At 38.5% G+C, this 72,089-nt stretch overlaps 1 protein-coding gene across 4 annotated transcripts; it reads right to left on the bottom strand.

Annotated features, from left to right (window-relative positions):
* Positions 1-13,861: 13,861 nt before the first annotated feature.
* Positions 13,862-65,041, bottom strand: Vgll3 (vestigial like family member 3). 4 transcript variants are annotated; one of them, NM_001368760.1, is made up of 4 exons: positions 64,472-65,041; positions 52,054-52,339; positions 40,497-41,021; positions 13,862-19,560 (listed from the first exon to the last, which is right to left on the bottom strand). In NM_001368760.1, the coding sequence occupies exons 1-4, from the start codon at positions 64,595-64,597 to the stop codon at positions 19,517-19,519; spliced, it is 981 nt and encodes a 326-aa protein (NP_001355689.1). In that variant the 5' UTR covers positions 64,598-65,041; the 3' UTR covers positions 13,862-19,516. The 4 variants fall into 4 exon arrangements, with proteins under 4 accessions (NP_001355689.1, NP_082848.1, NP_001355690.1 ...); NM_028572.2 differs by having other exon boundaries at positions 52,054-52,336; NM_001368761.1 differs by having other exon boundaries at positions 52,054-52,171.
* Between the last annotated feature and the right edge of the window lie 7,048 nt (positions 65,042-72,089).

Raw genomic sequence — 72,089 nt, 5'->3', positions numbered from 1 at the left:
ACATATACACACCACACATCCAGACACTCACACACATACATACACACACAGCTATGCACACACACACAAAAGATGTTTTAAGAGAAAGAAAAGAATAATGGTACTGCGTAATACTCACTGTTTTTTATTTTCTTTTTCTATCTTTATTTAATGCATTTGTTGTTCTTATTATTACATGTTGGGAGGAATTTCTTTTCTGGTCCAGTCTATTTGGCATTCTGTAGGCTTCTTATAAGTTCATTGGCATCTCTTTCTTTAGGTTAGGGAAGTTTTCTTCTATAATTTTGTTGAAGATGTTTACTGCCCCTTTAAGTTGAAAATCTTCATTCTCATCTATACCTATTATCCTTAGGTTTGGTCTTCTCATTGTGGCCTGGATTTCCTGGATTTTTTTCCCAATTTTTTATTAGGTATTTTCTTCATTTACATTTCAAATGCTATCCTGAAAGTCCCCTATACCCTCCCCCCACCCTGATTCCCCACCCACCCACTCCCACTTCTTGGCCCTGGTGTTCCCCTGTACTGGGGCATATAAAGTTTGCAAGACCAAGGGGTCTCTCTTCCCAATGATGGCTGACTAGGCCATCTTCTTCTACATATGCAGCTAGAGACACGAGCTCTGGGGGGGGGGGGGGGGGTACTGGTTAGTTCATATTGTTGTTCCACCTATAGGGTTGCAGACCCCTTCAGCTCCTTGGGTACTTTCTCTATCTCTTCCATATCGGGTCCTGTGTTCCATCCAATAGATGATTGTGAGCATCCATTTCTGTGTTTGCCAGGCACTGCCATAGCCTCACAAGAGACAGCTATATGATGGTCCTTTCAGAATAATCTTCCTGGCATATGCAATAGTGTCTGTGTTTGGTGGCTTATTATAGGATGGATCCCCAGGTGGGGCAGTCTCTGAATGATCCAACCTTTCGTCTCAGCTCCAAATTTTGTCTCTGTAACTCCTTCCATGAGTATTTTGTTCCCTATTCTTTTTTTTTTTTCCATTTTTTATTAGGTATTTAACTCATTTACATTTCCAATGCTATACCAAAAGTCCCCCATATCCACCCACCCCCACTCCCCTGGCAACCCACTCCCCCTTTTTGGCCCTGGTATTCCCCTGTACTGGGGCATATAAAGTTTGCAAGTCCAATGGGCCTCTCTTTCCAGTGATGGCCGACTAGGCCATCTTTTGATATATATGCAGCTAGAGTCAAGAGCTCCGGGGTACTGGTTAGCTCATAATGTTGTTCCACCTATAGGGTTGCAGATCCCTTTAGCTCCTTGGCTACTTTCTCTAGCTCCTCCATTGGGAGCCCTATGATCCATCCATTAGCTGACTGTGAGCATCCACTTCTGTGTTTGCTGGGCCCCGGCATAGTCTCACAAGAGACAGCTACATCTGGGTCCTTTCAATAAAATCTTGCTAGTGTATGCAATGGTGTCAGCGTTTGGATGCTGATTATGGGGTGGATCCCTGGCTATGGCAGTCTCTACATGGTCCATCCTTTCATCTCAGCTCCAAACTCCGTCTCTGTAACTCCTTCCATGGGTGTTTTGTTCCCAAATCTAAGGAGGGGCATAGTGTCCACACTTCAGTCTTCATTCTCCTTGAGTTTCATGTGTTTAGCAAATTATATCTTATATCTTGGGTATCCTAGGTTTGGGGCTAAAGCCTTGAAGATATGGGCACAGGGGAAAAATTCCTGAACAGAACAGCAATGGCTTGTGCTGTAAGGTCGAGAATCGACAAATGGGACCTAATGAAACTCCAAAGTTTCTACAAGGCAAAAGACACCGTCAATAAGACAAAAAGACCACCAACAGATTGGGAAAGGATCTTTACCTATCCTAAATCAGATAGGGGACTAATATCCAACATATATAAAGAACTCAAGAAGGTGGACTTCAGAAAATCAAATAACCCCATTAAAAAATGGGGCTCAGAACTGAACAAAGAATTCTCACCTGAGGAATACCGAATGGCAGAGAAGCACTTGAAAAAATGTTCAACATCCTTAATCATCAGGGAAATGCAAATCAAAACAACCCTGAGATTCCACCTCACACCAGTCAGAATGGCTAAGATCAAAAATTCAGGTGACAGCAGATGCTGGCGAGGATGTGGAGAAAGAGGAACACTCCTCCATTGTTGGTGGGAGTGCAGGCTTGTACAACCACTCTGGAAATCAGTCTGGCGGTTCCTCAGAAAACTGGACATAGTACTACCGGAGGATCCAGCAATACCTCTCCTGGGCATATATCCAGAAGATGCCCCAACAGGTAAGAAGGACACATGCTCCACTATGTTCATAGCAGCCTTATTTATAATAGCCAGAAGCTGGAAAGAACCTAGATGCCCCTCAACAGAGGAATGGATACAGAAAATGTGGTACATCTACACAATGGAGTACTACTCAGCTATTAAAAAGAATGAATTTATGAAATTCCTAGCCAAATGGATGGACCTGGAGGGCATCATCCTGAGTGAGGTAACACATTCACAAAGAAACTCACACAATATGTATTCACTGATAAGTGGATATTAGCCCCAAACCTAGGATACCCAAGATATAAGATATAATTTGTTCCCTATTCTAAGGAGGGACGGAGTATCTAAACTTTGGTTTTCCTTCTTCTTGAATTTTATGTGTTTTGCAAATTGTATCTTGGGTATTCTAAGTTTCTGAGCTAATATTCACTTATCAGTGAGTGATTATCATGTTTGTTCCTTTGTGATTGGGTTACCTCACTCAGGATAATACCCTCCAGATCCATCCATTTGCCTAGGAATTTCATAAATTCATTGTATTAAATAGCTAAGTAGTACTCTGTTGTATTAGATATTTTCTTCATTTATATTTCAAATGCTATCCCCAGAGCCCCCTAAACCCTTCCCCTGCCATGCTCCCCAACCCACTCCTGCTTCCTGGCCCTGGCATTCCCCTCTACTGGGGCATATGATCTTCGCAATACCAAGGCCCTCTCCTCCCATTGATGGCCAACCAGGCCATCCTCTGCTACATATGCAATTAGAGACACAGCTCTGGGGAGTACTAGTTAGTTCTCTGTTTTAAAACAACTTCTGCATATTGTCAGCAACTACAAGTTTGGAAGGTGTGGTCTCCTAAGTTAGCCCAAAGCTGAATCTTTAGCCATTCCACTATTCTGACAAATCACTTAGAATATTGATATGGACTTATTGCCACTTTTCTTCCGTTCTCAGGACATTTGGGAATTGAAAGACATGAGCATGCAGTGCTATGCTTTTGCATGTCTGGAAGTTCTGGAAGAAGTAAGATGCACAGAGAAAGCAAATTCTGAGATATGTGCCCAATTTTTGTAAAAGAAAGGTTTCTTTTTACCAAATATTGTCTCTCTTCTCAGAAACTACGTGTGCAATCCACAGCAACTGGTCTTTGCCTTACTCCTAATCATCATTAGGAAGTCCACTGAAATGGACACAGCTTAGTTCTTAAGCAATGTTACCCATTCCTGTTATATGTAGTTCACCAGATTCAATTAGCATTAATGTTCCAGAATGGTGGAATGTGCTACATGAAGACCCTAAGAACTCTAGCATGATAGAGCACAGGGGAGTTGAGGGGACCCTAAGACAAATGCGTACCTTTTAGAACATGCTTCCATCCACAGTACTTTAATGAATATAAAAATGGAAAATGCACTATTGGTTTCCTCTTTCAAATGGTATAGAGAAAATGAATTATTTTTTCTAATATGGTCCTATGCTGTGCACTGAGCACCAAAGACTGCCCTGGTTTATTTAACTCAGGGAATATATCTGAACTGTAGAATCACTATAAGAGTTAAACACAACCCACAGTCATTCTCTCTGACCTATGACCCCCATCTTCCTTCTCATAGAGCATTTGTGGAGGATGTGTGAATTTCTATTTCTCTATCATTTAATGCTTAGAGAGAAAACCTTCCACACGCAGATTCTTCTAAGCTGAGCCTCTGCTTGTTTGTTATTTAAACAAAAATGGCATATCCAGGAGCTAACACTTGGCCTAATGTGAAGATGAATGTGAGAATTCTGCCTCAGAAAATAACCAGTGCTTGCCTTCATGGGACCCATAGATACACTCTGAGAGAGTCTTGGCACAACATTGCATTCATCAGCCATTTTCCAAAAGTCATAGTTAACTATAACACTGTTTCATGTCCTCAGAGTGTGATGTCAACAGTGAGACACTGCCTGAACAATTCCATATCTCTAGTGTAGAATCAGAATCCAAATGGTCATATTCCTCCAGCTTATGGGTACAGGGAGAGCTATAGTTAGGACACACAATCGTGTTGCTTCTTCGATAGTACTTAGTGTCCATTCCTGTCAAAGAAATCTGAGGGATGCTCTTACTTGACCAGATGAATTGTGTGAGCATTGCATGAAATTTCAAGTCCCTAGGCTACATGGTGTTAAGACGCTGTAATTAACTGCTGAAGGCCCAGCTTTCTCTAGGTTAGAGAACTGAAGAGCATCGTTCATTTCCAGTTGCAGTAATTGAATCCTTTTTATCTCTGTCACTTTGGGCACCCATATTAGTGGTAAAACTTCATATAATACTTTGAAGATGGTAATTCTCACCACCGTCTCCAGATTTCTAGTAAGCACCAATTTCTTTAGAAGGATGTTAGTTTCCACCTAAAGCATTTAGCAAGGCCCTGTGGATGGGAGAGCATTCTGCAACCATTCTACCACATTTTCTTTTTCAGAGGGAAAGAAACAAATTGTACGTAATTTTGTCTTTATTTTAACATTGCCAAATTTCTAAGTCTGTTGTATTTATTCTTCTATGTAATTAGAGGGAAACTTTAGCATTTTAATCTCATTAACAATAGCTCTTAGAACCACTGCTTTGGTCAGTTAACCAAGCAAGCTGTTAGGGATATTTCCAGGAAATCCAATTAGTAACTTAACAGTGCTGTCAGTAGAGAAACACAACCTAATGTTATATTTCATTTATTAGTCTAAAATATTTAAGAATCATATGTGTAGATAACCTTTAACTTCCACTAACACACACCCACCCACACACACACAAAATGGATCTGGGGTGTGTGTGTATGTATGTGGTGTGTGTGTATGTGTGTCTTTGTGTTTGTGTGTCTGAGTGTCTGTGTGCTCCTGCAATTCTTGTGGGATATATGTTGTCTTCTCCAAAAATAACTAGAAATGTCTTCATGATGTTGCTGGAATGTAGATTGGTAAGGAAATGTGGTTTAGAAGGGGATGGGGAAGAAACAGATAACAAATACTTCCAAATGGAAGATGAATTTTTGGAATAAGCTTTAAGACTTAGCTCCTTATAAGTATTCAGTATTGCTCTAGTATTTCTCTGTCTAAATGAATCCTTGTACTCTCACCAATCCTCTAATATTAATAGAAGAAATTTAGCAAAAAATAACTGAATTTTTTTGAAATTCTCCAAATTGAACCATAAAACTTTAGACTTCAGCTGATCTTCAGACATACATCCCAATATCTATAGGACATTTTAAGATCCATGTAACAATGTCATGAAATTCTTTGATGTTTTACCTGTGATTTGAACTGGAATTTTAAAAACTTGATTTGAGTTTTTCCATTTCTGAAGACTTTTAGTGCTGTATTCATAGCTTTTCTGAACTCTAGCAAATGTGTAATCATTAGCACTGCTTGGTAAACAGAGTAGAGCAGAACACTGGGGTTCCTCAAGCCTGGCTAACCTAGGAAGTTGCACTGCTACTCCATGCCATGAATTAGTAAAATTCCCTCTCTCTTCCTATAAGCAGGCATTCTTACTCATGATGCGACATGTGAACAACTCTATGCCGTAATCCTTTGTTGAGACTGTCTCCTGGGATAAGGGCATATAGACAAAAATTATGTATAAAACTAGAACCTTATGAACAAATACACTCGAAATGGTGTGAATGTAAGATATAGGACAGAAAAATCTAAGATAGTAAAGGCAATCAGAGATTAGTAACCTGAGAAGGGTCCTAGCACTTGAAGAGCAAATTCCAGCAATCCCAAAGCAAGAAGCAGATTCCACCAATCCAAAATCCTGGGTATCAGGTAAAAGTTGGGAGTGTGGCTATGTGACAGAAGACTAGGACAAAGAGCTTTGGGGTCTGAGACCCAGACCCAGCATCTACAAAATATGGTATCCAAAGGAAGACAGGAGAAAATACTGTCATTGGCAACCAATCTCCTGGGTGTTAACATCTAATTTTTTATGTTGTCCTGATAACGCCTGCATCATTTCAGGGTAGATTTGAAAAGAATCTACCCTAAAGAAATAGCCCTTAAGCCTGCACAGAACAGGGCATGTGATTGTGTTTCCCATAGCTGAGTGACTGATCCAAGAAGAGAAACTCTTCCTCCCTCTCCTTCAGATAGAATTGTTTGGTTACTCTGTGTTACCTCCCTTCCTCAGCAAAGAGAACATCAAGCTGAACATGTTATGTGCATATGACTCATGAGAAGAATGAAACTCATTGGAAGAATAAAAAAAGATTACGGGTATAACAGGACAGGTGACAATGACTTGACAGGAAATGGGCATCTACTCATAAAAAGTGAAACCAAATATGAAAAATTGGTAAATGTATTGATGAATGGGAATGTGCTAGAGATTCAAATATGTGGAAGAGCAGATCAGGTTGATTAAGGGTTCCCTTAGGGCACCATAGTCATATCCACTAGCTTTTATCCAGATGATATCCTAAAGAGGTATCAAATCCTTTTGGATTACTGAAAAAAAATATCTTTCTGATGACCATGAGGAGATGAGATTTCAGGAAGTTAAGCAGTTAGCAAATGCAGAGAAAGTATATTAAAATTTATTCCACTTAAGGTGCCAGCAGAAACTATGGAAGCCAATGCAAAGTGTAGATTATTAAAATTAAGCTAGAGGAAAATCACAAGGCTTTGACTCTCTCAAATAAGGGAAAGTTGAATGGGAAGTGGGGCTAGATAACCTGCTATGTCTTCAGTGACATATCTGCAATGTCTACTGTGTTGTGCATAATTAGGAATACAGTCGCTGTAAATGTTTCTAACCCCCCCCCCCCCAATTTCTATTTTCCATTCTGAGTAATTCAAACCAGCATGTGGGATGAGAAAAACTTCTAAATTGCACACAGGTTTGCATATTGGCTCCTTGCAGGATAAACTGTGTTAAAAATACAAGTTCCAGGATGTCAAATCTCTAAGGGAATCATGTCTCTCTTATGTTTCATTTTTTCCCTTTTCAGATTACATAAATACCAACGGCATTTGTTGCAGTGATTCTTTGGAATTTTTCTTTGTTCCACTCTTCACATTGTCTTTATTGAACTGTTTTAGCCTGGACTCCCATTAGCATATAAAGAAGTTGTCAAATATTTTTTTCCAATTATACTATTCTTTCCAAACTGTTCTAGCTCCAGGAAAAAAATTGTAACTCTGGTGCCTAAATGGGCTTTAGTTGTATATTGGGAAAAAAAATAGACGTGCGATCACTGAACTCTCAAAGGGGAAGAAGCCTAGAATGTCTAGTTTTAGCTTCCCAAATTAATAAATGAGGAAACACAAGAAGGACATTTAGAAATTTGTTTTCCAGAAGTGCACGGGTTGTTAGCAACACAAGTAGGTCAGGAATTTTTCTTTCTTCATATAATCTAGAGCACATTCTTTCTGTACTAATTCAATATTAAAGACATTAGTACTTGAAGAGTGTAATAATTGTCCTTACTCACATGGTCATACACTTCCTTGTGTGTTTTACCTAAGAAACAAACACAGGACTGCTCCACCCAGAAGATCGCCCATGCCTCTCTCTGTTCAGATTCAAGATATTTGCACACAAATTCTTCATTCAGTGTCATCTTCACAAATGTTCTCCCTGTCTCTGTAAATTCTTTCCAAAACATTTTAGCATTTCCTTCTGTCTCTTTCTTTCCAAAGGAAGCCTTTAAAAACATTTTCCAGAATATAGTCCTTTTATCTTATGCAAATGCACAGCTGAATGGGCTGCAACAGATAGGAAACATAAAGATGCAAAGCCACAATTTAAAGTACTGAAGTAGGAATTGCTTCCCCCTCTCCCCCCCTCTCTCCCTCTCTTCCTCTCTCTCCTGTCTCTCTGTCACTCTGTCTCTGTCTCTCTTGCTCCCCTCCCCTATCTCTCTCTGTGTCTCTCTGTCTCTCTCGCTCTCACTCTGTGTGTGTGTGTGTGTGTGTGTGTGTGTGTGTGTGTGTGTGCGCGCACACACACACTCACAGTGGGGCTGTAATTCAGAGAAAGCTCCCCAAATCTTGAAGAGGAGTTTTGGTGCACTGCTCTGTTCCTCTCTGTCGTATTCCTAAAACATTTAACACTTCAAGAATTGGTATGCATTTATTGTTCAGTTGTCATATGAATCTCTGCTGTATCATTCATAGTTTAGTATATTTACTTCCAAACTGAGGTGATGAATTGCTTTTTCATAGAGGAGGTATATTTAAGGGATTAGAGACAAAGGCATATTCATTATGAGTCTATCAAGGGCAAGGTTACAAGATTCCTTGTTTCACCAGGAACCTTCTAGACCTTGGGAAGAATGAATATCCATACTATCCGTTACACAGTTGTGTTTTTAAAATTAATCTACATCTAGCTTATCTGCATTTAAGAACATCATATGTAATTCATCCCATCCATTTTTAAGAACGTTTCCATTCTCTTTCATGCAGACATTTTTTATTATATATTTCAAAAATGTAGAAGCCTCCATCAGCCTCATAGTATAAGATAGATAATCTAAAGAAGAGTCAAATTAGTAGCTAGGTATAGTTTAGAGTATACTTAAACCATTTTCCAACCACATTCATGTAGAATGCATTCATTTACACCTTAATATAGGGACAGCTCCTCAAGATACTTAAAGACAAATAGAAAACAGCCAGAATGAGATTTGTAAATGAAAAGACAACTTGATATAATAAGGAGGAGGCAAACATAGAAATCATTTGGCCTGGGGAAATATTCAGTGCTAACTCAGGGGTTACACAAATCACTTAAGATCTCCCTATACCTCAATTTTATTGCTTAAAATAGGAGTACAAGAACTGGGCCTGGGAGTATTGCTGCGACTCAATGTGGCTTTCAAAGTTCCCAACTATTATAAAGTCCAAGATTTGTAAGAAATCCACTATCAAGCAGATTTTATGCATCATCTTATTAAATCTATATAGTCAGCCTGCAATGAGGGTGTTGCCTTTTAGATTTAAATGATGGGAAAGTGTATTTTTTCCCATGACAAACAACTGGTATAAAAAAGACAGTATTGAATTATTTTGCACCCTTAATACTTTTGAAGAATAAAACAAAACTATGAAATAAGACAGTTTTATATCTTTTTAATTATTTGTTTTAGCATATCATCTTGCCCTAGTGCATATTCACAGTGTGAGAAATGAGGGATCTTCAAAAATATTAATATAAAAATCAGAATTAAAACGCACTTTAAAAGATTTATCTTTACGCGTGTTTTGTCTGTATATATGTAGTAGGTACACCACATGCTTTCCCATGCCAGGGGAGGCCAGACGCATGTGTTAGATCCTCTGGAACTAGAGATACAAGCAATTGAGAGCCATCACACTGTGTCAAGAAGAAAAGGCCTCCTCTGCAGAGAGCAAAGCCTTCTAACTGCATTTCTCCAGCCTTTCTTTTGTGGTTTTTTTTTTTTAAACAAGATCTTGGATCTTATTCACCAATAAAAGAGATTAGAGATTGATAATTTCAGATTAAAAATAAGATTTCAACAACAACAACAAAAGAATGTTGCACTTCTTGTAACCCATTACTATTTAATAACATTTGAAATTTGCCTCTTAAGGGAATAAAAGAAGACTTTAATCCTTCAAACAAGAATGTTGAAGGCATTGGTTCTGCATCCCCCAAACTGGAAATAATGTCCTGCATTTCCAAAGACTGTTATAAATCGAACTGGTTTACAAAAGCCAGATTGGTCTTTCTCAATCTCCCAAAACACCCTGTTCCTGACCTTTCTACTAATGTATTCTGACACTGAAGATCTTCAGCTTTGACCAGAGCAGGAACCAGAGGGAGCCGCGTGAAGCTCTGCAGGTGATGGCGTGCTCACACTTGGGCTGAACCCAGGTTGTTGCTTGCACTTGAGTGGCCTTAGCAGTGACTTAACTGAAGATTCCCACAGCTATTCGGTTCAGCTGGAAAGAGAGAGATACCACTATGTACTTGGTGATAATACAATCACAGGATCTTAACTTGTTAATCTTTATAATCTCCAAATGGTGACTCTGAATACCACATTCATTTTTCAGATGACCACATTAAGAAACAAGGAAATTATCCAAGAATATGCAGCTTCTAAGTTACAATGCCTAAATTCAGACTCCTATTTTATTTTGCTAAAACTCAATGTAAATCTGTGAAGATTTGGCAAGTGTGGGTGGTAACTGTTTACAGAGAAAAATGTTGGGTTATTTTATACTTATCTCCTCTTTGTATTTGTAAGTAATTTTAGTTTCTCCCAACTAATTTAGATTTCTTTCCACTGATTCTGAATGATAAACTGAGGAAATCGGGTGTTAAATGACACCAAGGAGTTGCTCTGAACTCTCTTTCTATAGTCAAGGCGGTCCCCTTCACATTCTTAGCCCTTTTTGCTAAAGTCTTTCAACAAAAGTTTAATAACAGACTCACATTTTACAGCTTCTCTGAGGTCCCCTCTTCCTCCTTGGGTTCTCAGGAGACAGGCACATGTTTACTTTCACAAACGGGTTAGGGACTGGTGTTACAGAATGTGATGACACTTAAAATGGTTATTTTGTGATAGAAAGTTTGGAGCATCACCCCCAAAAGGCCACTCACAACAGGACTTTCTCACCCACCCTTGCCATGACAAGCCTTAATGGAATCTGCCTGCGGAGTGTCTGTGTTCTGTGTGAGGCTGGTGTCCATGCAAGCCCAAGCATGTTCCCCAAAGTTCAGCCTTTACAACATCTCTAGACTCATTCCTTCAAGGCACCACCCACCCTTTCCAATGGGAATCAGTGGAAATAATTCTTTTGGAATTAGCATGTAAGTGGGAGAGTGTGTTAGATTTGTGCTTTCAGAAGATTCATGGGGGAAGGGCAAAGCCAAGATGGGAAAACGAATATCATTACCACCAAAATGTTCTTCTCCAGAATGAGGGAGTACACCCTGCAGCTGTTTAACATGGCTGCACTGCTCAACATATTTTGCATATTTACATACACCAAGTATTTCCAAACAGGCTTGTGTTTGTTTAAAATCCCCCAAAGAAATGTCTGGTAAAACTGTCAGTGTAGAAAGCTATTTGCTTAGTGCAGTTTACAAAACTGTTTTCAAAATCATGCATGTGTGTTCATGTATATCTGTATGAGCAAAATAGTCACTGTAATTAGCAACTTTGTAGAAAAATCTGGATGAATCTACTTATCACACTAATTTTTAGAAGTGAAATAAGACATAGTCTAAGACCAAAGAAATGGAGAAAATACATTAGTTGAAGCTAATTACTTTAGTTAAAATTGTATACACAACAAAATATTAGTTAATATATTTCAGTAATCTTTGCTTAGTTCTAAACTGTCAAAAAGGAGTTTTCTTACTTGATATTATCATTAATCTTTGACTTTTAAGTACTTGCAGTCCAACTTTGCTCAGGTCTAATTGACAAAACAAAAACTATATAAATTCAATGTATACAAGATAGTTTAATGCAGACATACACATACACACACACACACAAACATACACACATACATATTGTATGATAATTACTACCACCAAAATCATTAACATATCTGTCATTAAAACTTCTTTGTGTTTTGCAAGAAAACCCAGCACAAGACAGATTTTTCATGTAAGTGATTTCTTTTGGAAACTTAAAACACCACAAAAACCACACATAACTCATTCTAAAACAGTCTGAGGAACTTTCAACAGAAGGGATTGGGTAGTTTAAAGCTATATTTTCCTTTTAGCAAGATCCACAAGAAAAGGATAGAGTATCATGCTTAAGGGGGAACAGATTTTGTAGTTTTTGGCAAGATATTAAATCCTCTGTTGCTATATTTGGCTCTCTGTAAATAGCGGCTCACACAAGTGCAAGGCAAGGATCAATGCTGGGTGTTCTTCATTCAGCCACAGCCAAACTTGGTATGGAAAGTAAAGCACTTGTGTTTGGATGTTGTTTCCAGCAGCCTCGAAGCTGATTTATTGATCAACAGCATTCCACAATATGGATTCCTACTTTGCACATTAAATCTATCAAAGCCTGCTTGCTTTTCTGTAACACTTTTCCACCGCTTAACTGATAGCAGCTGGAGTGGTTCAATCTGGATGCAAGTGTCCAAGACTTTACCACGTCAATGTGGTTATCTATTGCTATTTAGTCCAATGAGATACTTGGAGAATTGGCACATCACAGGATGGACATAAGCCCCACCCCTGAACAACACAATTAAATGGTTGGTTGATGATTGTCCCCAGAGAAAACAATTCAGTGAGAATGAACCTATCAAGGACTATTGTCTAACAATCTATCTAGAACTGTTCTCTAACCCTTTTGAGTTCTGGCTGTGACCAAAGGGTCCCAGATACTTCGTGAAGTATTTGAAGAAACAGCAGAAATTTTCTTGATGACCGATTATCTAACAGAAAGACATTCCACATAAACACAGAAGCAAAGAATACATTCTACTATTTGTGATGAAGTAGTAAGTTCTTCCTGCTTATAACCTGATTTAAAACAAAAGCACTAAGGGCCATAAATAATTGTGGTAGAATAATATGTGTTCATATTCTTTCCCCCTAAATTTGTTTGTGTCCCATACAGAAACAGGGACCTTGCAGATAAGGGTCATGAAACACAAGCACTATCCTGAATTCCATAAGGAGAATCAATTTAACCACAGAAGGGCATTATCTATACAAGGATAAGGCAGATGAGGATGTACAAATACGAGCAGATCAGCCAGAATGCGGCTGGTTTTGGATAGGGATGAAGGGGCCAATACCTGGAGGACTTCTGAAACTGGAAGCAGGAAGAACATAGATGTTCTTTGGAGTGTGAGAACAATATGTACTCTGTGCTTTGTAGCCTAAGACAAAACACTATGCTAGAAGCCCAATAGGTACAGAACTGTAAACTAATCAGTTTGCATTGTGTCAAGTCATCCTATTTCTAATAATTTTTTACAGCACCCATAAACCTCTAATATGCTACCCCAGTCTATTTCAAACTGGTAGGAAGATGTGTTAAATTATTTCACATGCAGTGCTAGAGGATATTCCTATTTAAGAGTGCTTTCCAAAAGCACATTTTTCTATTAAAGAAAATTTAATAAGAAAAAAGTGGGGGAAGGGCCATGTAGTGAGCATGTGCATCTTCCTTCACAACAGAGAATCTTAGAAACCTCTCTGCAGGAGCATTTCCTTAATGTCAGCCATGGGCAGAATAGCTCTGTTGCTGCTGTTGTTGTCATCAATTTATCTTTTCATATTGCTTATAGAAAGTTCTATGCTGACGAATGTGGAAACAAAATCATCAGGGCATGTTTCCCAAAGGGTCAAGCAAATAACTTAGCAGCAGCATCCTGAAAAACTTCTCAAGTCTCCTGCTGTTATGTCATTAATCAATTTCACTTGCTCTTCCACCATAAACATGCTTCCTAATCCACTCCAAACTGTAACAAATAAATGCCATGGCTCTGGAAATTAAACTCATAGTTTATAAAAATCTAACATGAGATGATTGAATGATATCTACAAGTTGTTAACATACAAGGGAAACAGAGATTTAGTTACTAGAAGTGCAAACCCAATCATTAAAGTCACATTAAATTATTTATTGAACAAGTTAAAGAAAATGACATCTGTTCTTCTCACAAAGTCATCCATGATTGTATATCAATGACACAGTTATAAGTCCTGCATTTGAAGAATGAAAACAAAAAAAGCATATGATTTTACAATTATAAAGTCAAAAGATTTAGCAATTATCCATTATCTATTAGGTAACAATGACAGCATAACCAAGATTGCTTGATTTCCTTTCTGGAAATAGGAAATCAAGATGGTGTGATTTCTCTCAGAACTAACAAATCTGGAATCATACCGTATGCCGAATGCTGTAAGATATCTGTAAGATATGACTTCTACTATTAGTTTTCAGTTTACCTTATCAAGTGATAAATATAAAATATCATATTGTGCATTTTCTCTTTACAAAACCATTTCACCTTACCTAGGTGTACACAATGAAAACAAAAGGAGTCAGTGTTTTCCTTTAAATATATGCACTTTAAAATGATACAAAGAATGCACATGGGGTTTTCTCTACATCGTACATCTTGAAAAATACCTAAATGGAATAGCATTTGTAAATCAGATAGGATGTTCACAAGTATACATATCCTACACATTGAACCCAGTATGTAGATTCATTACATTCTGTTTTGTGACTCTAGCCACAAAACAGAAGGAAAAAATGTCTACGTCTATAAGTATAAAGAGAAAAGTTCACATCTTAGGTAAAAAGAAAGTCTCACTATGAATTTCATTTTTGAAAAGAGCCCATATTAGACTAAAATTTAGTAGTCAGAAATCATTAGAAAAAGAAATTAATTGGTGATGTTGTGTCCCTTTCTAAATGACTGTACGGCCCTGTTTATTTACACAGCACAACAGAATTGGAAAACAACATTAAAAACCTATTAGAATTCCTTGTAATTTAAAAGGAGTTTTAGAAAATGTCCTTGGATCAATATAAGGTGGTCAAAATTTCAAAACTATTTCCTTGACTAATCACTTGACATCACAAAATGCTTCAAGCAAAGGCTCACAAGAAAAATGTAAAAGGCAATACATTTAACTATAATGACTAATTTTACAGTTTTAAAATTCCCATAAAGCGCTAAGAGAAAAATTACGATCCAATATTCTAAAAGTCTGATCTGTGACCTAATCCTATGACCACACAACCATGGCAATTAACATTCTGACGCTATTGAAGCTGAGGTTCCCTTGCTGGCTCCATTCATCCCCCAAACGCCAAAGCCACCCTTCCTTCAAAGTGTTTCTGTGTGATCAGCTACACTTTGAGACACAAATATCAGCCTAATTTTTCTGAAATAAATTTAATCAAAGTTTTCGTGATGTCATGGTATATTTAAAGGATTCCTCAAATTGTAGTATTTTTAAGATGTTTGATTTTAACTTGTCTTTCCAGCCTTAATATTACATGAAAGATATATATTATGCATCCTGCAGGGGAAAAATATGCAGCAAACAAGCTTAGTCCTTGGTGTTTCTTGTACGTTGAAATCACAGGCTGACTTCATTTTGGGTCTCATACTGCTTCTGCTGTCCTCTCCAGCTGGGAAGGTGACGCATCACAGGGACCTTGACTGCCATCAATACCGCTTTGTAACTGCAACGACGGAGAGAACTCTTTCCATCTTCAATAACCGACACAGTGTCAACATCTGCTTCCAATAAAGTTGTTTCATTTTTTTTCTCAAGTAGAGTAAATCTGCTGACTTAGATCATAAAGGGAATGCTCCCCCCTCCCTTTCCATGAAGGAGACTTTTTTTTTCCCCCACACCATATTGTGCAACTTTTTCTCTGAGGCAAGGAAAAACAAGAGGGGCAGAGAAGAACATTCTTAGGCCAGTGCCACAGAAACAGAATGTATATCTGACAAATGCAAAGGTCAGGGCTTGGTGACACTGCTCTCATAATTTTGGAGGGAACAATATATAGAGTTGTGGGTGAATATGACTCAGACTCTGGGTACATACAACTAGATGTTTAATTAACATTTCTTCAGAAACACCACATTAAAAACTTGGAGTTCATTAAGAAGTTAACATTTTATCTCCCATAAGTAAGAAAAAGAAAGAAAAAAGATTCCCCTTTCAATGACTCTTTACAGAGAAGCAGTCATTGGTCTATTTAGGTGCTGAATAATGAATGGGCAACATTAAGGGACAGGATATTTAAGAGCTCAGTTTTATAACCAACTTGCTGAACTGATGGTCAACTGAGGAGGCTGGTAGTTGTCTGAACATCTACGCTGTAGTTGGGTGAATCTGTATACGTTTTCCAACTTTCACAGCAATCCTGCTACATAGTATTATCCAATTTTTATCATGAGGTAAATGAAGTTCTGAAACAATCAACTACAGCTGAGTCAGAATTCAGCGAGCAATTGAGGTCACAACTAACTCACCCTGCTGACCCACTCTTTCTTAGTCAAAACAGTGTGTTCTTGTCTTGTCCATCACTTACTGCCATTCCCACTGACTAATTCAACAAATGCTACTTCATACAGGCATGCTTCTCATGAGGGACAGCATGCAATTTATGAAAGTACAGTCTCTATAACTTAAAATTACAACATCCGGTCACATAGTGATTTTAAGGCTACTACCTGTCCCATGTTCTGCAATCTTACTATTGATAGAATAAAAGATGCTCTCCTTTAGAACATTTTCTTTTAATGCCACAACTTTGGGAAATGTGTTCCTCAGTATTTTTGCAATCCACTCATTCTCCTTTTATAAATTTGAGGATAATATTTCCATTTTGGGGAGTTAGCATGCAAATCTCAATAAGGAATTCAAAACAGAAAAGTTGGAAGAGTTAAAAGAATAGGTAACCTTTGAAAGATAATATATCAACTTGGTTTATACAAATGTTTAGACTATAAACTTCAGAGGTTCTTTAGAAATTAACAAGGAAAGATCAAATATCCTGCAGGGACTCTAATAGCCAACATTCTGTGGTTTCTTACTGTAGAGAGTTCACTGGTGAAATAGTAGATTGCATATGGAATAATAAGGTTTTCTGGTGTCAAGTGTACAGGCTTTCAAATCGACTGAAAGAAATTTAAGTTGTGAAATAGTCAAAGGTAGAATGGGTATAATGAATTCAGAGGGGTAGAAGGCAAACACCCTTCAGTGTGGCAGCTGTACTTTAAAGTGAGAAACCCAGATCCAGAGTGTAATAGCACTTTACCCGCTAATAAATTCAGATTACTTATTTTGCTATGGTATAGCTCCCTTATTACTTCTGCTTGTTACAATAGTGTCAAAACACTGAGGGATGCTGGACAATTAGAGACATGTTCTTTTTCCTTTTATTAGATTTTGGTCTCCTCCTTTGATGACAATGTGCCACTGATACCTATGCCTGTTCTTAAAGAGAGAGCATGTTGCATGTTGCATGCAATAGAATTCAGATTCTTCACTTTCCTTTGATCTTGAACCAAATCATGTTTTGGCCATAGTTACAAGGATATCACAGCAAAACCACGAAATTAACTACTTTCATTTTCAATCCAGAATGATGGTAAATAAGGAAAGAAAACAAGTTAGTCCTCTTATCCTCCCTTATCTGGAAAAAATTAATGGAGTGAGCTCAGTGATTGGAAGTGTGGTACTGTTCTAAGAGACACGGCAATGCAAGTTAATATATCTCAAGGAAGGATGTGACAACAGCCAAAGTGTTTCCCTCATGAGAGTTGCTAAGTACTCAATTCTTACAACTTAAGAAGACTCAAGACATCATGAATTTGATAGATTCATTCAACTCTATGCTCCACATATTTATGCAGATACAGATAACAAATAAAACAACTTTATATGTTATCAAAATCCAGATAAATATGCACAGAATTTAATGAGGCCCATTATCTGGATGCTAAAGTTCCTAAACTGGTGAGTGGGAGCTTCCTTAAGTCTAGATTATATTGATAAAAATGTGAAGACTGTGTTAAAGAAAAATCAAGATGAAAAAAATGATGGGAGTCTGTGACTACAAGAGATGAAGTGGGTTTATAATTCAAAACACAGCAGGAAGAGAAACGAATGTCTAAGATACAGCCAAGTGAAATGTTTGGAAATGAGTTGTGAGAATTCTGTGTAGCTGCTTGTTGTGTTGTTAATGTGTAAAATATTCTCACCCATGAAGTTCACAATTAAAAACAGAACATAGCACGTGACTTAACCTTCTGTTTTGTGTGGCCTGAGAAGAATGGAAGAATTTGAGAAACATTATTAAATAAAAGCATCTATACTACACTAATGCCCTGTGTGGCTGGGAGCAACTAAAAGGAAAAAATAGGTTGTGTCTTTGACTTGCCACTCATCGCTACCTTCATAATCCCAAACTTTGTCCAATTTTCTCTTAAAGTTAATTCCAACTTCATTTTTTTTATCTTGTGGGCCATGTTAAGTTCATTTCTCAAGCTTTGAGTCTTTCAACCAGTTTGTGTAATTGAAGCATAAACTTAAATCCATTACCACTTTTATTTTGCTCTAATTTTTTAGAAACTAATTACACTTAAAAGCAAATGAAAATCTTGCAAAAATGATCAAGTGAAAACATTGCATAAAGAATACATCACTTTTACAAAGATGAGGAACAGTCAGCATTTTGACACGTGTCTCCTTCCTTTCCTGATACTACTCATTTGTATTCAGAAAACACAGTCATCCAAAGTCATCCATGAACGAATGGTTAGAAATTAGGAAAATTCAGCCGTGATGTCCACAGTTATCATGGCTAAATGCATTGATTTTTTTTTCCCTATTTTGAAGCCATGTGTAAGCTCTCCACCTAAATGTTAAGATAAGCTGGACTATATAGAGAAGTATTGTTCATTAACCAATTTTTTTCTTGTTAGTCAACCTCCAAGAACTATTTCGGAGAAGTCCCCTTCCCTTTGTGTCCCTTTAAAGGAAAATGCCCCTTTCAAGATGCACAGACATATATAACAGCAAACTAAGAGAGCTATCATCGAATTAAGTCTTCACTGAGTTTCAACATGAACACAATGTTGCAGGGTTTGTCTACGGCAGTGCCACTGTTGGAGGAAGGATGAAACCCTTGAGGTACCCTCGGAAGCACAGACACAGCGCATCACAGACTCTAAAGATGGATCAGCGCTTCAGCATTTTGGCCAGTGCTTTTCTGAGAGCAAGTTCTTTAAACAGAACTCAACGACTGTTACAACATTAAAAAAAAAATTACATCTTCAAAAATATCCCCTCCATGCTAAACCAACCATTTTGTATTTCTATAAAAATAGATGAAGATGGAGTTAATAGTTTTTCCTGAAGAAATGAGCATTTTCATTTGGTAGATCATCTTTTTACAAGGTTACTGGTTCAAAAAGAAAAATAAAAAGGCATACAAAAGCTAGCCCAGGTACTGGTACAAGGCAAGTAAAACAAGACGTTGCACAGATGACAAAGGCTCAGATGAGGGAAAAGAAACCCAAAGGCTCTTCCTCAAGGACTAGGAGAGCCCTCTATGTTTTCTCCAGAAAAGGTTCAAATCGAAAGACAATGGCCTTCTATGTTCTCTTCTCACTCCACATTTCCTGTGTCCCATTTCTGGATGGGATATCCCAATGGCATCTTTTCCCAGTGGGCTCTTGGATTCATGCTGCCATATGATCTGCTGATACCATGCTTCAGTACCAAGTTGATTCTTTGCTCTTGTCCTGATGCTGAAGACCTAAAATGATGAAAATGGAAAAAGAATGAAGAATAAGTATACACATAGCATGCATTAGTGTTCATGACCTGCAAGTCACTGAGTACAGAAAGGTTAACCCGGGCAACATGAGACAGGTCCTAAAGGTGACCTATCCTCTAAAAAGGCCATGGAACACTTTGTGTAAAAAAGAACTCTATACTAGAATAATGCTGTTTATACTGAATACACGCTGTGCTGTTTCTTTCTTATTTTCCTGGATTAGGAGTAAATGATAAGTTCAATAAAATTAAAAATTGTGCCTTAACTTTAAGAATGATATGATAATGGATGGAAAGAGAGACATAACCAAGTTGAGAAACATCTGAACAACTCTTCAGTTAAAATTTCCAGCACCCAGTGCAGTTAGACTTGTGGAATTAGTACGTTCGGTTGTTTTAAAATTTATTTTATTCAGAGTAGCATCATTAAAACCATAGAGAGTGGTGAAATATGAATAAAACATGCAAGTTAGAACTATTGGTATGCTGGTACGCCATAGTAAATAGGACTGGATTCTAGTTACTCATTTACGTCTTTTAACATCTTTTCCTATGATGAATTTAAATTGTCTCAGGGGATCTAAGGAGCATTGCAAGCAAGTGAGGTTAAATAAGTTTAAAACAGATACATGAACATATTTGAACCCCAACTGATAGGTTAAATAGAAAGTTTTTAAAAGAGGATGTATAGGAAATATGAAATTTACTTGTGTCTATTACAGTCACTTAACCAATTTCTGACACAGGCAATTAACAGGGCAGTTGCTGCCCAAACCTACCTGAAGTAAAGTTTCATTTTGTGTATATTTTTTTGTTTTGCTGGATTTTTGAGATATAACTGACAAACATACATATTTAATATACGTCTTAAAATATTTTGATGAGCATGTATATTGAAATCATTGTTGCAATTAATTCATTTTCATGCCTATTATGTCTTTAGTTACCTTTATTTTTCTATTTGAAGGATATAATTTGGAAGAGTAAGTTCTCAGGATGAACTCCTTTTTTGTTTATTTGTTTTGCTTGTTTTTTTTGTTTGTTTGTTTGTTTTCAAGACAGGGTTCCTCTGTGTATCCCTGGCTCTCCTGGAACTCACTCTGTAGACCAGGCTGGCCTTGAACTCAGAAGTCTGCCTGCCTCTGTCCCCCAAGTGCTGGAATTAAAGGCGTGTGCCACCACCCCCACCAGGATTCTGAATAAAATCTTAAGTCATTCAGAATCAAAACTCAAAATGTGAAATGAAGCCTCCAAAATGTGGGCAGAAAGAGATGACAATTGTTATGTTGGTGCCAGAATCTCAAACTATTCTTTTGACTCTTTGTTTAAAAGAGTCATCTGGGGTATTAGACAAAAAACAAAAACAAAAAACAAAAACAAAAACCCACACACACACAAAAACAAAACAACAACAACAACAACAACAACAACAACAAAAAATGACCCCAGATAGTTTTATATTTTGATTGTTAGTATAATAGCATCTCTTGTTCCTCCATTTATCAACTATTTTTTTTACTAGTTAATGATATCATTATAAACAGTGTCACTGGATGCCAATATTAAGACAACATTCGAAGACAGCAACATAGAAAGACAGAGAATAAATGAAGGAACATAAAAAGCACATCAGACTATGGCGGCATAGTTTGCACAGTACAAAGCATGAGGGTATTTACTAAAGGCTAAGGTCGTGGGTGTCAAAAGAATGGTCTAGCTATTATTCTCTAAGAATATTGGCATTTCACTTGGTATAGAACTTTTGCTCTTGTTTCAAAGAGGAGGTGGTTAAAAGAGGAGACAGAAAAGGAAAAGAAAATATCAAAGATGTATCAGGACACTCAAGGTTGCTTTACTTATTTGCAAATGAGTTTGTGGATTGAATAATTTTGCAACCTGACATAGACTCTGTGGGGTAACTTGTATAATCTAACCCACCTTTACCAACAATTTGCTGACTACATAAATATTTTTTTCATTATTAATATTTCTCATCCTCTAGATGACGCAGTATTTCCAGGGCTGAAGACTACATCAATCTATAGATTGTCAACACTGCAAGTCATGAATACTGCTGCAATCACCAGTGGTTTGATTTTTTTTTTAAATAAAGGCAATCCCTAGTTTGATGTGCAAAGATATATGACTCCCTCAGATCATGTAAATGTTTGCTATAGCCAAGTATGGAACTACTTAAGGTGGAGCCCAACTTTTCAACCAGAATAGCAGAAATCATTCTCATTATGAATGCATCTCTTCAGTGTTTGGTTCCATGGCTCTGGGTCACTACAGAGTAGAGTTTAACAAATCCAAGCCACATGACAATTCATCGACAACCTTGCAGGTATTAAATTACTATTGAATACTGATTGCTTAACTTCTTCTAGGTGGAAGACAAAAATCATATCTTTGCTTTAATTTCTAGCATCAATTTTTGTAAATATCAAAATAAATATAATTCATTTGAAAAAGAACCATGACAATAGACCCTTCTATTGTGTTGCGCCATGAAAGAAAATTGCTAATAGTGATTCTGGATACTTAAGAGCTAGCTAGTTGGTTTTTGTCCGACAAAATGAAAGAAGATAAAAGTGTTCATCGTGATCCTTGCATAGTCTACATACGTGGTTATTTTTCAAAAACTTCTTGCGAGAAGAGACTATCCTCTGCCATAAGCAGTGCTCCTATTTGGACTCCTTTGCTGCTCCAGTGCCAACCAAATCTGTATGAAATGAGGGTCTAGCACGCTCTTTGATTTCCACTGGCTGACAGGAATCACCAGACTTGCTTTCTTTATGTCGGTAACTCCATGTTAGTCTCATTCTTCAGCCCATAAGATATTTCAGTAGAAAGTAAAAGTGAAGGAGGAGGGCAAGGCTAGCTAACATCCTTGATTTGTATATGCCAAGGTTTACCTTTCCAGAAAGTGCCAGGAACTTTACACGGAATCATTCACTGAATCTCCTAAACCATGCTCTAAATAACACGGGCTACTCAACAAGAGGGCAGAAATTAGGGGAAGCGATGGCAGAAGCAGGATTATAAACAGGAGATCTGATGGCAGAGACAGTGATCTTAATGATAGCATATATGTACTCTTTATGGAACCTGTGCTGTTGGAAATTTAGGGTAGGAGGACAGTAGCCACACTTGACTAATCCCCACGTAAACAGCCTCTCACAAAATTAATTCACAAAAATACAAATCAATTTCTATATTCCCTTTTCAACTCTTTAAATATGTGTGTGTGTGTGTGTGTGTGTGTGTATTCTGAGCTGATATCAAGAATAACAAGACAAGTCACTTGATAATTTCTAACAACTTCATCAACTTGAAATGTATTTGTGAAATACAATAAATTATTTCTGAGATATAATAAAGACTAAAAATGCTTTAGGCCATTGCATTAGTGTGATATAATTGTTCTAGACTCAATTACTTTCCTAAAGTGAACTATTTTAAAATGGAGAACATTTGACTAAAGACTTTTGCTGTAGTTTATTTTCTATCTTTTTTATTTGCTTCTTGCTTTTTGTAAATCAGAAGTAAGCCAGGTATTACAGTAGTATCTTCAGAGTTTGAATGAGAGATGCACTTAGAATAGAGCCTGAAAGAAACTAAAGGCTCAGAGACACACTTCCTTACTTCAGTTCCAACACCAACACCACCTGATCACTACAGAAAAGAAGAAACAATATCTGTACCCAAGCAAACAAACTTGAAATAATTAGGAATGTGAGAGAAATCTGGTCACGTAAGAAGATCACAGTTTGCTTTCATTTCAAAAATCTGTGAGTCTGGCAGTCAGTCTGTTCAGGATGTTAAAACAAATGCTGCAAACTGGGCAGCTGATTAACAGCAGAGATTCCTCCAACACCATTGGAGAGGCTCAAATCTAAGATCAAGACAACAGAAGATTTGGTGTTGGATGAAAGCTTGCATACTGGTTCATAGAGGTTCCTTTCACTGTTTCCCAAAACAGAAAGGTAGGGGTGAGTGTGTGTGTGTGTGTGTGTGTGTGTGTGTGTGTGTGTGTGTTTTCTAAAGCCCTTTAGAAGAGAATAAATTCCTATTTCTGAAGACTCAGCTCTTGTCACTTATCCATACTCCAAAGGCCTCACTAAAACTAACATTTAAGAGTTAGAATTGCAACACAAACTTTCAGGAGGACACCAACATCCAGACCACAGCACTGACAGAATCTTACAAAGATGCAACTTCCCCACTCGTGGGCAAAATCATGCCCTAAACTTTAAGAGGCACAATTTTAAAAGTTTGGTGTCAGGTTAAGATTATGGATATAAGAATCAGAACAGCAGCAATATGTATGTAAGCATACAAAGGCTAAAGTCTCCCCCTTCCTAACTTCCTTCAACCCCAAGGTATTTTGTGGCAACATCCCTAAGCTCCCCAAAACTCCCATGAATGACACAGGTGTTGGCTCAGAGGGGATTCTGTTGAATCTACTAGAGCTCCTGTACCCTGTACTGGAAAAGATGGCATGGGCAGCTCTAGATGGGTATCTTGTAGGGATCACGATAAAATGGTAAGCTTGCTGCCTAGTTTAGTAGATAATGATGCATAGATAGAGAATGCATAAAGGAAAATGTGGGGGAGGGGAAGGTTTTAAAGCAGGGGTGGAATAGGAATGCTATGACATAAATGAACGACACCAACAGGCTGATTGCAACCTACTAATTACATGTTTGCATAACTTTTTAGAACCAATCATTAAGTGTCATGCGGAGGATGAAGGAAATAAATTTTGAAAATAAATTTTGACTGTATATGGCATTTTTGTTTTAAAGTGGGAACAACAACAGTATCACATGATTAGCTAAAGATTAGCTAGACTTTCCAGCATGGAGGGTGAAAATGGGCACAAAATTTCACCCCTAACTGATCTCCCTACTGGAGATCAATAGCTGCCTGGAGAGAGTACATTTCATTAATGGTGTATCTCCTGATAGATCTAAGAGTGGAGCAATACACCTTAGAGTGTAAAGGTAGCATTAGTAGAACTTGAATATTTGAAAGAATTTTAAATAATCAGAAAAAAGTTGGGAGAGTACTAAATGAGGTGTGAATCTTGAAGATGAAGGAAGGAAATGAATATGATCAAAATATGATATGTAAAACCATCAGATATTTAAAAGGGCATCAAGACTAAGGTATCATTATTCTAATATTAGGAAGAAGTCATAGGTGATAAATTGAAGTGAAATTTGTGTTCTATGGCAGAACTGAATTCTGGGAACACCTGGTTTATCAGTCATAACCCACTACATGAACATGTTCTACTTCTGAGGGCGCATGATAATGTGAAAATGACATCAGCCCATCTCTTTAAATCAAATATGCACCCATTTTTTGTATTCCTAGAGATAAAAGAAGGAACTGTACAGTGGGAGACATACTGGTGAAAAGAGAGAATGGAGATATAAAACCTGAGTGTCAGTGAAACATGTTTTGACCTTAAAGGAAAGAAAGTACTTAATAAGTACAAACCGTTCTTTTCACAGATATTAAGAGTTTACATGCAAGTCATTTACCCAGGAACACTTGTTATTAGATTAATGAACTTGCATCTTATTCCCATATTTAAAAATAAATCCTCTGCTCTACTACAAGAAATGCAAATAGTACTTCTTTCCAACTTAAATATATGCAGCATTCTATTGTGGCAAATACCCAATCTTCCCCGCCTGACAGAATCACAGGTGACCACAGGAATGTTCATGAGACAGTCATATTAATTTCTTTTCCTTCATAAAATTAACACTGCAAATGGTAATACAATTACATCTGTTTGTTGGAGGCTTGCAAAGTCAGGTTAAATACAAGTTGGGGCTTTCTATATGATCCATGTGAACAGAGCACATACTATTAACTTAGAGGAGGAATGAAGAATAGAAGCAATAGCTACCCATTTGGGCAACAGTAATGTAATGAGCATCAAAACAGATCATGTGTAATCACCATACGTCTTTTACAACATCTAAAACAAATTATTTTAATCTCAAAACATCAGACTTCTTATTTTAAATCCATTACCAACAGTACTTGGAAAGTAAAAGCTCTAAGTAATATTCTTTTCCACCGGTGTTCTCAATATAAAGTATATTTTAGATCTGTGAGCAATCATCACTGTACTGTGGGGCAGATTACTGCAGGAGGAGGAATATCATTGGAAACAACATACATATCTTTATTCTTTTGGGAGAGACCTCATAGCAATTATTCTACAGTATGGCAATACTCAACAGATGTACATAATGTGCCTACATATGGACATACATATACATATGCATAAACATATACATACAAACTTGCTTTGGAAACATATTTGTATTATTGCTGAAGGCACACATATAGTCAATTACAGTTGCATAAGTAACTATGATGCCAAAATGTGCTCAAGCTGACTCTGACACTCAGTTTCTTTTTTAAATATAAAATCAATAATTGATAAATGAGTCCTCATGAAATTGAAAAGCTTCTGTAAGGCAAAGGACATAGTCAATAAGACAAATCGGCAACCTACAGATTGGAGAAAAATCTTCACTAACCCCACATCTGATATAGAGCTAATATCCAAAATATATAAAGGAATCAAAAAGCTAACCTCAAAAAATAACCAAATAACTGAATCTAAAAATGGGGTATAAAGCTAAACAAAGAATTCACAACAGAGGACTCTCAAATGGCCAAGAAGCACTTAAAGAAATGTTCAAAGTCCTTAGTGATCAGGGAAATGCAAATCAAAACAACACTGAGATTCAACCTCACACCAATCAAAATGGCTAAGATCAAAATTTCAGGTGACAGCATATGTTGGCAAGAATGTAGAAAAAAGTGGAACCCTCTTCCATTGCTGTTGGGATTGTGAACTGGTTCAACCACTTTGGATATCAATCTGGAGGTTCCTCAGAAATTTGGAAATAGATCTACCTGAAGACCCAGCTATACCATTCTTGGGCATATACCCAAAAGATGACCCACCATACCACAGGAACACATGCTCAACAATGTTCATAGTAGCCTTAAATGTAGTAGCCAGATGCTGAAAACAACCCAGATGTCCCACAATGGATACAGAAACTGTGATTCATTTACACAATGGAATACTATTCAGCTATTAAGAATGGAACTAGAAAATATCACCCTGAGTGAGGTAACTCAGATCCAAAAGGGCATGCATGATATGTACTCACTAATACGTGGACATTAGCCAAAAAGTACAGAATACCTAGGATACAATCCACAGAACTCAAAAAGGTTAACAAGCAGAAAGGCCCAAGGCCCAAGTAGGGATGCTACAATCCCACTTGGGAGGGAGAAGATAACAATCACAGTGGTAGAGAGAGAGAGGGATCTGGGTGGGAGAGGACACAGAGGGGAATTGTAAACATAACTGAAGCTCTGAGGGCCAGCAGAAAGAATGGAAGCAGGCAAGTTTGGAAGGTAGGAGGTGGCAGACACTCTAGAATATATCAGAACCTGGGAGGTGAGAGACACTCAAGACTCAAAGGGAGGGACCTCAGACAAAATACCCAACAGTAGGGAGAGGGAACTCATAGAGTCCACCTCCAGTAGAAAGATAGGACGTCAAGTGAAGGGATGGTGTTGCCATCCACAGTCAAAAACTGATCCAGAATTGTTCCTGCCTAAAAGAACCACAGAGACAAAAATGGAGAAGACACTGAGGGAAAGGAGGTCGAATGACAATCTCAACTTGGGATACATCTCAAGAAAAGGCTCCAAGGCCTGACCCTATTACTGATGTTACGGTGTGCTTACAGAGAGGAGCTTAGCATAGCTGTCCTCTGACAGGCCCAACAGGCAGCTGACTGAGGCAGACTCAGATACTTATATCCAATCATTAGACTGAAGTCAGGGACCCATGTGGTTGAATTAGGGAAAGGCTTGGAAGAAGCTGAAGAGGAGGGGGACCCCATAAGCAAACTAGCAGTCTCAACTAACTTGGACCCCTGAGATCTCTCAGACACTGAGCCACCAACCAAGCAGCATACAGGAGCTGGTTCGCGGGCCCCAACACATACACAGAAGATGACTTCCTGTTCTGGCCTCAGTTGGAGAAGAAGCACCCAACCCTCGAGAGACATGAGGTCCCAGGGAATGGGAAGGCCTGGAGAAGGGGAGGGGGGCATCCTCTTGGAGACAGGGAGGGGAAGGAGGAATGGGATGAGGAATTGTAGGAGGGTGAACTTGAAGTGGGGGAAAGACTGGACTATAAATGTATTAAAATTTTTTAATTAAAAAATAAAATATTTATTATGGCCATTATAGATTTAACGTACCTAATTGTTTGATTTGCATTGTTTCATTATTAATGAATATGGACATGGTATGATTATGACTTTCTCTTTATGTTTTCTTTGATCAGATTTTTTTATCATTGATCAAATTCAATGATTAATGTTCTCCTCTGTACCTTTTGTGCATTAGATATGAGTATGTTTTCTTATGCGTTATAAATAGTTTTGACTATTTGATGATTTGATCTCATACTTAGTACGTAAGTGATTAACAATATTTTAAAGTTGTTAAAAATAAGATGCCTTCTTCTAAAACCAAATATAGCGTTAAATTTATTCCTTATGACATTTCAGTAACAGTTAACCGCTCCTGATTACAACCTTTGCAGGGTGACACCTCACTCAGGAAGTAGAGGACTTAGTAGCAAAAGAAGACCTTTCTACTTACAGAGATATGTTCTCGAGGCACATTTAGAATATCCTTCAAATCTCCACAGAAACAGTACTGTCAGAAACAATAAGGTGAAAACTGCCTGAACTTGCCAAGATGCCTTTAAGTTCAGATTCAAAGGAAGAGTAAAAATGTAAAGCCCACCAAACCTGATTTGCTTGTAGACCATAATTTACTGTGTTAAGGTAGGAAGGGCAACACCTGCATACCTGAGGCAAACACTGTGTGTGACAAGCTGTCTACTGGCAGGTATCTGCCATTGAAACAACAAGCCACAGTAGTTAATCTTAAAGCCTTCCTTTCTTCAAAACCACAAACTGCCGTGCAGGGCCCTCTAGTTTTTGGCTTTAACAACTTCTCCAGTGTCCAGCTGGCCAAGTAGCCATCAGGTAATGAAAGCATCACACAGGTGAGACCATCAGTACACAAATGAATTTATGACAAATACGAATTATACATCGAAGTGACTGGCCGTTTCCTTTTTTATCATAATGCCCACTTACTGAGTACTAAGCTTGAACATCAATAGAATTGATCACCTCCTGGGAGATAAGATCTTGGGATCATGATTCGAAATGTAGACACTGCTTACCAATCCAGCAAACTCATTTCAAAAGCAGATATAAAGACATTTTAAACATAGGGATGAAATTAACAAAAGAACGAAGAATGAGATGAAATATTCTTCTGTAAATTCTCTACAAACTACAGACTTTCTCCCAGAACTGAGAAAAGCAAGACCAAAGGGAGCAAAAAAGTTTGGATCACTTATTATAACTAAAACCACACGTTACGATGCTCTCAAGAGATTCTAGCTATCCAGACATCTGTTGGATAGCACATGCACATGCAGCCAAATATGCATCTTTAAAGAGATTTCTAGGTTTTACCATGACAGCTTTACGATTCAGAAAATAGATAATCCAACTACAAGAAGAGCTAATCTGAGAGCACCGATTGAGGCCTCTACTGCCCCAAAAGAGAAAGTTTGGTATCTGGGAGTATAAATTACCAAATTTTAAAAATAACTTTGGAACTGCTGAAATACAAGCATACTTTAATATGAATTTGGGCTAAGCCATCAATCTCTCTATTGAAGCGAAATGTGTTAGAGGAGACTCTGTAATGGGATGGACTACATGTGTGTCAATTCCTGTAGTGACATCAACTGGATTTTCTACCTTCTTTTGACCTGGATGCAAACTTGCCCTCTGACATGGTCCAGAAGAGTCTATTTAATTTTAGCAAATAGAAGCAGAGCTTCAGGGATACTAGAGATGCTAGGACCACTCAATACAGCACAAGCAAAGCCAGCAGGAAGTAAGCCTTAGAACACATGCTTGTGGTTTCAAAGAATGAACTCAAATCTCCCATATATCAGGTTGTTCCCACAAGGAAAAAAATGGCACATTTTGCCTCTCATCAGTCCTTTGCAAGATACTTTTGGTGTGTCATCTTTTCACTAAAGAATTCAGAACATATTGGCTGCAGACAACTGTTTGTGAAACCTTATATTGTTGATAAATAGCTGAAAGGGAATCAAGATAGCTGTAAATTCCTCAGGCCACAGAGAATGCCTTTCCATAATGTTTGTAGCCTTCTTGAAAGCTGATGCAGAATTGGCTGAGAATGGACTGTGAAACAGATTTCGCCATTTGAGCCACCCCTTTAGATGGTTCCCTGTGTGAGCTGTGAGCCACAGCAGAGCTACAGTGAAAAACCCTGACTCATGAGGCATACACTTCAGATTGTGCATTGTTCTCCATCAAAGCTCATGCAAGGATTATCTGGCTTTTTGTTTGTTTGTTAGTTTCTGTTTCTAACCTACACAGTTTCTGTCGCCCAAAGCACATGCGATTCTTTCAGGGAAGAAATCATAACATGATTTGAAAGCTTCCCAAACTTCCAGCCGCTGTCAGAGGAAAACAAGACCTTACAAAACATTTGAAGAGTTTCTATACATACAGAATTGAAACATTAATTTCTCGTTTGATTAGTGCCTGTCACTTGCCTGTGGGAATATCACATTGTACTCTTAGATATAATTATTTAAACAAGCAGGATGGGTTTTTTTTTTGTAAAATAAATAAATTAAATTAATAATTGAGAAAAGATGATGGTGAATAATTTTGTCTGTAATTTTAAGAAGAGGTTTTCAGAAGGAGGAGGGTGCCATGCAACTTGTACAGCAATCCCAAAGATTTTAAAGCTCAGTTGAAACAAAGTTAAGTTGGAAAATGGACTAGCAAACGCAAAGATACTGTTTTCAAAGAACAGTGTTAACTAGCACAATGATCTTGAGCCTAATTCATAGCCTCACGTTCTTGGTATGCATACAATTCCCTGAGTTCTATGAAGGGATATCCTCATTGTATGTAAGTACATAACAATGAGGCCAGTATGTTCATTTCTATTTCTTCACATTGGACCTGTAGAGTATCTTAGAAAAAGAAAGCTATGTCTTAAACATTTCCTAAGGTGTATCTGTCCCTAACCTTTCATCAAATTCTTGTTTCTTTTTCCCTTTCTTTGTCACACCATTGTCATTTTTTGCCTAACCACTCCCCGTATGTGTGTGTGTGTGTCTGTGTGTGTGTGTGTCTGTGTGTGTGTGTGTCTGTGTGTGTGTGTGTCTGTGTGTGTGTGTGTGTCTGTGTGTGTGTGTGTGTCTGTGTGTGTGTGTGTGTGTGTGTGTGTGTGTGTGTGTGTGTGTCTGTGTGTGTGTGTGTGTGTGTGTATCAGTGATATCAAAAGACCACTCTTAGGGAAGTTGGCTAACAAAAATCACAGCTAATTTTCTGGACTAGAACTAGATTCAGTTAGAGAGTCACATGTTAGAGGTTTTCCAAGCTTGCGTCAGTTTCTCAAGATGCTTCACACATTCGGTGTGAATTTTTCAGCTTGATGTGGTCCGTCTTTATTACAGGTCACGGCAGAGTTCATTTCATATCACAATGACCATCTGGAAACACAGCCATATTCCATAGTTGGGTCAGGTCAGAAAAATGAAGAAGTGAGAGGTTACAGGTTGGACTCACCTAGCCCAATGCAATGAAGTGGTAAGAGGAGTCTTAGAATTGATTTCATAGTCTGTTCTATTTAAGTTCTACTCTAGCCTTATATCCTACATCTCTTTTGACGTTTAAAATGATCCTCATGTGTTGAGTATACCTTTTTTCTTTTGGGCTCCAAGTGACTAGGGAAGAGGCTTACTAATAAAATCAATCTTTTATCTTTTTACTTACTTACTTTACGTCTGGGTAGAAGTTGTTACAGGATCTTGTTTCAATTCTTTGTACCACTAACATATACATAATTATATGTGTGTAAATAAACATGCTATATATGTGTGTACATATTTTTCTCCTTTTCTCTTACACCCATATGTATGTGAGTGTGTGTGTGTATGTATGTATATGTATATAAACGATTTCATTTTCTAAACTTATATTTTTCTCTTATCACTAATTTCATAATAGAGACTTCATTGCTTATAGCTTTTAATTAGAACATAACTTAGTGGACAGGTTTTCTTTGGTTTTAATAAATTTATATACTTGTATGCAGCACACTGAAACACATATAAGTCATAGACAACTTTTGTTTTTGAAGGATGTATACATCATTTTCTGCATTTTTTTTCATTCAGGCATAGCACATCAAGCCTAATTTACTAATAGATCCCGATTGACAGCAGTGCTTGAATATCACTTTTACTTATTTTAAATATCAAAAATATTTTTCTTAATATTGTGTGTGCTTTTAATTTTATGTATGCATGGTAGAGTCATGAGGATTCTGAGACACGGATAAAGTACTTTAATGTTAACTTACTTTCCAGGATAGCTTTTTAAAAGACTACAGCTCTTTATTTTTCTACCAGCTATAGATTTGAGGAGCAAAACTTTCCCTTAATCAAGCTGGCTTTTGCAAGGCTTCAAACTTACAAATACATGTTTACCCTATTATATGCAAATTGGTTTTCTCTAATGATTGCAGTTTTCCCTGAAGATTTCATCACACATCAAACATATGTGATGGAAGAGGAAGACTGTCTGAAGTGAGTTCTGCATTTTGAATATGTGAGTGTGAATCCTTCTGGAGCAGAAGGCCTAGGAAAGACTACGAGTGCAGTGTCTACTTCTGTAGGATAACTGGAAGTTTCAATAAGGGCTTACGGAATTCCGGCTTGGGTTTGTGAAGCCTACAGGATTGTGCAACTCATTGGTTCTCTCTGGTTCACCATCCTGTGTGTTTTCATGCAGAGTTCATTATCTGGCTAAATTTAGCATGCATCCTAGTATTTCACATACATCAGAGATGGTTTGCATTGTCCTTCTGGTCATGAAATTGTGACACTGTACTTGAGCCTAACACAACCACACCACTCAAGAGGGTGAAAATACTCGTTAACTTATCTTTAATAATTTTTCCCCCTTCAGTGGAAAGGAAGGTTACAGTATATGCCAAAAGGAAGAAAATAGCTTTGTAGAAATGTGACGAGTTGTTGATGACTAATCTCTTTACTGTTACTAAATAATAATAAATTTCATAATAACAAAGAGTCCAGATACAGCAGCCCCTATATTGTATTTGAAAACTTTCTGCGCAGTGTAATTAATAAACTGTATGCATTTTTGTGACATTTTAACTACTTTAATTGAAGTAACACCACTAATGTTCATATTCAATAATATAAATATTAGTGAACGGCACTAAAGCCATTGTAAAACATTATAGAGTTCAGGTTGACTTCTGTATCAAAATTTACTCATTGTCTATGGTGAGAGGAAGCATTTAGGAATAATTCCTATTTTTGATACGACAGAAGACAATCTCATAATTTCCTACTAGTCATGGGTAACAAAATTACCACAACAGTTACTGAAATTGTCAGTGTAATCCTAATCGTTCAGAATCCAGATGGTTAATATATGTTCCCTGGGAAGAGATGAAGTGGAGTGAATGGATGTTTTAAATGAAGCATCTCTATTATTTGTCTCCTTGGTGTTTTCTATGCTCTGCGGTGAAATTATCCCAGCTCCTGTGTTTTAATTGAGATATAAGGCTGACTCCTGTGGCTTCTTGACAATTCCTCTCCAAACTTGCCCTATCCCTCTGTTACTGTAAGACCTTGAATAAAACACTGCAGTATCAACCAATACTCAAGGGTCTTGGATGAGTTATGCTTGGTTTTCTCTAGACATTTTTTTAAATAAATTGAATGCTTTTTTAAGTTATTAGATATAAATTGCAGCTAATTTATAATTAGATTATAGTTAATATTTTAATGTAGTTAGAAGAAATTAGTAGTTATTTCAGAGACATTTATCCAATCTTAGGTTTTCAGCAGGTGACTACCAATTGCCAAATAAGTAAACATAGGTTTCAAGATGCAATCTACAGATGCAAAATTTACAGAATGGATTGGAATCAGAAACTGAAACCTGATTCCCCCATTTCTGCAATAGACAGAGGTTTTCTCATTTGCTCTTATAAACCGTTTTATCCTAGCTTTCTATTTTCTGTCTTTTATGACAAAATTATGCTTAACCAATTCATGCCATGGCAAGGTAGCCCTTAATTCTGCCTACCATAATCTTTTTTTGTTTGTTTGTTCTCTTTTCTTTTGTTTTGTTTTATTTTTCGAGATAGGGTTTCTCTGTCTCTATCCTAAAACTCACTTTGTAGACCAGGCTGGCCTCGAACTCAGAAATCTGCCTGCCTCTGCCTCCCAAGTGCTGGGATTAAAGGTGTCTGCCACCACACCTGGCTACCATAATCTTAATCAGGGACATAGTTTAGCCTATATAAAAGGAACACTATAGGCTACATAACAATTCAGCAGGAATGGAGGACTGGGATGATGCCAAGTATTGAACTTAGGCCTTTAAACATACTCATCAGACAATCTGTTACTGACTTCTGCCCCATTCCAGCATATAACAATTTTGAGCAACAGTAATTCCAAAGTAAATTACAATAAAAGACCTACTTGTCATTTATGGACAAGAACTACTTTCATAGAATATTCAGATTATGAAATTCATCTTAAATCAGAATTTTGTAGTCAAATTTCATAAAAAACTACTGTCTGTGACTTTATCAGCTTTAGTTGCTCAGAAGAGAAATAAATAAAAACATTTGTTTACTATTTTCCAGTGGTACCCAGTATTCTCAACCTATATGAAAATGTATGCACTCCACGAAATTATTTCCAGATTTTCTTTTAAAATAAAAAACAAAAATCTAATTTATTTTGAGATGGGGCTCTTTTTGTGGCCCTGGATGACCTGAAACTCAGTGTAGAAAATGAATCTAGTTTCAAACTGACAGCAATCCACCAGCTTTGCCTCTTGAGTGCTGGAATTAAAGACATGCACCTGTCATATTTATTTTTTAATGCATGTACATATATGATTGCATGGGGCTTATTGCATGTGAGGACAGTGCCCATGGTGACTAAATGAGAACAGCAGAGAAAGCACCGCAGATGTGGAAGCCAATGGACTTTGGGGACTGGGATCAGTCAGTCTTTCTGTCATGTTGGTCACGGGGAGCAAAGTAGATCATCAGACTTGGGCCACATGCCTTTACTCAAATAACCATCACATTGATGGCAAGATAGTTCCTTTAGAAATAGTCCAGTTTATGCCTCAATATATTATCGCAGGATTAGAAATAGAGTTTCCTGTGTTTATGGAAACCTTCAGAGCCTTCATTTCACAAGGAACCTGTGTCTCTAATATTTAGAATGATTTTGTTTCACTACCTGGCAACAACTTAATATGTGAACCACAATCTTGATTTGAAATCTGAAGATATCTTGGTTAGTGAGAGATGAAGTAAATTTTAGCAATCACAATAGTTCGGAGAAGGCTCATCTAAAGATTCTCTTACTGAATCCAAATGTTTAGTAGTGGCTTATATAAATTTATGTCTGCCTTTAGATGTATTTCTTAAGAAGTCAGAATAGCATCAACATGTTTTCATTACTTTTCTTACATATCAGATTTTATGAGCATATGGTGTAGTACAGAAAGTTGTTTTATTTTCCTTTGAATTTTAATTTTAGGTCACCTGTTTCTCTCTCTCTCTCTCTCTCTCTCTCTCTCTCTCTCTCTCTCTCTCTCTCTCATAGAAAGCATTTGACATTCATCATAGTGAAAAACAAAATCATAATAAGCTTGTAGCAGAAATAACATGAGGTCTTGTAAGAGAAATAAATCTGGGGATCTTCAGAGGAGCCCAAGCTGAAGCCAGGAGCAGCTTGTGTTTATAGAGAGGCGGCATCACAAAGCAAAACTCCTTTTACTTCTGGTAAGTTCAAGTGTAATGAACTATGAGACAGCTACAAATGAAGTTAGCTTTGTATTTCAGTAAAAAGGGCCTCATTAGCAAAGCTTTACTAGAAGGGAAAAAATTAAGACTGTGGCTTACAAGATTGTACATCTTACATTGGGTAAATTATGAATAAAAACTGTAAGTTAGAATGCCAGGATTCCACAGACATATGATAATCATTACAACTAGTGGAAGGTGAGCAGATTAGAAATTCTTTGTGTGATCCAATGGATGTCTGATAATACAATGCACACAGTTGCAGTCACCTTGAGCATTAATATGATATGTGTGAGAGTACAAACACAAACATTCCCACATTCACCTCCTCCTTGCACACAGAAACCCAGCTCAATACTCTGATCTTGCTTAACGTTCATCTTTCTTTCCTCTCACGATTAACACATTCCATATTATCCTCAGCCTACCTACTCGTCTTACCCTATACTCTCTGACAATTATTCATGCAAAATGAAAATTTCTGACCTTTCTTATGGGGAAAGAATTATAGTGAATTTTTCACAGCATATTCTGAGAAATGTATGCTTTAAACTCAGCGTGGTCCTAAAAGAGCAAAATGTACAAATCTCCTCCTGTACAAAGCTTAACACGTGCATTTACTGAAGAACAGATAAAAGCTTTCCAAATGTTGAAATTAATGGTGATCTCTGAGAGCATTACAGAATACTCTAAGTCACAAAGCACGTTTGACCATAGATCTTGCTTCTATCAAACCCACATTTCGAGAGTATAGTTCCCATAGGACTTGCAGAACCCACTTCTTAAACTGCCAATAAAAGGGGGAAAGGCTAATGTAAGATTTCTAAGAGTCTTTGGGACCTTTGTAGGAGGGCAGATGCAGGTGACTTGTGATTGTATCAGTATGTATGTATGTAAAACCTGTTCAACAGAGAGAAGAGCAGGGCAAGAGTAAGCCAAGTGTGACAGCAGCACAAACTTTCAGGACACATGAATGTGCACAGCTCTAGCAATGCAAACTTTAACGTGCACTAAGGACTCTCCTAGAATGAGTTCATCCCTTCAGAAAACAAGGGAACTCATTTCATTCTTAGGGAAGAGTTATGCCTACCACTCTCAGAACTCTATTATGACATGGGATTGCTAATTTAAATCCTGAAAATACTTTAAAACAAAATTATTACAAATATAATAAATTAGTACTTAAGCACCACATATACAGAAGCACATAAAAAATTTAAGCGAGATTATCGCAACATCACAAGATATATTTACAAGAAGTTTAAAAAGATAGTAAGATATTTTTACATGATAGCTTATAGTAATAGCTATCATACTCAATTTAATTTATTTAACACTATTTATCATTTAATTATATTAAATCAAATATTGAAACATATCAAATAGCCACCAACTAATGAATATGCAATTAAAATTATGCTGTTTGCATGCAATAAAATAAGATTCACTCCTAAAAAATTCCCATGCACACATAAAGTGAATGACCCTTGAAACCACCATATTAAGTGAAAGAAGGCACGAGTAGGATTCTATTTTCCTTCAGTGAAGAGAAGGCTAACTTTGTAGAGGCAACAAAGTAAATAAATAGCTACCAAGAATGGAGAGTGGGAGTAAGGAGGGAGTGGACTGTAACAAGTAAACAGCTTCTTACTGAAGGGTTAGAATGTTCTGGAATTAGACATTAAGGATTATTACACAAGATGGTGAATAACTAAGAATGACTGAATCATATTTACTAAAATGGAGCATATGATTTTCTGAATTAAAAATAAGCAATAACTTTTAAGTTTAAAACCAAGTTTGGTTTTAAATAAATAGAAATGAGAGTACCATCCCGGGTGTGCCCCTGTGTAGTGGCTTTACTGAACTGTCTTGTTTCATATTTTATAGATGAGGAAGATGAAGCACCTCGCTCAAGGTCCATATTGTTTTGTTTTATGGACCAAGCTGAGTTAGAAAGGTGGGCACTCTTGACTCCAAACTCAGGTTATCCACTAGCTTGCAGAGGTAATACCCTTGAATAACTTGGAGCTACCCAAGTTTCCAAAAAGTTCTGAGGGATGGCATCCTCATTTAGGTTTTTCTCCATGGTTGTTTTACTGTTACCAAAGAAAAGCTAAGAAGCAGTGAGAGGATAGAAGAACCAGAAAACTATAAAGTGTTCCTATCTGTCCCTAAACAGAAAAACTATATTAAACCTTCAAACCCGTGTACAAAACTTTGACCTTTGTCACATACTAAGTTCTGTTCTCATCCTTAGAGCCCCTTAATTTCTTTAAATTCTTCAAAATACCATTGCAGCCAAAATTATCATTTCACTTGCATTAAATGGAACGTTTATGTTCTCCCCAGATTAATATAGTGAAATCCAAATCCCCAAAGTAATAGTATTAGGAGATGAATCATTACGCCTAGAGAAAGGGTCCCTTGTGAGTGGATTGGGTGCCTTACAGAAGAAACTACAAGGCTAATTTGACCCTACAACCAATTGACATTATACTAGAAAGATGACCGGTTGTGAGCAATAAAGCAGGCTTTACTGTGACTTGAAAATGGCCAACATCTTGACCTTGGTCTCAGCAGTCTCGGAATTGTGAGAACCACCCTGTCTGTGACCATTTGTGACAGGAATCCCAAGGCCCTTCCCTCATAAGGGAAGCTACTGTATCTTTTCTTTACCAAAATATTCTTGAAGTAGTTGATTTCATTTACTTCTCATCTAGTGAAAGATGAAAATTATCCATATTTTGTTGGCTTGGCTCCGATACCTGGATTTGGGGAAATGTTCTGACTATGTCATTTGACAGAAGTCACTCCTTGCTTTGGAATTTACCTGGAAGCATCTGTTATTACAATCAATTTGAACAACAGAAGGGTAGTCACTGCCCTCTTATTGGACCCATAAAGTGAATGTTGTACCACTCCATCCCTTTCCCTCGGTGGTGAAATCATCCATTTTCCTCTTGTTACCTCAAGGCAAGGCTCTCTCAGAAACTGTTCTCTTTGGTAATTAGCTTCAAATGAACAAAGACACCCTATCCAGTGTCATGTCCCTTTTCCCAGAGTCAAGCCACAACCAAGAACTTGTAAAGGCTGAAATATGAAAGCCAACCCCTTGGCTGGAGGATCTTTCTCACACCAAAAATATGATCCCCTAGAACATCATCCCAAAACTGGCCCAAAGGCTGTTTCCTGCATAAATTAATACTTGCCATGCTCATGCAGTTGGGATTTGAATGTGGCATTTGATAGTATGTCTGAACTTTGGACTAGAAAATGACCGCTAAGACTCAGTGTCTTCTACTGTCTCATCACTGGCCCATGCAAGAGGGGCTGGCTCTTGCTTTACAGTCTTCTGCAGGATAAACACGCCATGCTATGCCTTCAGTCACTTATGTCAGAGGCACCTATAGCAAGCATCAGTTCTTTTTATAGTCATGGCACTCTGAAATATGATGGAAATGACTATGGGAAGATTCTCTGGAGTCCAATCCCTGCTGCTGCATATACATTTAGTTCAAGATAATAAAAAGTTCATTGTGGAGATTAGTCTAAGTAGAGACTTCCAATGGTTATGCCAATAATTTATCGTAATCCGTGTGGGTGCTTTGTTTTTCCGGTTGGGTACAAACATAGACTAGTCATGAATCATAATTATTATCCATTACTAAGCTTACACTGTGTAGCCTTTTGTGCATCCAATAGGGAAACTTCCGTTCCACACTACTAGTCATTGTAACATTATCATTTACCATCTTGCTTGCTACGCCACTGTGACTCTGACTGCATGCAGAACCATAGAGTGTCTAACTCAGGATTCTTTTGGAGCAAGTACAACAATAAGTTTGGGAAATTTGAAATACTGCATAGGAATTTAAGAAATATATATATATATATATATATATATATATATATATATATACAAAATTATGTGTAATGTACAGATATGCTAATATGCTGACATACATGTATAACGGGAATACAAAATTTTCTGTTAATACTTGACAACTGACAAAGGCTAGTCCATGATGCTTAGGCCCATAGCATACTCTTCACCAAGACAGAAAACCCTGTCTCCACCATACACTCAACCAGAGGCTAAAATGGGTTGGGGACAACAATGACACCTGAAAGTGCCAACACCATAATCTTCAGGACCAGTGAACTACAGAGATATATGTGTTCTATAATATATACTATATATTACTCTATAATATATAGTATATGTATAATATATATGTATCTAAATTCATTACTTCTTCTAAGTATTTTGAATATTATCTTTGCAGTACTCACTGATGTCCTCTGTTACTTAAACCAGAGAATGTAGGAAGAGGAAGGAAGGGAAAAGAAAACAAAGAGAAGACAAAGAAAAAAGAGAGAGTAGGAAAAAAAAGTCTACTCTTAAAATATGGTCCTTATTTATTTTTCAAAAGTCTGGACTGTAGACCACATTCCAAAAACAATCTGTTTTACAATGCATAACTGAAGCATACCACTACGTTTGAAATCTACTGGGCAGAACACATGGTATAGAGTGCAGAGTCATGGGAAATTTACAGAGGGGGTGAGCTATTTGTAAACATAAGGTATGAGACGATCGTGTTCAAAGGAACAGATTCCTCACAAAGGAGATGAGAGAAAAGTGCTGAGACTTTTCTCAGGCTACGCTTTCACGTACAAGTCATTCTCCTTCCCACAGGAATGCAGGGATTATTGCAAAATGGCTCTGTTCTACAAGAATATTAGCCTCGAGAGAAAACTATTACCAAAAAAAAAAAAAGCATCCAAAACTGATGCCTTAACATTTTCTTCTCTAGAAAGAAGGAAAATCTGTCTGCTCACCTGTATCGAAGCCCACACTTGGCACGATGTCCACTGTCCCATGAAAGGCTCCGGCCCATGCTGAGGTAGCCGTGGTGACTGTAGTCAGATCTGTCTTGGTGATGTCGCACTGGGGAGCAGGAATCCTGGCAGCTCGCACTGATGGCATTAGCAGGTGGCCATAGGCGGGATCCAAGGCAGAGCCAGCAGTTGGGTGGTGGTGGTGGTGGTGGCGATGGTGCACGTGAGCGTGAGGGTGATGATGGCGCAGGTACATGTCATGCATGTGGCTGTAGGACGGGCTCACCTGAGATGCCAGAGGATAGTGCCAAGACTCAGACGCAGTGGGGGGTGGGGCGGGGCCAGTCTGATGCAGGCCATGTCCTGGCCAAGAGTTGGGATCTGCTGTAGTAAAGGTGCCGTGGGGTGCAGTGACTTGGAAGTCAGGATGAACTCCCCCCAAACAAGGCGCGGGTGGGGGTTGGTAAGAGCTGGTCCAAAAGGAAGTTGGAAAATTACTCCGCTGGCTCGAAAGAGCTGAGCTGTCTGAGAAGATAGAAAACACATTATTGACATAAGATACGGTTCTGGGTTGGACTTGCCTTTGCTTGTCCCAGTGATTTTTTTTTTTTACAAGCAAGTGGATTATGATATTATACACTTTTTCTCTCTCCAAAGACAAATGACCTGATACTGGGATAAACTCTGGGGTCCCAGGGCAGGGCAATGGGAAAAGATTCAAAGTCCTGAGGAAGCCCTCTGCATTTGGTTTGTGAGCTTGTGCTATTCCAGTCGGAGCTGAGGTTTTCACGTCAATTTAATAACTATAAAGCTTCATTTCCTCTTGGGCTCCTTGTGGCTCTTAGTTCTAAAGAGAGGTCACTGGAATCCATTTCTCTGGTTAACATTTGTGCCATTGATGAGGTGTGTGTAGATTAAAAGTATTTTCACTTCTTTTAAATACCAGACCAATTTTTATTTACACAGAACATTCCGATGTCAGAAGTAAGAAACTGTAGGAAGATCATATACAAGTGTCCTCATCAAATCAATGATCATTAAAAAGCATATCTTTTATGTTCTCACTTTTAAGGAAACCTACCAGTTGTGTGATCTTGGAAATAACAATGGTTAGCATGTAATGAGAGTAGCCAAGTGTGCAACATCTCTTGAAGGTTGCTCATGAGCTCATCTGACTCTCACTCCAGTCCCATGCGAAAATGGAGACAGGCAAAAGTCTAAGATTTGGAATGCATGGACATACTCTTCAAAACCACATAGCATGCCTCAATGGTCAAAGGACAGTAGACTTTGCAATGGCCACAAAAGGGAACAATTATGATCACAACCTTGATTTGGAGAGTCTCTAGAAATGATAACCAACATAGGTTCAGATTGAGTTATACTTTTCAGTATCCGTAGATCTTATAGAAAACTATAGTGCACACTTTGAGACAAGAAAGAAAGAAGGAGGACCCTCCTCTCCTCCATCAGTCCCCTCAATTCAATGTCTCTATCATCTCAACACCATGGGTCAGACATAGAGAAAGCTAACAGACACACATAACTGTCACTGATGATCACCATCAGGAGGAACACAAGGAAAGAACATGACATGTGAAGATGCTTTCAAGAGCAAGCCCACAAAAAGAGCCGAAAAAGTGCTAACTATCGTGAATTAGAATGGCTGAATAGGAGTTAGGTCTACGAAGAGGTTAGATAAAATTCTGATGTGATGGAATATAAGGCAAAACACGAACATATGTACACAATCTACACAGAAGCACCAAAGCACAATAGTACCACCAGCATCAGTAGCATTTAAGTGATAAAATTCGATAAGCAAAATTTGTCCAAGAGAGAGAGAGAGAAAGGGGAAGAGGAGAGGAGTGGAGAGAAATGAGAGACAGACAGACAAACTGATTGACTATGAAGATATTAAGGACTCAGAGGAGTGTTGGCTTCCTGCCCAGAGAATTGAAGTGAATTATCATAAGGTATATCCCAAGGATCATAGAAAGGTTGTAATCTAAAGAATGACCAAGTCAGACCTGTGCTTAGAAAGGCCTCTGTCCAAGGTAAGCACAGGTCCAGCCCATAGATGACTTCTTATAACAATGTGTATTTATAGAATCTTTGTTTTGTGAAATCTTCACTTTCATTGCAGGCTTGTCAAATCTTTAGAGCCATAAAGAGACTTCTTAATCTCTTGGTCATTTTCTTCTGTTAAAATAGAAATAACTTGCTTGAATTCATCTTCTTGCAATCATCTTCCCCAGTATTTTTCATTCTGGCAAATATTCTACTGATTCTTTATGTTAAAGTTGGACATAAGCTTGCAAGAGGCATTACCTGTGCATATGCATTGTTGATGGTTTTATGCCAGGTTCAGCAGCATAAAAGAATATAGATTTTTCCTTTGAACAAAGGATATCCTAGCAGGTGTTCTTTGATAGAAATATTTAATCTAACATGTTTATCACTTCATATGCTTCCAGGACATGAACATTTTTTTCTTACTTCAATATAAATTTCTTGAATAACCTGTCACATGTATCATGGGGTTAACCAAATCAGTTCATCTCTGTCTTAGTCTGACATCTTGTCTAAGTTCCGTAATGGTGGCATAAACATCCATTCTTTCTCTGTCAGATCTGCACCCCTTCTTTCTGTGACCAGGGACCCACAGTTTCAAATTCATCTCTTCAGCATTACCATGGATCTCAGAACCCTTGAATAAATATATGAAACAATGCTCTTCAAGAAAGAAAAGGAGAGAAATGTTGCTGAAGCCTTCAGTCATTTCGATAAAGCTCTTAAATGAATGACTATTTGGGGACAATCACTACTGGTTAAAACAGTACTTAGGAATCAGTCCTAAGGACATTGTAGGGGAGCTTGCCAGGCACCAATCTCCTACTTTGCTGACACACCTCCCATCTTTGGTACGAAATCCTTCAATACTTTGTATCTCCTGGCACAACCATAACCTAAATATGAAAACTGACAACCCCTGATACACAAAGATGTGCCAGGAATACAAGTTCCTCTTATTGAACCTCCAGAGGAAAATATCCTAATCACAGAGATTATATCCCATTTATCTAGATATCTTCCTCTTGATTTGTATCAAGATGAAACTATTTTTATCCTATTACTCTATACGCATTGTAGATATGCGCACACAAATTCACATATTGAATACATTCTCTACAAAAATATTATTGTCTTATTTATGAAGTCATCTATTATGACAAGTGAAAATATTATCATTGAAAGAAGAAATCTAATTTTTAAAAGCCACTCTCTAAAAAAAATTGAACCACTCTTTAAAATTCCCCCAGGAAAAATAAAATTAAAAGCAACTTAATATTTTCCCTATTGGCAAAGGGGTCTCCTGAGATTAATAGAAAGTTTGTAGGGATCTACATAGCCCTTTTCAACAAACAATAATGAATTTTACAAGTAAGTGATACAATATTGAATGGAAAATATGGTCATGAAAAAAATCTATGATTCAGGATCACTATGTGATATTTGCTTATTTAAAGAAAAAAAAAATGTGATGCAAAGATACAGACGCTACACTGTGCTTTGCGTTGGAGAACCAGCATGCTTATTTTATATGTATGTAAATTTTTTTATTACGTGACTTTTCGCTTATGAGTACTTAATCATAGCCACATTTGGTGGAGAAGAAAGCAGATGAAAAGCTGCAGGAGCTATTTCCACGGAACGTTACCTTTAAGGTTAGTGGAAATGATTCAGAACTGGATAATATTAAGACTGACTCAATTGGGATTCCAGAGTCCTCATTGTTCAACACTCATACAATATTGGCATTTGGATGGTGACAATACTGAGAGTCTTATACATACAAAATGACCTAAGTATGATTTTGTTGAGTTCAGTTTTAGGAACACATACACATTTATTTATATAAATGGAAAATCAGGTGAAAGTGATACCATTGTCCAATGCAGTCTTTCCAAAGTATATATCAGATAATGTCACCTTCTTACTTTCAGGGAAATTTCTGTTTCATAGAGAAACAGAGGAGTTTGACCATAGATGCCAAATGTTCTTTTAGGTTATTTTAGATCTAAATTCTTTTTTGAATTGCACAATATTAAGAGTACTTTTTATAGCAACCCTACATACCAGAGAGAGGAGAGAGAGAGAGAGAGAGAGAGAGAGAGAGAGAGAGAGAGAGAGAGCAAAAAACTGTGAAACAAATTAGGAAAGATTTGAGTCTGTAAATATTAAAAATAATATTAAATGGAAAATAACACAAAGAAATGCTATCATTAAGTAATCTGTGATAATCTCCTTCTGACATATCCTTAGAGCAAACACAGATAAAAAAACATTAGTATCTAATATAACATTTTCCCTTAAAATTCACACTAAAGAAAACATTTAGAGAATTGGGGTGCATGCCTCTGAATTCAGCACTCAGGAAGAGGAGGCAGGTGGTGGAGTCTCCAAGTTCTCTGACAACCTGGATTTAGAGTGTCCTCCAGGTGAGCAGAGCTAGGAGCAAAACCCTGCTTCTTGTAAGGAAGAGGGGGGAGGAGAGGAAAAGAAAAACCGAAAGCAAGAACATTATTTAAACTCAATTCTTAATCCGTAGGTTCTTGATACTTTTAAGAGCCATTCCATGACTCTCCTGCTTCCTATAAAAAGCAACTGCCAGGTCAGAAAGGGAGTGAAATGTGTTCCATTCTTTCCTGTCATTCAGGAATTGTGCGAAGGTTGCCCTCCAGGGACTTTGTTGCAGCATTTGCTCAAAATCAGCCTCATGACTGCAATTGGAGCTAACCCTCAGGGCACTATCATGAGGTGAGTCAGGCCTCACTGTCCTCTCCCTTGCTGTTCTAGCTTCCTGGAAGCAGCAGCCTCCAGGGCCTCCATGAAGAGTCTATTCGGAATCTTTATTCCCAACCAACCGATTCAGGATATCTCTCTTCTTTCCTTTTCTCCTTGGCTCTGCTTAGCCTGGGCTATTCATTTGGAGGGGTCTTCCCACATGCCTGAGTTGCCCAAGTAGATCTCAGCTGCATCAGCTAACCAACAGGTAAATTTATGTTTAATGTATAAGAAAAGTAAATAAATGGCAGAAATTCCCATCAAGTGTGTTTTTTAATTGAGATTACTGCTCTGCTATGGCTTATGTGACCCATCCCCTTCTTGATACACATACACAGTCTCTGTCTCTCTCTCTGTCTCTGTCTCTCTGTCTCTCTCTGTCTCTCTCTCTCTCTCTCTCTTTCTCTCTCACACACACACATATACAGGCACAGTCTCTCACACACAGTCACACAGACACACAGTCTCACACACACACAGTCTTTCTCACACACAGAGTCTCTCTCTCACACACATACACAGACACACAGTCACACACACACACAGTCTTTCTCACACACAGAGAGTCTCTCTCACACACACATACACAGTCAAACACACACACACACACACACACACACACACACACACACACACACACCCCTTCCATAAAAACCAAAGCATGAACATATGTGAAACTGATGTTTCAGTCTAGATGTTTCATGGGGATAAAGAGAAAGTCATGTTTATTTTGTTTTCAGTCCTGAAATTCACTGTGAGGTTTGATAGAGCTCCCAAAATACTGTACCAAAATAAGGTACAAAAATGTCATACCCCTCACTGTTTTCCTAAGCTGTACATCTCAAAAGACATTTGGTAGCCCAATGGAGAGTAATTGAATTCGACTGTAACTGCTGTTCTCTTAGCATATATGCACTCTTTATCTAAAGATTTACTATGGAAATAGATTATTCAAACATAGTTCAGGTGTAAATTCATATGTCACACACACCAGTAGATTATAATAAAGCCATACTACAAGCCAGAGTGTTTAATGCAGGTGCCGGCAGCTTCTTTCAAAGCTATCCCTAAATGGTGTCATTAGCATTATCAATAGCCTTGAGGCCTTACTATATCCTGGACATTGCTTTGTGCTGGAAATATGAGCTTCTAGAAAACAGAGTTTTTAGATTAAAAACAACATTAGTTTTCCATCTGCCAAGTAATTGGGATATCTACAGAAAAGAGAAGGCATCTGCCTTAGTGACTATGTTTCTTCTAGTTCTGCATGAAACCTTTCATGTATGCTTCCACACATTACTTATAAAAATCCTCGACTGTGAGTAGCAGTGAGCACACGTTACTGCAGGAACAGTCTGCCCCAAAGAGATTTTTTATTTTATCTTTAGCTCTTTTTTATTTTAGTTTTAAACTTCAGAATTACATACATGACTACACTGTATTTACCACATTTTCATATCTGCCTTGGCCTGGCCAACTCTTCCCATACCTACTCATCTGTCTCTCAAATTCTTTGCCTTCTTTGGATAGGCCACCAAATCCAGTTAGTGTTCATGTGGAGCAAGGGAAGTCCTGAGTGGATGTCTATTCTTCATATGAGCTCAGCCATGTAAAAGACTAGAATGCCTTAAATCTCTGGAAATGTCAGAGCCTTCCCTGGGTGGGGCTTGAAGAGATGGCAAGCTGTTCTCTACTACGTGTGCAGATGCTGATGTATGTGTAGAAAATGTGCACTGTAACATTCTCCTTCCTTGATGGTTATAGCCTGAAGACCGACTTTTCCCCTACTTAGACTAGTTAACCCTATCTTCTTGTGCAGCTGTGTGCAATAACACCACCTCCCTTATCAACTGTGGAAAGAAAACACACCAAGCTTCCCGGATGCTGTGGCTTCTCCATTTGAGAACTTAGACCCTCAAACCCCCAGTTTTTCTGTAAATGTATCTGTCTTTTCTTTATTTCTTCTCTGCCCCATGGGTCCAACCCCTGGAATCATGTAAGAGACCACCAAGGGCTGTCCATGTATGTATATGTATGAGGCCATCCACTGGAGCATTCTAAACCTACCAGGGATAAAGATGGAGCAGAGATTGAGAAGATACCAACCAAGGACTGGGCCAACTCGAGACCTATTCCCTGGGACAGAGATAACCCTTGACACTATTAATGACACTCTGCTATGCTTGCAGATTCTCTGCTATGCCTAGCAGAACTGTCCTCTGAAAGGCTTCTTCCACCAACTGATGGAGACAGATGCAGAGACCCACAACCAAATATTAGGCAGAGCTTGGGAAGTGTTGTGGAAGAATTCAAGGAAAGATTGAGGGAACTGGAGGGGCCAAGGAAACAAGAATATCTACATAGGTGACTAACCTGGACTCATGGGAGCTCAGAGACAGAATCACAAACCAAAGAACTTTCGTGGACTGACCTAGGTCCACTACATGTATCTAGCAAATGGGCAGCAGGATGTCCATGGGAGTCCCCTATCAAATGAAGTGAAGGCTGACTGACTCTGTAGCTTCCTCCCATTGGGTCCCTTTTTCCTAGGTAGGCTGCTTTGTCTGGCTTCAGTGGGACAGAATTCACTTTGTCCTGCTTTGACTTGATGTGCCAGTAAGGGATGGTACCCATGTGGGACTTCCCTTCACAGAGGAGAAGGGGAAAAGGGAATGGAGCAAGGGGGTATGAAGGTGAGACTTGGAGAAGGTGATGAAGCAAGGGCTGAGATTGGGATGTAGAGTGAATACGTCAATTAAGTGGAAAAAGGTAAATGCCATTTTCCACTAAAGACACCACTTTCACACAAGCTGTTAATAAATTAATTATTTCACATTCAAAATATACGTGATACTATAATCCCCAACAGAGATCAATCGGACCCATCCTGGGAAATAATTTTTGAAAGAACACATAACAGACTGGAGGTCATCCCAATTTTATTATCTGACCAGGGTAAGTGTATAAGAGAATATAAAGAAATCATTTCCATTTCTAAAATTGAAAGACCAATATATGAACTCTAGGAGATATTCCATTGTAGTTAAAAAGTGCACTTCCAAGTAAGAAAGACAACTGGGAACATAACTTTGGTTAGTCCTGGGGAAGATATAAACTTGATCTGACTAGAGATTGTAGTTCACTGCAGTCAATAAAATGCCTGAACTAGTCAAGGAGCTGAAAAGACACTAAATACTCAGTCTTAAGTGGGATATCCTTATTAACCTCTTACCCTCCAAAGGATAAAGAAATATACCAGAAGAGGGAAGAGAAAGAATGTCAGAGGCTGGTGATGGATAGATATGCTGTGAAATACTGCCCTCGGGGCATAGATATAGCTATTGTACATATGAACCTACATAAACTGTGGCTACCTGTCCAAGACCTGTATATGATCAAACCAGCCAGTTCAGATGGGGAGAAAATCCTCACACCCCATTCCTCAGAGAGATTTTAAGTTGTTGCTCTAACACTACATTGTATATATCAAGGAATAAGATGAAGAGCAAAACCCATAAGGAATAGAACCTGGAGACAGAATCATCTAATTAGATGAAGCTTTTTCAATTAATATTGAATTATGACCAATTCACTTCACTGGACATGTGAATCTCAATCATTATACCTCCTCTTTAAGAAACTTTCTATATCTTTAAATTTTCCCATCAATTCCAGTCAAGTTTTGAAAGATATTTGTAACTAGAAGCAACAATGGCTACATTCAGTTTATAAATAGAAATAGACAATGCACTCGGCATTCTCCAACTTTGCAGGTTTACTTATACCAGCAATTACTTGGTCCTGTGAATTCATTGTAAATAAAACTGCAAACAACATGTACACCTATAACATCAGCATTGTAATGCAAACAGAAAGATTGCTGGGGCTTGCTGGCTTCCAGCCCATCTCCAGATTTAGAAAGTAGTCCTGTCATAAGGGAATAAGACAGAACTTGATAAAACAGGACACCCAAATTTGATGTCTGACCTGTACATGTAGATACACAGGTTCAGGCACCAGCAGACATATATAAACATTTGCCAGAAAAGCATAAAACATACAGTAGAAAACTGTAGGAAGAAAGAAAGGAAGTGACGGAGGGAGGGAGGGAGGGAGGGAGGGAGGGAGGGAGGGAGGGAGGGAGGGAGGGAGAAAAAGAGGTAGGGAGGGATGGAAACTGCACTCAAAGACTTCATACAACTGATTAATTTTTTAAATGCTCCTTTGAAGACTTTTTAAAAAGTATTTGATACATGGAATGAACTTCATTCACATATTTCCATCTCCTAGAATTATATTTCTCTTTGAGTATCCACATAGAAAAGTGCTACTTTGAGTATTGAGGGAATCCACATATGATAAATAGATATAGTTTTCATAGATTTTGCAGGGCAAGAGACAAAAAGACATGAAACACTGTGTGGACATACTACTCCACATATCTGAGCAACTTCCTTCTCAATGCACATTCTAAGTTTCACTCATCTTTAAGAAGTTTTCACTGACTATTCCTTCTGTATAGATCATTTTACCAGAAACAGCCACGTGTTGAAAGCTCTCATTACCTATGTTCGGATGCAACTGTCTTTGAGAAGGCTTTCAGTATCACCCTCAGTAAAGTAAGACCTTGCATGTCACTTCTTACATCCTTGTTTATTCCCTGTCTCTATTAGCAACGCCATGAATGTAGAGCAAAGTGCCTTGAAATTTACATAGCATATAGCAGACCCTTAGGAAACATTTGTGGCAAAGTCAACTGATGAGTCAGCGGGTAGACCAGAAGGCCAGATTTAAGATGATACCAAGACAATGCTGACAATGGCTATTAAAACATGACCTCCATTCCCCCTTGTTGTATAAAAATCAGAGAGCCAATCAATGCTTTCCTCTGGTTGTTCTAATTTCTACATAGAACAGTTGAATTGTTTTACAGTCGTTATCCTCATACTAAACGTGTTCTGGCTTTGGCACTATAGATGCCTGGCTGCTCCGGGTAATTTGTGACCCTACTTTCTCCTTTCCAGACTAGGTCATCACAGGATTACATAAGACAATGTGCCGAAAAAGGAACCGTTGTACTTGTTACTCTCCTGGAACTAATTTATATGGATGTGATTAATTATTTGGTACATAACTGATTACCTAAAACCATCTGACTCATGGAATTTTTCTCGTTTTCTTCAAATTATTCACATTCTTTCTCAAGAGTTATCAAATAAGATATTGGCTCCTACCATAAGCCTTGAGCTCTCAAGGCCTCTCTCTTCCTGTACAAAGGTCATGGGATATACTCATCCATGAAGCAGGAGTCATGTGGGTGACTTCTCATAAGCCTCTATCTGAGATGATATTCCCTTACCACTCCCTCTTACAATGCCTCCTTAGTATTGAATACATTTGATAGGCAGCAGAGGGAGGAAAGGAAGGAAAGAAATAGAAGGAGGAAGGTGCAGTAGGAAGGCAGGCAGAAGGGAGAGAATGACAAAATGAAGCGTGAGCAGGAAGACGAAGAGTTTATCTATAGATAAGGGCCAGCGGTGTCAGCTGAGGTCCTCTTGTGCAACAGCACAGCCGTGCCTGTTACAATGATGTGAGCCATTAGTCACAGATCACAAGACCCTTCTGCAGGTGGACAGCCTTTCCTTGTCACAGGTACCACCCAGAACAGCTGTGACTGGTGATTCCCGCCACCTTCCTGCAGGTATTCTGACGCTATAGATGTTTCACAAGCAAAGACAACATGTCACTGATTCCTGAACTTGAACTTCATTCTGTTAACCTGGCCAGCACTAAGTATCACAAATTAACCCCCACCAATTTCTCAGACCTCATAGGGTTACGAACATTGCTTTCTAAAAGGTTCTCTCTTGAGACCCACAGTTGTAAACAATTTTCCTGGCTACTTCTTGGAACCAGGTGAGCTTGGAACAAAGTATTTACATATAACACATTTCTCTGAAGCTGTCCTTAATAGGCTTTACAATTTTTTCCTCTCCAGCCTTGTCGACCACCAATTCTAACATGTCCCTCACCCACTGAGTTTTTAAAACTAGAACACAGACACACACAAGTCTCTGTGCTCACCGCAAAGAAGGAAATAAAGAATTCTTCAGCCCGGAGCTTTTGGGTTTTGGTTTACTGAGGTACAAACACTAGCATTAAGCCACGGAGATCCTACCTGTGAGAGGTGTGTGCCCTGTAAATGGTTCACAGAAACGGAGTAGTGAGAAAGCCAGTGAGAGAACACCGACGGCTTTCCAAGTCTGTGTTCTTGGGTCATAATCAGAACTCAGCTATGTCACTGCATGTAACACACCTAGTGCAGTGAGCAAGAATACGCTTCTGGAATATGTGTTTTAGAGGCTTACTCAGGCACGCCTATTATTTTGAGATCCACACTGGGCCACCGGGGCTTTAGGAATGAAGCTTCGAGCTCAGTCTGGCCACGATAAACTGGGGCCACTTGTATCACTGCTTTTTTTTTTTCCATGAGGAATTTAAGGGGTGTGACTGCATCCTTTCCAACCCTGCATTCCACATGTGACAAAACTGATCCAGCTGTTTGTCTGAAAGAAATTCCTTGCTGTCCTTAAAAATTAAAAAGCAAGTGGATAATCCGTTCTCCAGGGGCAAGCTTCCAGCTGGAGCTTGGTAGAGGCAGTTGCGAAATGGCGTGCTCCAAAGGGCATCTGCTTTCTCAAATTCTTACCTCGCCATAGGGGGGTTAGCCCCATCTTGCTTTTTGAAATGGCAGATTCGGGATGCAAGGTGTTGGCTTGGCCCAAAGCTCTTGAGAAGTGTTCATCCACTACTGACCCAATGTCTCCCTGGAAATAAGTGAAAAGGACACAGCGAGAGTTAAGGTACTCCATCTCGGCAGGCTGGTCTTTCTCCTCCTCCTCCTCATCCTCCTCCTCCTCCTCCTCCTCCTCTTGTTTGCTGGGAAGCGTGACTTCCAGAGAGTCCTGCATCTTGCTGTATACCGCTAACTTCTTCTGGGATAGAATAAACAAAACATAGTATCAAAGACAGTTTGTGGCAAAGCATTAACTAGTTAACTTTTCACTTTAAAAAAACAGAATCTAAATATTAACATATGTTTGCAAACTGATTCTTCTTCATCTGTTTTATTCCATCTTTTCCTTTCCCAAACCAGTTGCCTCCCTCCCACACTAAGAAAAAAAAAAAAAAAAGAAGTCTGTTATTCCAAATTTGGCCAAGAGAGAGGGCTGTTATCAAATTGTATAATTTCAGAGTGTCAGACAGAGTTTTTGTTTGTTTGTTTTTTTAAAATCCAGCTATACTAAATGAATAACTTTTTTAAAATGTGACAGATTCCCTTTGGTTTTTTTAAGGCTCATTTATATGTACTTTAAACGATTTAATGTACAGCAACATTCTACTTTAGGACAGTGGAGGAGACATGAAAACTAACTGTCCAGGGAAGGGTGGAGAGGGAAAAAAGCTTTTCATAAATGAAATAAACTAAAACAAAAACAGGAATGCACCCTCTTAAAAAAGGATTTGGCAGATGTGCTGAACTCATTTCTCAAACATCAAACTGAAATGACAGGGTAAGTCTGTGTGAAGATCCATTTTGCACGGACCATGTTTTTCTTATGTTCCACTCACTACTATTATCATAGAGGGGGAGAAAGAGTTTATTGTGACTTACTGAAAATGCTAGCAAGGATTAACTCTTCAAATAAAAATGGGCAGAGTGCGATATCTTAAAGTATCTCAATATACAGTCATACTTACAGTAATCATTAATACATATTATACAAGAAACTGTCCTAAAACCTCACATATATGACTTGAGTTGATTTTTATATCTATAACTTGGTTATTATTGCTGTATGTAGCTAAAAGACAGAGAAACAAATGTATAGAGAAGTTAAGTAAGCTGCCAGCAGTCACAAAGTATATGTCTGGTGAAGGCAGAATGCAAAGAAAGTAAACACGTGTAGACACACATTGTACAACCATGTTGGGAAACAAGGTAGAAATCTCTAGTATGGGGGGATAGTCTCCAAATAACCATGATCAACATTGTTTTACTGAATGGAAATTTGGCAGCTAATTGCTATTTTATTACATCAGCTTTTCATGTTTTCCAATGTTTTCACTGAATGTGTGTGACTTAAAGATTAACAAAAACTTCACTGTGAATGATACATAAGAAAACACTCTGGGTGGCCTCATAAACATTCCCTATGAATAGCATAACAACAAAATCCAATTTTTAAATTTAATATCTTTTCATATCATCTTATTAATAATAAAATTATATATTTCTACAGAAATTATACATGCTGGAAAAATAAGTCTGAATAGTGAAACCACATAATTGCAGAATTCTCAGTAGTTTTGCATGTATTAGCACTATACATAGTTCCATTTAATGTTTCTTATGTAATTATTAGTTTTAGAACCAGTAACAACAAATCATAAGTTTATCTTTAATTGATCTATCATTTCCTTTTGGCGACAAATATATTGTTCTTTTTCCAGTTGGTGCCATAAATGGACACATGATATAGACTGATGAATATGAGGGAGATGTGATTTTAAAATATATTTGCTATTTTTTATATAAAGTTTGTGTCAATGTGGTTTTCTTACAAGTAGATAATTTATTCCATGTGAATGAATGTGTCTTATTGATGAACAGGTAGTTATAAAGCTGTCGGGTTATATTTCTTCTGATCTACTTTTGTTCAAATTTGACTTTGAAAACAAAATACCACCTTAAAATATGTTACAAAAATTCAGGAACTGAGCCAAATAACTTTTAGATTTTAATTTCATTTATAAAATTAAACAAACTTAATTTACTGGTCTAGTAACTGTGCTGGTTTTCTGGATGCATGAATATTTACTGAAAACCAGCATAGATAAATAGCTATGCATAACTCTGTCCTACCTATTCTGGCTTATTTGAAAGACCACTTTTATACTGAAATGAACTTAAAGCTGACCCATAGAGTCGTTTCTGCGCTCAGAGTGCTCATCATCACCCACAAGACTGATGAGGGCGTGTTTGCCCATACCCCTTCTATACCTTTATTTTATCTTTACTTTTTTAACATTTATGTTAACTACCCAGATAACGAAAATGATTCGTTTCACTGCCAATTAACAACAATTACATCTTAAGTAAATTAAAAAGTACATGCAAAATATTTTTTAATTGAAACTGTAAAACCTAACATAAATACAAAATAGCTCTGTGATAAGTGATAAGCACCATAAGCCATCTCAGGACTAGTTGCTGGCAGTTGTGTTTCAACTATAGATTTTCATTTTACAGTTGCACAGCTTTGTAAACTCTGCATAATTCAGGGGGACTTTTTCTACCAACCCTGGAATGGCTGACTACACATAAACGCATATTTAAAAATAGCATCCTTATCCATAGGAAGTGAGGTAAGGAGTGAGCTGTCTAACTCTGTGAAAAATTGAGTTGTCTTATAGGAAAATAACTATCATTCGTCTAATATGTAAAAATCTGTCCTTTGTTGCTGCATTCACTGAGGCTCTGAACTCTTATATTTCATACTTAGACAACATATCTTTACTTGTACAACTATACATGACAAAATATCCCCTGTTCACACTGTGGATACCTGTAATTTGGTCAAAAATGATCCTATGATCCACTAACAAAAGCACACACAAATGCTTATGATTCTACCCATGCTTTCCCCATATTTTGCTCTAATTTTCATAAACTATAGTGAAACTACTTGAATATTTACATTTCCCACATATATTTAGCCTTGAAATATCACTGGTTGAAGTAAGAATTTTTAAAGTATCCAAATGGCCTGATCATTACAGAGACTGCTAAGTTTGAATACGCAGACGTGGTGTAAGGGACAGCGGGAACAAGATGGGAAAGAAACAGAAACACATCCTTTAAGCTGCTTCACGTGGTTTATAGGTGACAACACACAATCTAACTTCTCAGACTTGAACAGTAACCACTGCAGGACACCAGTGCTCTCTGCCTTTTCTTTGAACATATTCCTCATTAGCTACATTCTATATGCTCTTGGCCTTTGATTCTTTCATTCTACCCCCCTAGGGTTGCATATTTTTGTTGGGAAATATAAATAAATCTAAAAGTTGAGATTAAGTGTCTAAGTGTCAGAACATAGATGCGCAGAATCAAGACAAAAATGTCACCTAGTTCATACATTTTTTCAAAATGTAATCACTTTCTATAATATATCCAAATATCAGTTTAGGATCTATACTCTTCTTACAAGATTGTGAAGAATTGTGGTTTTTTTTTAAAGCAAAACAAACAAAAAAGACACTGAAAGAGCTCTTAAGAACTGTGAGTTGGGGCTACAGTCATGGCTCAGAGAGGAAAGCACTTGGCAAGCTGAGTTTGGGTTCCCAATACCCATGCAAACCCTGCATAAGCTTAGGAACCAGCCTATAATCCAAGCACTGGGAAAGCAGTAACAGAAATCCCAGCTGAATACCAAATACATGAGCTGTGGGTTCCAGTAATATTCCCTACCTCACTATTTAAGGTGAGAAGTGACGGAGCAAGACAGTCGAACTCAACCTCTTGGCCTCCACACATGCCCAAGCACACAACCAAGCATCCCCTCAAACATATGTATATAAACAATCATGTGAACACACATGTACAGCCATGTTTGTATAGCACACACATTCGAACAGGCATACACACACGTACACACACACACACACCCCAATGCAGAGACAGGTTGGTTTGAGTAATACACACTGCTCAGTAGAAGTCATTTTCTCCACACAATAAGATATCAGTTTAATGTAACAAGCAAGGAGTTAATAGGCCGTGTTTCGGCCGACTCACAAACATGAAGGGTAGAAGAGTGAAGGAAAGTTGGCTCAGGCAATGCGAACCCTAGTGATCACCTCAGAGCTTGCCATCAGGCCCAGCAGAAACAAACTTCAACAGGAATGTACAGGCGGAAAGGATTTTGTCTGACAGGAGAAAGACTTCCAGGTCAGGAGCCAAATACCACTAACTCCCCAAGGCTTAAGCCGCAAAATACCAAGGGCTTATTGTGCATGGGTGGAAAGTTTAGTCCTAAGGAAACAAAACTATTTTAATGAATCACTGAAATCACTGGATATTTAGAAAAATGATCTGAAAAATACAAGTTCTATTGACTATCTCCTTTAAATGAAGCAACTGTTTTGTGTTAAACAGAAAGAAAAGATAGAAAGAAAGAAAGAAAGAAAGAAAGAAAGAAAGAAAGAAAGAAGAAAGGAAAGAAAGAAAGAAAGAAAGAAAGAAAGAAAGAAAGAAAGAAAGAAAGAGAGAGAGAGAGAGTGGGGGAGGGAGAGAGGAAGGGAGGGAGGGAGGAAGGAAGGAAGGAAGGAAGGAAGGAAGGAAGGAAGGAAGGAAGGAAGGAAGGAAGGAAGGAAGGGGAGGAGGGAGAAAGGGAGAGGGGGAGGGAGGGGAGAGAGAGGAAAGGTTTGAATGACTAGTCTATTTCAAAAGCATTAAGTCCATAAAACCAACCCTTTGATCTTTTATCATGGTTTTAGAATTTACTTATAGAACAGATACTTTAGAATACCTCAGAGATCTCTGGGCATATCAGAAAACATGTAGTTCAATTGACTTAAGGAATATATGACACAGACCATCTTTCATTTTATAAAATTTTCAAACAACAGTTATTCATTTGTGTGTGTCTAAGTATGTGTGCATGTGTTTGTCTGTGTTTATATGTGTGTCTGTGTGTGAATGTGTGTGTAGTTGTGTATGTGTGTCTATGTGTACATGTGTGTATTTTCAAGAATGTGTGCCATAGGTTATACATGGACAACCTCTGACCTCCTGAAGGAGCTGGTGGAAGGACAAGAATGGAATTTAGGTCATGAAGCTTAAAGGTAAGTACTGTCTCTTGAGAACAATAGTTTTTGTTTCACTTAATTTTCTCTTCTGTGAAAATACTTCCCAGAATGATTTCTCTCTCAATTTGCATATGCAAAACTTCTTTCCTTAGCTAGGATCAGTTGACTACTAACAGTTATGGATTAGAACCTGTTTCTGTCTACAAAGCGCATGCTGAGAAGACATGCCAGTGTGCTGGATTTGCTAGAAGATGATTATTTTGACTGAAGAAACAAACTGAAGCCAAAAACATGGCATTGCATGATGAGAAGAATAGTCTACAGGTACTTACAGCCTTAAGAACCTAGAAATAGAAATTTGGGTTAGCTGGAGATGTAACTAGAGCCCTTGTCTGGCATGTACGAGGCTCTGGATTTGATCCCTAGTACTTCAAAGGAAAAATAACTTTAGCTTAAAAATGACAACATCTTAGATATAGCAACTAAGTAATATATTAAAATGTATATATTCCTAGATGACAATAAACTGCTATGTCTAAGTAGACTGTCACTGGATAGATATATACTGCACTTGTTTTCAATTTTTCTGTAAGTCCTGTTTTGGAAATGTGAACAGTCAGTTTCTAAAGAACTGTCGGTCATACTTCAGGATGCTGTGTTTGTTATATTTGCTTATTTTCTTTGTCAATTATTTTCTTAATAGCAGAAAAGAGCAATCAAAAAATGCATTACTCAACATGAAAGAGTTGGAACATGTAGCTTCCAAATAAATCTATTCATTATAAAAAATCTAACCTACCTCCCTCAAGAATGAAAATTTTCTAGTTTTTACAATGGTCAAAAAAAATGTGCCACAGGCCGAGAAGCAATTTCAAAATTTGCATTCCCAAAATGTTTTAAACTATGATCACATCATTAGGGAATGTGTTATTTCTCAAAGCAACTACTTTGAATGAAACAAGTTTCCCTCATATAAATTTTGGTATATTTGTATAATCTCTTAGACAGATTTAAGATACAACCTCTATTACAATTATTTATCATGCATTCATTCATTCATTCATTCATTCGTCCATTCATTCATACATTGTGTTTGTGACTTTGCAAATACTTGGATAAACAGAATGAAAGGTTCAGCCAGGGCCAGAGCTGCATCTGTTCACATACTTGGAAAAGTCTTGCTAGGGAAGCAATAGAGACTGCCCCTGTGGATTTTGTCTTTTATAAACTATATTATTTTTCTGAGTTTCTAGTATTCCAAAGTTTGTAAGTAAGACAAGGCAATAACATTAGGCTAGCTCAGAATTGTTTTCAACTTTCTATGGAGGTTCATTTAGTAAAACAATGTTAGAAACCAAACTGACAAAGATAACTTGACCAAAACTAATTCCATGAATCTCAGCAGCAAGTAACGGAACCCGGCAGCCCTTGGCTTCCACTTCTAGAGGTAGGGAATGCTGATTTCATTATCCTATAGGTCTCATAATAAATATAGATACCTATAACTGCAATGTGTAATCTTTATATCAGCAGAATGCTGTATCTTAAGATGCATTCCCATTTGATTTGGTTTCCTGTATTGGCCACCTCTTCTGATTTTACAGGGTACTAGCCAAAACACCAAATCTACAGAGCACAGAAGCCTGACATATTTCCATCTAGCTCAGCTCCCAGGAATTAGATATGGTGCTTCTTTTATCTATCTTCACATAAACAAGAAAGGATGAATACATCTTTGCAGACCTCGCTCAGCCCTCAAGGAATGATATAGATGGAAGAAGAAAAGACACCTGTTGAGTTCATCTTCTCTTTGTTCATCTTTGGAGATTGAGTTAAAAAAAAAAGTTAACTTTCCCTAGTTCAAACTCCACTTGTAAATTACTGGCATAAATCTGGAATCCACTGAACTATCTACAAATATGGCATTTATGAGTTGTTCTAACAACAGCTGTGGAGGGCTAGTGGTTCAAGGCACTTTCTGGGTCAGCCTAAATGAGTCGTCAAAGCATAAAACCAGCTGCTCAAAGAGGTGCATTTTAAAAAGCTGAGAGCAGGCAGAGCTTTGCCCTGAATGGCTGCCTTCACAGTCCATCGGAGCTGAATCTCATCTACTACAGAGTGCTAGGTTATCAAATGGAAATATTGGAACCACCTTCTGGAGACAATACTTTTTTTCCCTCTCTGCTGCTGGGTGTATACATTCTGAGATTTTAAAATGAAGAAGTTCACTGGAAACAGGAGCGGTGGGGAGGAGATCCAATTCAGGAACATGCTTTAAATGACAGTCCTCTACCTGACAGCTTTACTTTGGGACATGCTCTAGCATTATGTCCATTATTGCTTTTGTCTCTTGGAAAACTCCGCAGATGGTCCAGTGAGGTTAGTTTAGTGTCTCACCTGCGGTAGTAAGAAGAGATCTTAAAGCAAAATGGTAGGCTAGTGCTCCACACCATTTCCCTTAATGTGTACCCTCTCCACATCATCTCAAGCTGTGGGGAGGGTCTACCAAATATTAGGGGAAATGGGTGTTTTTTGCACATCAGTCAAATCCATTTTCTTAAATTTGTGGTGGTGCTACCTCCTGCTGGCCTGATTTCTTGGGGAATACATGCTCACTCTGTGAAACTCTGAACGTTTCAATCCCACCCTCTCTAGCATCATTGTGATCTCCATGGTAAATCACTGCTCTGTCAATAGTGTGCTTACTTTAAAACTTAACCATTTCTATCCTGGTCTTCTTTTTGCTGGGAAATCACTAGGACTATGAGACTGTGGACAACCTAAGCTTTCAAGTCTTTGCTGTCAAGTTAATTTGTGTAACATGGAATTAGAGAGGCTGCTCTTTTTCAGAGAAGTTCTGTATAAATCCTTACAAATACACTTAAGTCCTTGCTTACAGTTGTAAGACAATTAAATCCTCTGCCTTAAATAATTTAACTGTGCGATGAAACTAGTTAGGTTAAAACTGAGATCTTACCTCTGAGTAAATCTAGTCTTATGTTTGAATAGTAATGAAATCTAAGATGCATAAATGTTACTGTTAAGGCCATTGGTTGCATTTCATTTTAAATAAATCAATGTTCATTTGCTAAGTAGATACACAACTTCTTTAAGAATAAATGGAGAGCAAAAGTCATTAGCATAATGCAACAGCTTGCAAAGAGACATTGGAATAGTAAGCTTACAGAAAAAAAAAGTACACTACCCAAGACTTGGAAAGAATATCAAGCTCCAAGGCCAAAGAATCTACTGCATATTAATCTTCCTTATCAAAAAAAAAAAAAAAAAAAAAAAAAAAACAAGCTGATTGGGATGCAAAGACAAAAAAATAACCTGTTGTGTAATGAGGAGACAGAAAACGGTCTGGGAAACTGCATGCCTTGGTACAACAATGCTACCCCAGGAAAGGAAATTTGCTGGTCCTTATTCTGTTACCAACCAGCACAGAAATTTTAGCCTGGAATTTCAACCCCATGGACCTGGATTTTCCCATTTATATTACGTTTCCTGTCCCCTAAGGTTTTCCCATTTCAGAAACAGCATCTCAGAGTCGTTTTAAAACTTGACCAAAGTAACAGAGAAGAGACAGTGAGTTTGAAAACTCTTCACAAGCATCACTTGGAGCTTGCCTATCAAACTTTGCTTTTCACCCAGCTGCTCCCCTTAAAGGAGACAGAGTAAACATGTTCTAACTTACAGGAAGTGGACGGTGACCATTAAAATCTATATAGACGTGGAAACTCAACTACTGTTCTCCCTTTGCCATGTCTTCTAAAACCACGTGAGTCTGAAAGCTTGACTTTAAGTGACCTCCCAAGTTTAACATTCTTAATATGGGAGAGGATTTAGACAACAGACCGTCTGCCTTTCAGATGAGAAGTCCACTGGGTATGAAGGGAATCTTATGATTTCATATTGTTGCCCTCAATTTTTCCTGACACGTCGTATTTCGAAACATTGTGCTGTTTCCTACTGTCACTAGCAGACTACAAGCACATTCCTTTCTGTTCACGTTCTGCAGTGTCATCAGCCTCAGAGCATGTACTGAGACTGAGTCAAGACTTCTCCCAGGGAGCTCTGGAGGAGGGCTGTCCAGAGGCTATGGCGAGACGGTGAGGTCGAGGACTAAGCTGCTCAGAATCTCTCAGTAAATTCTGCCTCTGTTACTAAGGCTCCCTGTAAGATTTAAGCCCAGCACACAACCTCTAGGAATTAAACCCAAGGATTATAAATGTACTCTTCAGACCCTGGCAGATGAGCTTGATTGGTTGAACTGGGGTGGTACACCAGTGTGGCATTTATATGCAGCTTACTGGTGTTCTTAAACATTTATCCTGCTTGCACATATAATAGGTTCAGTAAAAAAAAAAAAAAGAAAAGCTATGCTTCAAACTTTCAGATTTAGCAGAAAAGCTGATTGAACATATGGCTAGAAAATAAATTCTTTTCATTTCTAAAAAAGAAAAATATTCAGGGATGAAAAGTGAACCCCATGCTTAAGATCAATCATAATGTGCTATTTCATAAACATCTAAGCACTTCAGAGCGAGGCGTGTGTAGTTTATTAGTAGACTGAGTACCTAGCACATGTGAGAGCCTCTATTCCATCCCCTTGCCTTCCAGAGAAAAAGTAAAAACAAACATGCAAGAACAGAAGATCCCACTTTTGAGGAGAGAATACAGCTAAGGGATACATTGCTACAATTGAATGCAGGAATCCCAGCCCAGAATGTCAATGTCCTGGCATCCTTATCTCATGAATGATCACAATGTTTTTTGCATCACTGTCCTTTTTAATGTTTCTCCCCACCCCCCCAACAAATCCAGTTGTTTTTATTTTTATGGTGGTTGTTGTTTAATGCAGGAAGAGATGTCACCCTCACTTTTGTCTCCCAAACAAAATATTATTAGGGATTACATCCCATGTACAGAGAAAACAACCTTCACGGATAATAATGATCAAACCTTACGGAATGCAAAAACAACAAAAAATATGTATTCTCAGATGACTACGGCATTAGGGCCAAGTCAATATTAGGCCCACTTCGCCCACGCACTGGATAGTCTAAAAATGCTGTCAGGCTGATAAGAATTTCCTGACTTACTCTTTTTTCCAATAGAAAATATAGGTCATCAAAACAAGCTCTGACAGTAAAGGAACAGCAATGACGCCGTCAACTCTCTTTAGTCCAATAACAGGCAAATAGTTTATGAACTAGAGGAAAATTTAAATATCAAAGAAACCAATTTAATGAGAGAAGTGTGCAAGTGTGCTCCTCTCAAGCAAACCCTTCCAGTAGACTCGGGCACTACCTAACAGACGTCTATAGAAGCTCAGACTAGAGCAGAAGCTGGGAGTTTATGTAACTGCCCAACACAGACAGATTAGGCTCTTTTTGTGCTTTATTTTTATTTTCCTTGTCAGTTTGTTCATAGTTTTTAAGCAAAAGAAGGGAATTTGGGGTTCAAATTTAGGTCTATTGCAAAATGAGATAAAGCACTCAGAGACAGTTCGAATTGAAAACTAACTTTCATGATTAATGATTTTTCATTTGTCTAATTCGGCCTTTGATTTTTCTTGCTGAAGGAGAGTAACAATGGTGACCTCTCCCTACACAATCATATTTCAATGGGATTAATTTCATAATTCCATAGAAGACGACCATGTTCACAACATCTATGATTCCTTACTTTTTCAGGAGAGAAAGTTAATTCTCTGTATATTTAAAAACATCTAAGTCTCCCGCTCATCCACACTCCAACTAATGTTAATTGAAGGCCTCTACAGCATGAGAGATGGACAAATACCCAAGGTCTCTGCCTGGATTGAACCTACGACGCTACTATTTTGTGTCAAAGAAAACATGATAAGTCAAAATATTTTTGTTTGCCATTCTTGACCACAAAATACAAAAAAAAAAAAAAAAAAAAAAACTGCTTCTCCTATCTCTCCCATCAAAGGTAATTTTGTTTTAAAATAGTAAAGCTTTCTAATTTTAACGTAAGTAATAAATACTAGCAAGGAAGTGGGGTCTTCTGTCTTGTGTCTCATTTGGTCTTCATTAAGATGGGATTGTTTAACGATGACTCCTGGACTTGTACCCTTTCAAAGTTAGCTGAATCTGACAGCCACTAAATCTCATACAGAGTTATAGTCTCTTTCCCAAAGAGTAGCCCTATACTTCTAGAAAAGGGACAGGGGCAAAGGAAAAAATAGAAATTCAAAGATCAGATTGCTCCAAGGGTCAAACCCTGAAGGCCAGAATAAAACATACAGTTCCTAAGAAATGAAAAACAAGTCGAAAATCCTGTTAATCATTATTTTCTAACTATATCTAGCTGTATTTTTAAGTTTCAATGGAATTAGCCTACTCTAATCCCTGATTCAGTATAGCCCCTTGTCACAGGCACGTTTTACTGTTTTTAACATTGCTCTAACTAAATTTTGTTGCACTTGCTGTGTGGCCACAGAGTAATCTCAAGAATTCCTAGTGGCAAGTTCTTCCAGTGTCTACCCTTATCATCTAGTTTCCAGGTCCCTTTTACCAACATTTTCAGTCTCTTGGCTGGGTGGGGCCCAGGCATGCAGATACTCCTGGCTACCTTGGGCTAAGAAACACAAGTCCACTGAAGAACACCAGAAGGCTCTGTGCTTTGTTAGGAATAGAAAGTCAATGAAGAGCCTTTTGAGAATCCCTGTCTAAATCACAGCCGCAGGGAGAAAGGCAATGGATAAATTCTAGGAACACTGAATGTGTCTTACATCCGACCAGTGTTCCACCCTCAAAGTCCCAGTACTGTCCCAGTCCCAGCTCTGTGAGCTCCCTTCTCAGGTACCCTCTGCTACCTCAGTTACATACTTCTGCCACTTACTCCAGAAAACGCTGAAATACTTTACTTGCCCAAGGAAACAAAGTATTTGAGTTAAAAGTTTACTCACACAGTCCTAAGACAGATGCCTTTCGTGAGCTTCAGGGAACTGAGTCCTAAGGACCAGCGAAGCTGGGAGCAAGAGTCTCTGAGTTCAGGTGACACAGCTCAAATAAGCCCCCGGCCAGGTAAAACCTTTCCAAGGATCCCAGCCCTGCCATGCTCAGTTCTGCCCTTCCGGGAGTGTCTTTTTCTTCCTATGGTTCCCAGCAAGTCCTAAAGCATCTTTCACGCCTCGGGACCCGGCGGGGCACGGCATGAGCCTGACACCGATACCCGGTGCCCCTCGTCCCCGCCCCCGGAAGGCTGCCGGGCTGGTGACTCACCTGCTGGCCAGGTTGGGGAGCCGGATGATAGCAGGCTGTAGGGCAGGTTGCAGCTGCCACAGGGTTGGGCAGATACTGGGGCGCTCCATACGGCTGGGGGTGATACATCACCTCCGCACAACTCATGGCAGCGGGGCCAGCGGCGGCCCCGGAGTCGCCGCCGCCGCTCTAAGCGCTGGCGCAAGGGGCGCCACCGCCACCGCCGCCGCAGCTGCTGTCCGCGTCGCTGAACCAGCTGCTACTGCGGCTAAGGCGGGTCCTCGGCGGCCTCGGGCTCCGCGCCGGGAGCGAGCTCGGGAGGGGTTGGCAATCAGCGGCGGCCCATGCGCGGGCACCTTCATTTTCAGCCCCTCCGGGTGCCCCCTCTGCTCGCGCTTATATAGCGACGGGACGACGCTGCAGCCCGCCCCGCGGCAGGAGCATGACAGCGCTGGGCTCAGGCTCAGGCAACCGCATCCGAGACAGGAGCGTACTCCGCAGTACCAGCAGCAGCTGCTACCCAGTCCGGGCTAGGGCCGCTCCAGGAGAGCAGCAGTGCTTTTGCATACACACAATGCACGCCCGGGACTCGTCCTATCACTAGCGCGGGCGGCTGGGCGAGGACCGGGAGGCGGGGGCAGGGTAGCCGGAATGTGGGGAGGCGGGGTGCTTGCCTCCCCAGCTCTCAGGAGCAGTTTATCAGAAAAGTTCCATCAACTCAGGTCCACAGCGGGCGGGTCGCCCAGCAGGGGGACCCTGGGGAGGGCGGCTGCGGATTGGAGCGAAGTTTGCAGCCCTCTCCGCCTCCGGGCCCAGTGATGCTGGTGGGAGGAGATTGGTATGCGAGAGGCTCCGCGCCCTCAAAACTCCAAGGTTCCCCACCCAGTCTCAGTCACCTGGCGGCCTGGACAGAGTTGCCCAAGTTCTGGGAGTTTTTTCAGAGAGCATCAACTCCGATGGTGCTAGAACCCGATTAGAGGAAAGCCAAGTGTAAATAAAGAGAGTTATAAAACAGGCCGGGGGAAAAATATGGGCTTAGTTCCTCCATTAAAAATAGACCAAAGTGAAAGTTAACAGTGCCTTGAAGTGCCCACAGGCTAACAATAGTTGTTTCCTTGCAACATCTTCACTTAAAAGGCACATCTTGGTGGATTGGCATCCTGGCGATGTATATATATCTTTCCTGGCCTTTATAAGCTGGCTTGAATACAGCAAGAGCAAATAATTGGCTACCATTTTAATGTCTTGTTTATATGCATGTAGCTTAAAACCTTCTACAAATTGAAATAAAAAATTGTTTTTAAAAATATAGTTATACTCCAGTGAAATCATCAAATCTAACTCAATCAACCTTTACCTGTCTGACAAACAGAAAATTTTCAGTAAGGACCAAAAGGCCTAGTCTTTTTCAAAAGAAATGTCTCTTTCTTTGTCGAATGCATTAATGTTGCATAGAGTAAATCACACACACACACACACAAACCAAAGATCATACTTTGAAGCCATTATGCCCTCCCACCAGGACCACCTCTGTTTTGGGGAACAGTTCATGTGTGTGGGCATGTCAATATCTCCCCTAACACTCACACCAAGATTGTGTTTGGTATTTTGTTATGCCATAATGGAATTTCTTCACTCATTCATTATTTTTATCAATCAAGTCTTAAAATATGACTATTAAGAGTTTATGTAGGCCCACCAAAAAAAAAAAAAAAAAAAAAAGAAAGAGAGAGAGAGAGAGAGAGTTTATGTAGTTCAGATTTTAAACTGTACTCTTTCTGGTAGAACTTACTTTATGTGATTATAACTCCTTTGTCCCAAGTTGATATAGCCTGGTTAGACCCTTTTCCAGTGATCTATGCTCATGGTTACAGCTTCTCTCCAGGCAGTTCTGCGAGGTACAGTCATAACAACAGCCACCACCCACATTCCAATCTGAACTTTGTCTAATGGTGTCTGTCACAGATAATAAAACTCCACCTCCCAGCTGAACTGGGAATAGCTGGGAAGTTCGCAACCTTCCCTCTCCTCACAGTGCCTGCATCTGGTCTTAACCTTCAGTAAGTATATCCTAAACTCTACACTTCTGCTTACATCTCTTACTGTAAGCCCTAGTTTGTCCAGCTATCTCATTCAGATTCTTGAATGACGCTTATTACTACTTCCCCAGCCCCATAACCAAACATCTTCTAATCCATTCTTCAGGACACCTATTCCAATAATGATCTAGCCTCAGTAAGCCAAACAGAGCCTTGATGCTTTGACTTTTTTTTTTTTCTTATGAAGGACAACTCACTAATCTAAAAGTTACTGGCTTGCAGTAACTTTTAAGCCCTATTTGTACAGAAATCTAACAGAAGACCTCTTCTTTGTAATGTATTTATTTTTTTCACGGGTTTGCATGAGTGAAGATATCTGAATGTGTGAGGTCATCTGTAATGTACACAGACATATACATTATACACAGTTGTTTATTTGTTTATTACCTCTCTGTAGGATGAACTGGGAAGTAGTTGAATCAAGCACTCAGAGTTTTAGGCTTCTTCCTCTCTCAGTTCTGTCCCCAATCTCCTAGGAGACCTCCTTCTGGAAGGCTGTGAAACAAACTGTTTTAAACTGATGACTTTTTCTTTTAGACCAAGTTGGCCTCGAATTCAGAAATCTGCCTGCCTCTGCCTCCCAAGTGCTGGGATTAATGGCGTGCGCCACCACGCCAGGCTAAACCGATGACTCTTAATACTCTTCAGCAGGAATCACCCTAATTTTGATTAACAAACCAGTGAAGATTGTAGCTCTAGTTGCTATTTTTCTTTCTCATTTCTTGTTCCACATTTTGTCTAGAATCTAATTCTGGACAGAACTTCACTAGGTCTGGATTGATCATGGAAAGACAGTTTGACAGGTTCTCTTGACCCTAGAACAGAGCCAGCAGGGCATGAGACTTCACAAGTGTTGGTTGTTGCTGTAGATATAAGGCTTGTTTGTGTAATAGTATAAATATTTCCACATTCCTCCTTCAAAGAATGCCCTCTCTGCTAAGGTTAATGACTTCATGATAATCAGAGACACCATGAGTTCTAGGGAAGCAGGTGTGTCTCAAAATTACAATAGAATGCTATGATCTTCAGGACAGCCCATAAGGCTGTGGGAAAGAACTCTGAAAGCATGAGTTCAAAAATATATTTCTTAACTATGCAAAATATTAAGATGCAATATAAATTGTATATTCAGAGATCTAAAGGGACAGAGGCAGCTGCACTATGAGCTACTCTGTCAGAAAGATAATAAGGAAGGAAGTAAAGAGATTTAGGGAGTGGCGACCATAAGGCAAGATCCCACTAGCTAGTTTGTTTGTTTGTTTGTTTGTGTATGCTTACAATGTCAGGTAGATTCCTGAGTTTAAAAGCCACACATGCACACACACACACACACAAATACATATATACACACACACAAACACACACAGAGAGAGAGAGAGAGAGGCAGACAGACAGACAGACAGACAGACAACAGACAGACAGACAGGGAAAGTTTTACAGGAACAGTTTTACTGAGACAGGTTGCAGGTGAAGCCAGAAGAAGCTAGAAGTTTAGAACACATTTCCTTAGTTAGAGGCCAAGCAGAGCAAATCAGTCCAAAGCTGAGACAACCCAGTTTAAATTAATCAGCTTTTAAAGGATTTTAAGTCAGAACAGCTGAGTTGATCCAGCTAGTCAGAGTTCAGAAAGAACTGGAAAGGGTGAGCTTATTCAGCAATAAGTCTCTAAGATGACAATTATATCTCCTGAATAAAAGTTACATTTTAAACTGGCAAGGCTAGAAGTTTCCAGGTCTAGGAATAGTTAGAACAGAGAAGGAAACACTCTGGGCTCAGCACAAGCCATGTATTCACACACCTTGGATTTGTTCTCATCTTATCCCTTTATCAGAGGAAATAAATGCTACATTTACATCTGGTACCCAAAGTAATTGGAGAAGTAGAAAGCCTTCCAGTGTTGCAGAAAGCAGAGGACGTCTCACAGAAACATCACAGAGGACAGGAGACATCTGACAGAAAGCTGCAGAGGAGAAATTCTCCTGGGATCATCTCCAGAGGAAGCATCAATTATTTGAGTTCATCTGGATGCTCACAGGAACTCAGGAGACTCAGAAGTGTCAGAAGCACAGAGCCCAGAGCAAGGGAGCCTCCTCTGGGACAGCAAATCACAGAAATTCAACGAAACTGACTATTTTAATTAGATAGACAGGCTTTTCCTGCATTTAAAAAAAATGGGAAATCCCATTTCAGACCCCTTACCAGAATGGATAGGAGTTGATGGGACAGAAACATTACTTGAAAAAGTTAACACAGTACTTATTACAACTGTGACCATTGGAGTAAATCCCTGCCTACTTTTAATTGCAGTCTTTATGTACTTCTCAAAAAGCGTTGAAAACAATAATTGTACAATAAGAAAATTTGGTTATGATAGTACAGAGGCTTGGCATACAAAAGACAAAATAAGGAGAACGGGAAGTGTTTAAGTTGTGAACCAATGGTACCTAATGAAGTTAAAGATCAAAGAGACACAGCCCATGGAATCTATAGAGCCACCTCTTAATGAAGTTGGGGAAAGGCAACCACCCCTACTGCCTTTGCTATTTACCCAGGAACAAATGCCAGAAAATGATAAGAATTCACACAATGAACAACCCTGTTAAAATACAGGATTTTAAACATTTTAAATAATCAATAGTAACTTATGGAATCATCTTATGTGATACAGGTGTTAAATATCTGGGCAACTCAAAACAGGATTATGGCGCCCACCCCCCAAACTGAAAAGATTTAATACTGGGAAGCTAGCACTTAATTACAACGACTGACATGATTGCCAGAAGTGGCAAAAGGCCTAAGCTTTAAAATAGTAAGCCTCTGTGTCATTCATATAGGATCAGAGAAAGTCCCAATAGAGTGATGGCCGTGCGTAGGCACATTAAGAAAAAGCTAGTAAGGAGAAGTCTGAAGCTGAGAGATACTGCCGCTGCCTTGTCCAAGAGTGGTGAAATTGCCAAAATGACAGAGACAAAAATTCAAATGTAGAGCAGTTAGGCCACTCCATTATCCTTCATATCATATGTCTCAAGTGACCTTTACAATGTCTAGCAACTAACACACTTTGATTTCTTTCTGTCCTTGTGCAAGGATTGCCTCTTCTTCTTCACCTTTCTCTTATCCATCAAATTCAGTTTTGTTCATTTTCACCCTTTCATTTACTTTTGACACCATTTCACTAGCAAATGTGTAATGTGCACAGTAAAGGATGTGTAAACAAACACCAAGTTTACTGTTTGAACTCCATTTAAATGGATACTTCACAAATATTCATGTCAAGGGGTAACCTCTCTTTAAGGTTATCTTCCACTGATATACTTCCATGACATTTCTTGCTTTATTCTGTTTCTGTCATGTTTAATAGTCTTCCTCAGTTTCCAATACATTTTTCATGTATTTAAACTTTAAACATAGAGTATTTAGTGTTTGGTCTTTTCTTCCTCTATATTCTTAAGAGATTTCTGTCATCTTCAAACCACTTTTCCACTCAATAGCTTAGATAATGCCTCAAGTCCAGTATGTTCCTGATGCTTGATGACTTATAAGAATGCATTTTACATGGTCTCGGAAATTAATAAATAAATGAAGTCATGAAGTCATACATATTGTAAATTACAATTTTAATTTCTTTTGCAATTCACTATTTTATTTTGGGGGCTTATTGTGCATTTATTTTAAGTCAACATTGATATCTTCCTCACTTTCTGAAAAAGACCTGAATGAAGTAACATCTAATATTGCAAAGAATGCCTTGTTGGGTTGGTTACCAGATGAAATATCTGTTTACATTTAGGAAATATATGTTAATTAAATGTGCAAATTACAAAATTACACCATATTTACATGATCGAGGCATAATGTAAGAAGGCCAAAGGGGAATCCAGACTATGGAATGATAGATTCACTTTCCTCACTTCATTTCACTGTCTTTGATAGCTACCAACCTGTAGATTTTAATCCTATTAAAAGCAGTATTTATTGTCATATCTGTCACAGTAAAACTAACAGAGCCTCGGTGTGTACTAATATACAATGTTAACAAAACTCAGAGAGTGGGATCCAACTGAGTTTGAACGTCAAAATATTAGAGTATTTCCCCATCACAAGTCTACCTTACAAAGTTTTTGAACTAAGACTAAGATCTATTCAAGGGCAGCTGATTTTAAAGGTAATTTTCAATTCCTTTAAAGAGATCTTAGTTGAAAATCCATAAACACACAGAGCAGTGATTTGAAGGACATCCCAGGGTATAGATTAAAGAATAATAATGGCCCATATCTGCTCTGCAGCTATCCTCTGCATTATTCTGGTCTCTCCTTCCTAGTAAGATTTACTATTTCAACCTGTAATATATTTCATCCTTAATGCTAGTGATTCTAAGATAGTGTTTCTTTAAAAGATCATATTTGTATCCTGTACACTTGTATCCTGTTATATTTTGCCAGATGATCTCAGTACATGGAAATTCCTTCTTCTTATAGACTGCTCTTGAAGTGCTCTAACATTGCAGTACAGGTAACTGCTCCTACTTGAGGTCCCATGGTAACGTTGAATTTCCTGTTCATTAAATAATAAAGATGCTTTTAATCTTTATTGCTAAGTTTAATTATCGAAAAGTTAGACTTTAAGTATTTCTGGCTGTTCCAGAAGAGGCACAAAGCAATTACCAACACTTCACCCATCACTGATTCATCGGATGCTCTGCCAAGGCTTACTTCCATCCTTCCTTAGTACCTCTATATTACTGAAGTATTTCATAAAACACAAATTATCATTTCTCTTAAATGTAAATATATTTATATGTTATTATTAAACCTTCTGTTATTAAATCTTCTATTTAATAACAGAAGATTCTATTATGTAAGCTAAAAGAATATTAAGACACTACTAAGGCAAGCAAAGAATAAGAGAATGACTGTATGGATTAACCTGGTTGAATAATTCCACAATTAAAATACAGTTATGTTATGGTGTGCGGGTTGAAATGTTGTCCCATGTTTGGCCTGCCACAGGGCTAGGGCTGCTCCTGTAGGCGAACGCCAGAAGTTTGATTGAACAAAAGGGTGGGGAGGCACAGGCTGAGGTCCCTCCAGACTGCTGGAGTTGGCTCAGACTCTCAGGCAACACAGATGCCGCTGGGTGCAGAGGAAGAGCTGGTTCTGGGGTCCCTGCCTGCATGGAGGTCAGGGATGGCAGGTTCTAGCTCTTGGGCACTGTAGACATCGATGGATGCTGAGAAAGAGCAGAGAACAGAGTGGGGGACCCATGGGGCTGGCTCTGGCCTGAGGCCAAAGGGAAAAGGGTGAGAGGAGGAGAGAGCTCCAGCTATTCCCCTCCTTGGTACCCTATCTCGTTCAGTTTCTAAAGCAGCAGATGAGTACCATTATAAAAATCACTACCAATCAGGTCTTGGTTCAGTATCAAACTGTTCCCAACATAGGATACAGTTACTCTGATGACACCTCTCCCTTATAAAAAGAAAAAGGGGGAGTTGGGGGGCGGTGAGCTGTGCAGAGGCAACCTGATCCCCAATCGAGCTCAGG

This window comes from Mus musculus, chromosome 16 (assembly GCF_000001635.26).
Source record: "Mus musculus strain C57BL/6J chromosome 16, GRCm38.p6 C57BL/6J".
NCBI classification, from domain to species: Eukaryota; Metazoa; Chordata; class Mammalia; order Rodentia; family Muridae; genus Mus; species Mus musculus.
The sequence above is the reverse complement of the archived record's forward strand: the minus strand, read 5'-3'. Positions and strand labels throughout refer to the sequence as shown.

Excerpts from the sequence above, each read along its gene's own strand:
- Vgll3 (NM_001368760.1), bottom strand. The coding sequence starts at position 64,597 with ATGAGTTGTGCGGAGGTGATGTATCACCCCCAGCCGTATGGAGCGCCC. Across the intron at positions 52,340-64,471 it reads CTCCCCAACCTGGCCAGCAG|AAGAAGTTAGCGGTATACAG; the intron begins GTGAGTCACCAG and ends ATTCTATCCCAG. Across the intron at positions 19,561-40,496 it reads AAGTGTGGGCTTCGATACAG|GTCTTCAGCATCAGGACAAG; the intron begins GTGAGCAGACAG and ends TCATCATTTTAG.